Here is a 65873-nt window from a genome sequence, read left to right as displayed (position 1 = left end):
TAAGCCAGAGGTGGATCCCTCTGTCCCTATCCCTTCCCTTCTCCCTCTAAACATCCCTCTCCCCTAAAAAGGGACATGCCCATAGCATAAAAACAACATAAAATATTTGTAAGACAAGATAAATTGAAGCAATGCTGTGCCTATACTTTGAAGCTAATGTTCCCATGGGTTTGCATAAATGTGTCTTAAGTGTCCTTATTGTCACTTCTGTATGTGCTGCAGCTTTCCTTCAGCATAAAGAAGGGCAAAACTAACACTGTCTTGACTTTTCCTGAAATTCTAGTGCCAATTCCCCTGTGGCTATTAAACTGGTTTAAGAACCATTTAATTCAGTGTAACTGCTTCAGTTTTGTTAGGAACTTCTTCCAGTATTAATCTCAGTTAAACCTGACCTAATTGTATCGCTGAAGCTATAGAAAGCCTAATTCAAGCAGAAACTGTTTCTCCTAAGAATCTTATGTCTGCTGTATTTTAGTTAATCCAGAAGAGCCAAAACACAGCTATTCATAGCTGCAGTCTCATTCTTTTTGTTTCTTTGATTTAAGTACATTTAATCTATTCCCAGGCTGTATTAATAGTGTTCTGTATCCTGAATTATCAACTGCCTCAGGCTGTCCAAAGTTGTCTTACTGGTTCATTTGGGGCAGGGAGCAAGAGATGAATCCTCTTCCTTCTCTATAGCCACTGTGGTCCAAATTATTCATCTTCTCTTGTGAAGATGAATGTATAAATCACCATCTGGACACATCCTTTCCCCTTACCCCCTTGCACTTCTGAGTTTTAATTGTGAATATCCACATACTCTATCAAAATCCACTTCCCTGATGGAGAAAAGGATTTAAAATATATATGGCTGCAGTCTGATGTCCTGGATTCTCAGGTTTGAAATTTTGAAAGTATTGTTGCTGCAAATGGCACCACAATTGCAAGAACTCTCACAGAATCATTGAAGTTGGCAAGAGACCTCTGGAGATCATCTAGTCCAGCTGCCCTGTTCAAAGCAGTGACAGCTAGAGCAGGTTGCACAGGACATCGTCCAGTTGGATTTAGAGTCTGTACAAGAAAGAAGAGTCCACAGTAAAAGTCTTGAGGCTTCTTCTATTTCATTGCCTAATGTCCTTTCAGTGGGCAGCAGTGAGAAAAGCCTTGCCTGCTGTCTGTACTCCTCTCCATCAAGTACTTACATACATTGACAAGATGCCCCTTGAGCTTTCTCTTCACCAGGGTGTGCAATCTCAGTTCTCAGCCTCTTCTTCTATCCCTTCATCTTCATGGCCCTTTGCTGGACCCATTCCAGTATGTCTGCGTGTGGCTTGTACTGGGGAGCCCAGCACTGGACCCAGCACTCCAGGTGTGGCCTCACCAATGCTGAGCAGAGGGGAAGGATGAAGGCTCGCCTCCCTTGACCTGCTGGCAATGCTCTTCCTAAGGCAGCCCAGCATCCTGTTGGCATTTTGGATAAATAGAGCCCAGGAGGGTGTAATCTCTTGATGCTTACATGTTATTTTATTGAAGCTACTAGCAGTTACGTGTCTGCATCAATATGAGAGTTATAAACACCCACCAGTGCCCGAAATATCTTTTAAAAATGAGACAATTATGTTTTGAAATAACCACTACTGGGGAAAGGGGAGGAATGTTGCCATGTGTATGTCATTCTGTAATAAAGGTCCTGTGGTATAGTAGCTAGAAAGCAAGACATTTTAGTAATAATGGGCCAAAAAAAGTATTTAAGATGCAGCAAGATGCATGTGTTGTTACTGAGAATAGTCTTGCAGTACTTTTGTTTTAAACAAATCAAAACAAAAACCTTTTTTCCCCTTCTGCTGTGCTACTCAAGTAACAGAATTTTGGCCTATGATCCTTATTGTAGTTCATGTTCATGGGAAACTGTAAAAAGTCTGTTTTTTATTTATCTTTGCGGTCTGTATCATATGCTGTTTATTAAAAAAACTACTTTTGGTTTTTATCACACTTTTGAGTGTTAATGTATATACTAACAACTAAATTAAAATAATACAGTTGGTACGCTTGTGAATTCTGAAGTGAGAATTTAAGGAATCTTCAGTCTTGGAGGTGTGATTTGGTATTCCAGCTCTGCTTTTGAAAAAGGCTAGAAGAAAAGAGATGGAAATTGCGTACGTCAGTTAATTTTGGGGGGGAACAGAAATGGAATTTGCATTATTGATGGGTGGGAAGTCCTAGATGCACGAGGTGTTCGTTCTTGTACATGTTGATCCTTGGAGTAACTAACTTTCGATGTGGGCTGTAAAAGTTGTGGTAAGAGAGCAGATGTTACTGAAGTGTTTCAGCTGGATGGTTTTAAAGCCCCTGCTAAATCAGTTTGTTTTTGAAAAATATCCTTCATGCTTTCATTACTGAAACTATTTTAAAAATAAACCAGGTTGTATTTTCATATCCAATACTAATTTTGAAAGTGAGAAACACACTTGGCAAGTGTAAGAGCATGGGGCTGCAGTAGAATTGCTTCTGTGGATGTGTTGGTCTACTTTGGACTTCAGTTGCTAACAAACTGTTACTGTGGGAGGGATTTGAGCGCTCTTGCTGAGAAATTAACTTTTTTGGAGGCATGAGGGAGGTTGTCAGGGTTTTTAATCAGGTGACTTCTACACATCTTTGTCCCCAGTAAGCTTTAAACTTTGTACGCTGGTCAGTTCTGTTTCAGATCACCACTGTCTGGCTTTGAAAACGGCTATGTTCCAGGAGGTGCTCAGCCTGCACTGGATTCAAACTATGTAATAGAAGGTAGACATCATTATCCTTACATATATTTTGAAGCTCAAGCTGAGCCCTAGTCTGGAGAGAGCTAAGGCTAAAGGCAATCAAAGTATGGCTAGTGGTTTTTGAAGTAGCTAGTTCAGTAACCTGAACTAACAGATTAAAGTTCTGTTTATTACAGTGTAAGGTTGAGTTTTACCTTTTCTAGTAATTATGAAATGGTTATGAGTGGTTACTACCTTATTTTAAGTGCACAGGATGGTTCAGGGAAAGGAGATGTTCAGTTCTTGTTCAAATGCAAATTTTAGACTTTACTGCTATTACCACAGTGTGATTTAGTGGTAGTTCTAAGTCTTGATCCCTGAAGCACCAAAGAATTATGGAAAACTTGCAAAATAATGCTGGTGAAACAGAAAAATGATTTGCAATGAGGGCAGTTTGCTTTAGCACGGGAACCTCAATGAGCCCTCCTGATCGTATGCTCAGAACTCGGTCTGGTTTCCAACCTGCATTGGAGAGACTTGATCCAAAATCTGAACCCATGTAACAAAAAAGCAGGAAAACTAATGCTAGACAGGATGCTTTAGATAACCTCCTATATGGCCTTTTAAAGCCATGTAACTAACAACGCTGCCTTCTGCAAAGGTTGTTATCATGAGCTATGCTTACTGCTTTCATTGAAGAAAGGGCTTACTCCATTCTTGTTTTAGTAAGGATACATCCCTGATAATTGAAATGAGCATCATCTGTGTTGCTCATCTAAACAATAAGGTGAATATCACACAGGCTTTTCTATATTTCCAGTTGGAATGGGTTCTGAGTGATTAAAACCTGACCTAGAGATGCCTGAACATCCCAAGCCACATGGTGGTTTAGAAAACAAGACTCATTTAGACTTTTCGGTCTAAAGCATGGATGACACTTGGCTGTCACGACTGCGACATGCCCATGACTTTGAACTGGCTCTGCAGCTTCAAAGGGGATCTTCCTCAGAGGTTTTTCTTTCACTCAAAGTCTTGTCTTTTTATCTGACATAGGTGGTGTTGGGCTGTGCTGCTTTGTGTGGAGAAGTGATCAATCAAAAGGTACAGTGGGTGTGTTGTGCTTTATGTTGAAATGACATGGTTATCCCCATTCTGTCTCACTGAGCAGGTCTGAATTCAAAGGAAAGGCTTTGGTTTGGGTTGTTTGGTTTTGTGGGTTGGTTTTTTTTTTCCTTTTCCTTTGGCAAATTACAGCTTCTAAGTTCCCATTACTGCCCTCAGCTGGGAACTGGGGAAAGTGCCTCTTATTTGGAATATTATATGGAAAACTTTGGTGAATAGAGGGAGGAATACATGGGTGTCCTCCCATTTGGGTGCCTATAGCCAATTTATGAGAACTTTAACACAAGCTGTCCTGCAGAAACTTCAGTTCCTATAGCTGGAATAAACAACAGAGAACAAACTGAACTGGGATGCCAGGATCTTGTTTGATTGCTAATTCAGCTCAGGAGATAATGGATACACCACATTAATTTCTGAGGACTCGGCAGTGTGTCTTCAAAAGGATACCTTTATGTTCATGCTGCTATACCATCAAATCTCCTGTATGATCATAGGATGAAGCTCTTTCTATGTGTCTCTTAACCAAATCACATCACCCTAAAGACATGTTTCCAACTTTCAGGACAAAGGCTAAAGGCAGGATTTTATACATGGTAAGTCCACTTTCAACTGCCAGTTAATGAATAAAACTGAGGTCAGAAGCAGGGTATAGTGGGATTTTTTTTTCGTTAATCACTGGAGCAGCAACACTGGGGATGTTGTAGATTCTCTGCTAATTGAAAGCTTGATCTTGAAATCAGGTAACTTCAGACTAAGCCAGACCCGAATAGCTCAATAAATGGAATGTTTGGCAAAATTCCATGATCTGTTTTAAGTCATCAAATGAAGTGACAGTAATGGTCTCCCTTGTGTCTTCAAAATAAATTACTTATTTTGAAAAATAAGATGCTGTTTGAAATATTCTGCTTTGTGGGGGAAATACAACTTACTGCTCTGTACTGTGGCCAAAAAAAAAAGTGAAAATGTAGTGAGCAAAAAAGGGGGATTATTTTGTGATTATAAATTTGGAAAAATTTGAAAAGGGGGAAGTTGCTTATTTTAATTCTCAGACCTTTTTTATATTAATTCTTCTATGCCAGCTGCGTTGAAGGACAGCTTCTACCCTGATGCAAAAAGTAAATCTTTGCTTTATGAGGCTTTTGCTCTGGTATCAGCCACTCCCTCGTGTAAAATACGAGCATCTCTCTGGTAATGAGATTGGATGCTGCCCGATGCTTCACAAGCCCTGGACAAAGTCTGTAGATGAAAATGTGCTGGTGAACCTCTCCGAGCATGTAGCTGCGGCGGTGGGATGACAGTACCGCATATAAATTGAAAGATACATTAAGGGTTTGGTTGCTATGGCGACGGGCCGGGGTCAGAAGGCGCCGGCGCGGCCGCCAGGGGGCGCCATGGCTGCCACTCGCCCCGCCCCTTCCCCCGCGGGGAGCGCCGCGTCCGGAGGCGGCCGCGGCTGGGCGCGGAGCTGAAGGTGAGTCCCGGCGGCGAGACAGGAGGGGAGCGGCCGTCGGCGTGGCCCGCAGCCCCAGGGAGCCCCGTGGCTCCGCCGGCGCCCGCCTCCCTCCAGCCTTTTACCCCGCCGGGCGCGGCCCGCGCGCCGCTGACCGTCGCCCTGCGCCCGCCCACATCTTGCCCATCGGCCCGGCGCCATTTGAAGCGCGAACCCGCACCCGCCGCCCTGAGGCGAGGGGCCCGCCCGCCCGCCGCCCCTCGTCCCCCGCCAAGGGAGTGAGAAGTGAGTGAGAAGTGACTCACGCTCCGCGGCGCGCCGAGGCGAGGCCGGGCCTGCGGCGCTCCCCGGTGGCGGCCCCGGGCTGGGCCCTCGCCCCGCCGCCGGAGCGTGGCCCCGGCCTCGCCCCTGCCCCCGGCGCCGCCCGCGGCTTACCCGCCGCTGCCTTCGGGGCGGGGGGGCGGAGCGGCACGGCACGGCTGCCGCCCCCGGTTCCCCGCTGCAGGCCGCGGCCGGCTCGGCGGGGGGCCGGGGATCCCGACCGCTGGGGCCTTCATGAGCCTTACCCGTAACCGCGCCAAGCAGCTGGGCAGGGTGTACCGGGGAAAACGTCTGGAGAAGGATAACGGGCGTTACTGTCCCGTGGGCCGATGCGTGGGGAAAAGGTTGAGCCGCGTTAGCTGGGATAAAACTTGCTATCTTGGTATAGTGTAGGTTCTTCCCTCGCCATCAGAAAAAGGGATGCGAGTATTTGATACTTCCAGACCACGATATAACGTTAAAAAAAACTGGTTTCCTCCATATTATTCTCCCCTTAAAATAGAATTTTAATTCAGCCGAAGTATTTCATGAGAACAGTGTTTACTTGATGAGGCCTTTTTCCTGCTTTCACTTCTGTTGGATGGCATTAGCTTTAGAAGATCCTGGGCCCATGAGTGCTCTAGTGTTACGGTAAACCACATCAGATTTCACGTTTGCAGCCTTTTCTTCAGAAGTATTTGGGCCAATAGCTCAAGTATTTTTGGCGTCGTCTCCAAATGATTTTCTGTTGTCAGCAGCTGCCAAGTGCAGCGAAAGCCTGCTAAGCTGGGACAAAAGGAAAATAAATATTCTATTTATTAATCTACCTTATTAACTTTGATACTCTAAACCAAAATTAGTATCGACTTTTTATATTGTTTTTCAGCTTCAATTTGCATAGCTTCATTCTTTGTAATGTTTGTGTATCTGATTCTGATTTTTTACATTTATTTTCTGCTGAAGTTTTAAAGTGTTTCAAAATGCTATCACTCCATAGATGAAAATCTGCTTGAGCTGATGTATTTGCTACATTTGGAAGCTGTAGAGCCGTCAGCTGCTTAGCTGCTCTGCTTGCTGATACTGAAGAGTCTAGGATTTTTGGTAAGAGAACATGACCTTTGTTAGATTGTCAAAGTTAAACTTTATCAGAAGGACTCCAGCTAGCTGGTCTTTTTGACAAAAGGCCACAAGGTGCTGGAGAACTGCTTCGTAGGTTACACTCAGAACTGGAGTGCCTGGAGTCCTGACCTGTCTGTCTTTATGGTGAACCTTCTTTTGTTCCAGGGCAGGAATATAAAGCTAGACTTCAGTAGTTGTATGTGTTCTTAACTGTAACAAAATGGGCTGGGGGGATGAGAAAGTGGAGTAGGTAAAACACTCTTGTATTTAATGCGCATGTTTTCAAAATGTTTGTATTGTTTCATAAAGTTGTGAAAGATGAACTAGATACAAGCCAGCCTAATTCTTGAATGTTTTCACTGTACAATTGATTTAGACTATTCAAAATGAATGAACATCCTAAAAAGAGGAAAAGGAAGACTCTACATCCTTCTCGATATTCAGGTCAGTCTAGAGCTTGAGTTATGTATGCTTTAGTTAAAGTTTATTTTTTTCTTAGAATAATTACTTTGAGAAGGGACCACGTGCTAATACATGGAAAATTAGTAACGTAAAGGGTCGGGTAAGAAGCCTTGGTCTGAATGTATTGAGTACCCACTGTGCGTGCTCCGTTGTTAAGCTACTTTCAGTCACTGCATCTGATCAGTTTTGTTCTGTACTCCCTGCAAATGGGGAAACTTGCTCATGCTACACAATGAAGATAATTCTGCTAACACACAAGGGGAGGGATTTTGTAAAAGTTGGGATGGGAGTGTTCAGCACTGAACAAACTGTGCTCCTGTCACTTACCTTTAGTGGGCGCAGAGTCTGGTAATGATTGTATCCGATACTCTGAACACCAGGGCAGTAGCTGAAAGTTGTAAATCACGACAGGAATATTATCAGACCAGCACAGAGCTCTCCCAACACATGAAGTAAAAAATATGGCCAGTGAAGAGGATTCTGGTGAATGTTAAATACATATGTAGCTACATTAATGTGTCAATATTAAAACTTACTTTTTTATTTTGTTTTAGATTCTTCAGGTGCAAGCAAATACATAGACAACAGCGGAATTTTTTCTGACCACTGCTATAGCGTCTGTTCTATGAAACAGCCAGATATAAAGTTTTCTGAAAACAGAGGTACGACTTTGTTTTGGAGTCTTGTTCTGCAATTCTTTAAGTGTGTTATGCTCCTATTCATAGAAGTAAAGAGAATACAAAATATGTAGTGGGTGACTTCTGAGCATCGTTGTGCTCTGATGTGCCTTAGACTGGTGGAAGGTTGTTTAATTGTTATAACTGAAATACAACTTTCAAAGTAGAAAGGATGACAGAAAGATCCTTCGATTTTATAACATAATGAGGATTAGACTTCTTTATCTAAATATTCACTAGCTAGGTAATGTAAAGCTGATGTAAATAATCTAAGAGCTCAGATGGAATTTACCAGTGATTGTATTGAACTGTACTTGCACTTAGGGAAAAGAAAATGCCTTTTTATAAAACATCCACCAGTAGATGTAAAGTTTAGCAGAGCAAATGTGAGAATAGATTTTTATTACATTTATTTTTCTTTTTACTCTAATAAATAAACCAGCAAGTCTCCAGAGGTCTTAGATACCCTTACATTTTAAAATGTCATGTCCAGAATTATTTAAGAATATTTTTAAAATTGTCTTTGAAATGTAAAGTTTCATTTAAGGATTTTAATTTTTTTCCAATATAATCAACTATTTTTTGTTGAAATTTTAAATACAGAATTGCCACCTTTTGAATTCTTGTATTGCCTTCTCTATGTATGGAAATAATTTCGAAGGTATTTATTGTTACTTTCTTTAAATGTAGGTTATGATATGATTGGTATATAAAGATAAATTTATGCAACTAGAATAAATAGTAAATAAGATCTATGGTTAAAATCAAAGGATCACGATGATGCTACTGTGGAATAACGATGACAAGAAAATCCGTCTTGTATCTGCGCAGGTAGATTCCACAGTCCTGTGCAGAGCCTGGACACAGATGATGATGGGAGTCCAGTGCATGCTGGGACTTCTCAGTGGAGCGGATCACATTCAAACGTTGTGGGGTTGCACTATACAGATCCTAAAAAAAAGGATAAAGGTAAAGGTCAATGCATATTTGCTGCTTCGGTGCTGAGAAGCTGGGGAGTATGACTGCTGGCTTTTAATGTAACTTTTTTTGCTGTGACAGAGGCGAAGGATTTGTAGCTTACATTACTTGTAAGTTAAACATAAACATAGTCTGGCTGGGGAAAAAGATCTGCTTTTTGCATTTGTAAGCTGCTACAACTAACTGAAAAGTTAAATATAGACCCAGGTGTTTTGCAGGGCTTTTTTACCTTTGGCTTTTTTACCTTTTATTATTTCTTCCTGCAGATAAAGGTACTAATAATGGAATGTGCAGAGACTTATGCGATTCACCTATATTCAGTGACAGCCCTACAGAAGAAGAGAAACCTCTAGATATTCAAACTGTAGAAATTTCTACAACAGAAGTGAATGCTGTAGAAGTGCACGATATAGAAACACAAACTGTGTCACCTGAGAAGCTAGAAGCTGAGGACCTAGAGGAAATCCCTCTGGAAACCTGTAAAATCTTTGAGAAGAACCAGGCTTTGAATATCACAGCTCAACAGAAATGGCCTTTGCTGAGAGCCAACAGCAGTGGCTTATACAAGTGTGAGCTCTGCGAGTTTAATAGCAAGTACTTTTCTGACTTAAAGCAGCACATGATCCTGAAGCATAAGACATGTACAGACACTCATGTCTGTAAAGTTTGTAAAGAAAGCTTCTCCAGCAAAGTGCAGCTCATTGAACATGTAAAACTACATGAGGAGGATCCATACATCTGTAAATATTGCGATTACAAAACGGTGATATTTGAGAATCTGAGTCAGCACATAGCAGACACTCACTTCAATGACCACCTTTATTGGTGTGAGCAGTGTGATATGCAGTTCTCCTCGAGCAGCGAGTTGTACCTGCACTTCCAGGAACACAGCTGTGACGAGCAGTATTTGTGTCAGTTCTGTGAGCATGAAACAAATGATCCAGAAGATCTGCATAGCCATGTGGTGAACGAACATGCATGTCGACTGATAGAGTTAAGCGACAGCTATAATAACAAGGAGCGTGGACAGTACAGTCTCATAAACAAAATCAGTTTTGACAAATGCAAAAACTTCTTTGTATGCCAAGTGTGTGGCTTTAGGAGCAGGCTGCACACGAATGTCAACAGGCACGTAGCTATTGAACACACAAAAATATTCCCTCATGTTTGCGATGACTGTGGGAAGGGCTTCTCAGGTATGTTGGAATATTGCAAGCATTTAAGCTCTCATTTATCTGAAGGGATTTATTTGTGTCAATACTGTGAATATTCAACGGGACAGATTGAAGACCTTAAAACTCATTTGGATTTCAGGCATTCAGCAGACTTGCCTCATAAATGTACTGATTGTTTAATGAGGTTTGGAAATGAAAAAGATCTTTTAAGTCATCTTCAGATACATGAGACAGCGTGAATACTTTCTTTCCCTGTAATCAATTTGTTAGAATTGGAATTAATTTCCAGTCACTGAAATATGATATTAAATACAATTTTAACAGCAATTGTAAAATTCTAATGTTTTCATACTTATATCAGCAAAGCATGTGTAACAGCTTGGTGGTATGAATTTACTTACCTAGTGGTTCTGGTAGGAATAATTGCATTTACAGTCTGATGGATCAGGTCATGTTGTGATAGCAATTCAGATGGTCATCCTGCACTTTCACATCTAATGTACAAGACCAGCTCTTTCGAGTTTAAAAAGGGATAAAGAGAAAGCCAACACCTAGTTCAATGGTTAAGTAACGCCATACTGATCCCAGCTGCGTATCCAGCTCGTGTTACCCTCTGTGGCAGCAGGTCATCATTCTGTTTAGCATATTGCACCAGCCTGTGAAAGACAGGGTGTTCCAAAAATTCCCAGGAATGGACATCTGCAAATTCACATGTCAGCCTGCATTTCCCACCTTGTACTCTTCATAAGCTTTTTAAAATTGTCCTGTTTTTCTCTCGGGGTACCTGTCTGACCTCATTCTTCACCTTCCTTTAAGTGTGTAATTTCAACTCTTCTCTGTGGGACTATCCAACCACCTTCTCTTCCACACATTTACTACAGACTTCTCATATGATTTTTGTTCCTATCTATTCAGTTCCTATCATTTAATGCACCAAGGAGAGACGTGTTGCTTGTGCATAGATTGTGTCATGTTTTAAGGAGTAATTGTAAGGGGATTTGCAAAGTCATTCAGTTAATGTACAAAGAATGTTCTTTTCATATCTGAGATCTTAATTTAGCTGTCACTGAAATGATGTATGTCACCAACCTCATTTAAAGCAAGCCTCTATTAGTTTATAATTATATTATTATAAATCTCTATAATTAGCTTTCCACCGCTAGTACTTTGAGGACAGTTATTTTAATTCTGTAAATTTTAACCTTTCCTATATACTGGCTTTAAAACACTAGTAAGTACAAAAACTTTATTAACTTTAATCACTTTCAAATGATTTTACACATCTGTTCAGATTAGATAGTGCTGTCCTGCCATTATAATCTTTAGAAGTGAATTTTTACAGTTCATTCTGTAGCTGTATTCCAGAGTGGATACTTGGACAGATAAAAATAAGGGTGAGGCCATTTAGATTGTGCTAGTTTATCAGGGTGAAATTACCCATAAGTTAGTGGTGGAGTTTACATTTCTTTCTGCATTGACTGTAAATTTGTAATGTAAGATTGTCTAACGTAAGCTTTGTATAAATATCATTAATGTATAAAACATTTCTTAATTGGTGAGATTTGGTGTTAAGAGCTTCAAGGCGTGTAAGGATCTTTGCATTTTATTTTTACAGCTAAGGATAAAAATTGGCTGAATATAGTCAGTTTATGGAAGCTCTAATTTCTAAAAAAAGTATTTCTGGAAAGTCTGCTGTGAACCAGTTAGCATATATTCCTTTGTGGGAGGCAAGATGATTTTCGTCATTTTGAAAAGCTGATTTAGTACTAAATCTTCTGTGTAGCTATTGAAAAGGGCAACCTGATGGTGTCCTGACTGTATTTTATTAGTCCATTGTATAGAGAATGCCAATGTCTGTGGTAGAATTGCTTATTTCCTATTTTGAACACTCATCCTGGCTGGCTTGAAATGGTAGCAATAATATAGTTAACAAAGCACTAATAAGCATTATTTTATATATGGAAAGTTAATTTTGTTCATATGGGTATAAACTGGTAGGGGCTGGTTCTGTTAAAACCCTGCTCTTGGTGACGACACACAGGTGGAATGGCATAGCTGAGCTCTGGAGAGAAAGCCGCTCCAGGGGACAGTGACAAGAAGTGGGAAAAAGACATTTTAAAAAAACCCTGAAGTAAACAAGTGGGCTTAAGAAGTGTGTGTATATAGACCAGCATCGATTGTGTCCGGTACAGAAAAGGTGGTCTCTTGTAAAAACACGGAGGCCTGTGTTACAGAAAACTTGCTTGTTGACTCCTGGATAACTTCATGTCTGAGTTGTCTAATCTCTAAACTGGGAATGAAAAGAATACCCCATAGGAATGTTATGAAGCCAAATCATTCCTAACTAAAATGCACCCCACAGTGTCTAATTAGGAATTATATTCAAATTTGTCTTAGACTGGATTTTATAAACAAGGGACTAATGTTAGTATTTTCTTCTTAATATTGGAAAGTAAATAGAAATGTACTGGAGTAGTTGGTCTCATTTTACTTCAGCAGGAACACAAGTAGGGTGTCAACTTCCACATGATCAGCATGCTAAAACAAGAAATGTAGTAAGTAGTAGAAAAAATAGTGAATGGAGTCCGCGTAGAAGGTGGAAGGCTGAAAGGAATGACTATACATGCCAAGGACAGTATGTTGTTCCCATGGAAGGGAAGAGTTTGGTTGGTTTCTGTGAAGTGTGTAAGTGGAAGGTCAGTGCTGTGACATGGCTGCACGGAGGTGAACTGAGAGCATGTGAATGCAGCTGGTATGATACTGCCAGAGACTTCAGTTGTCTTTAAACGTATAGCTTGAGCAACTGATGTTAGTCTTGGGTGAGGGAAAGTAACTGTAGTAATCAGAAGTATGCCAGTTGATTTTTTTTTTTTTCCTGAGACACTCGATAAGTGTATCAAATTCAGTTGTTTGTTCATTACACAGATATCTGCAAGGGTCATTTACTTCAGGAACAGCATTCTAACTAGAAGCTGTACAAAATCATGAAATTGGTTTTGGAAGTATTTTGTATTTGGAAGTAATTTGTATTTGATTCTTTGCTTGTCAGACTTTTGAGCCTTTAGGTTAGATGTGTGTCGTGTATTTCCTGGATCATGTTTGTTACTGAACAGAGGAACTTTTTTATATGAAGGACTCTGACTTCAAAACAAAATTTAAATCCCACTAATTATTGCAGGAACTTAAAATACAGCAAATTAGTAATTCTTGAGTAAAGTCTTCTCTATAATGCTTATTGTCGTTGCTTTTCACTGTTCGTGGTTGTTCTCATTTCCTTACACACTCCTGTGGTGATGTATCGAATGTGTGAATTATCAGTGCTTTAGAACGCTTCGAAGTACTTGGCATTTGTCATTTAGCTGACTTTGATTAAACCATGGTGCTGATAGTACGCAGGAATCCAAAGTCATGCTTCGGTGTCTTTGTTTCAGATTCCCACGAAAACGCCCGAGGGCTCGGAGGCCGAGTTTATTCCTGTAGGTGGAGAGGGGCAGGCAGCGTTTAAGCTCAGCCGCCTTCCACCTCAGGGGGCCTGCAGCCCCCCGCTGCGCTCTGCAGGGCGCAAGCGTCCTCCCAAAAACACAGACCGGAGCGTGCGGCGATATCGCGAGCAGTCCCGGGTGATTTCTCCAGCTCCTCTTCCCGGGGCCGAGGGGCAGCGGGCCGGGCCGTGGGAGTACCTCCTGCCTGGGCGCGGGCCCGTCTCCATTTCACGAGCAGCAGCTCCCCTCTCCTCCTCTGCCCTTGCTGAACATGGCGGCCGCCCCGCCCCCTCGGGCCTTCAGTAAAAATGGCGCTCCTCCCCCCCCCGCAGGCGCATCCGGGGGCGGGGTGAGGCGGGGCGGAAGCGGAAGTGATGTTCTCCCCCGTCCCGGCGGCGGCGGGCCAGGAGGAGGCGGTGGAGAGGGCCCCGCCGGCAGCGCGGCGGTTGCCGGGTAACGGCGGAGCGCGTCGGGTCTCCGTAAGTGACCGGGGGCGGGTAGGGCCGCGCCCGCTGCCCCTGCGGCCTGGCCGCTCGCCCTGCCCTGGGGGGCCGCGCCGACCTCGGGTCCTCGTAGTCTCCTCAGTGGCGGGCGGCCGCCGCGGCACCTCCCCCGTGTGGTGGCGGGGGCAGGGCCCGCCAGGGCGGCCGAGGGAACCCGCTTGGCCGAGGGGACAGCGCTGACCTCCAAGCGGTGGGGAGGTTGTGAGCCGCGTTTTATGAGAAGAAGGTCTTGTATTCCCAGAACAGACCGCACCAAATCGGTTTCAGCCTGTCCCCGAGCTTCGCGAGCTGCTGTCGGGGCGTGTGGCGAGGGGAAGAGAGAAGTTTGTCAGGGTAATAGAACCAGCACAAACTAAGTTTACTGGTATTCATTTTGGTTTTGGGTTTTTGGTTTTGGGTTTGGTGGGGTTTTTTTAACGACTGAGTGAGAAGCATATGACTTCACATACATGGGTGTACTGAGTATTTTAATCACTTTTATGTAACTTTGGTTGCAGTTGCATAATGGCAGAGGCTACCGTCTCGCCACTGAAGCACTTTGTGCTGGCTAAGAAGACAATCACTGCCATCTTCGACCAGCTGCTGGACTATGTCACTGAAGGAGCAACTTTTGTGGAAGGTTAGCTTTCAACTTAAACACAAAGGCCTTGTCTGTTGCTTAGAATATGTTTTATAGCAGCACAGTGTACATTATGATATACATCAGTAGGCTGTGTGTGTAAACATACAACTTCAGAAATAGTCACGTTTTTCATTTGATGTTGGTTTCTTTCAACTCAGGCTTGCAGGAATGCCTGGGATGGTTACGTTTATGAAAAGCTGATTGCATGGCTTGGGCTGGTAGCCTAATCTTCTTTCCACGAGGGTGAAAGCTTAGCCACTCCAGTGTTTATAGTCCTCCTGTTGTGGTTTCTTTTGCAGAGAGGAAAGGACAAACAGGTTTTCCCATTATTCAGTAGGAAAATAGATCAACATGATGTAATACCAAGAACCACTGGTTACACCCTCAGAAGTTTTAGCAATGTGGAGGCGTGTGTGTCGCCATGTGGAGCTGGTTGCTCATCACACTAGTCAGCTCTGCAGGGAGAAGATAGCCCAAGCCTAGCTGCAGAATCCAGGCCTGGCCTTCCTTTCTGAAGGAGGCAGGTGTTGCAAAGAGCGGCGCAGATCATCACAGCAGGCTGTGTTCACAGGCTTACCGACTCCAGCAGTTAGGTTGTTGATTCCTCTGCTGTAATTTATGTCATGATTTCACAAGTGCTTGTGGTGGAGCTGTCAGATGACAAGGACTAGTATCGGTGTCTGTAGTGGGGTTTTTATTTTGTTTTCTTACCGCTGTCTAATTAAAATTTACACAGATCTTTGTTGGCATGTAAAGTACTGATAATCTAGATCTTGTGTCCTGGAGCATGTACTCTGTACGTGATTGCTTTTATGTTATTCTTTTTCTATGTGTAGCAACATACAGGAACCCAGAGCTTGAACATGTAGCAACAGAAGACGAACTAGCAAAAATACAGGCATATAAAAATAAGTTAGCAGTCATCGGTGAGGTGCTTTCACGGAGACACATGAAAGTGGCATTTTTTGGCAGGTAATGAACAGAATTACCAGAACTTAATTTGATCTTTTTTTTTTTTCCTCTTGCAGGGCTTAATGTTAGGATTTCTAATTTAAATGTACTGGAATTAGTGCCTAATCGTAGAATTATTGTTTGAAACACTCTCTAAAAAAATACATAAAACTGTTCACTGTTACTTAATTGATGCTAAATATTTCTTTGCCATCTTGCTTCCTGACTGTAGATTAATTATGTATGTCTTGTTACATATTTTTCGTTGATAAACTTTGAAAAATTATTATCCTGTATAGATCTATTATTTGATTTGGGAAGATCTGGGTTTGTCATCTTCTTCAGAATTACTTTTCTTTCTCTATTGTGGTGGTTTTGTTTGTTTTACTGGACTATTGCTGTTAAGAACTCCTGCGTTTGATCACAAGTACTGAAAAACTGAACTTTGAGCTGTGTATGTTTCTGTCTATAAGCAGCTAAGGGAAAACAGGCACAGATGGTTGCCTTATTGGTTGTATCATTAGTCTAATAGGTCAATGTGATAATTATAAAGGGATAACAGTAACAATGTACTGTATGGCTTACAGATCAATCTGGATGAATCTATGAATTTCTGCTTTCCTGAATCACTAATTGGGAGAAGTTTTAGTTCACAGTCCTTGGTGGTATTACTACAGACCAAGTGTCAAACCTTTTGCATATTTAGATAGTGTTTCCAAAGTTATGAGTGATTTAAATTCACTTCAGTTCTAAAAAACTCCCATATTTTCAGTATTCAAAAATTTTAACTTTGGTCAGCTTGGGATCATCTCAGCTGTTGTGGTTTTTTTTTTTTGGTGGCAGGAAAAAAGGGAGTTAAAGAAATGTATTTGCACCTAAAATGTGTAACTAGATAAGAAGTATTCTAAAGAGATGCTATCAGGTGTTTAGGCCCAAAGCACTGAGGTTTTATGTGTTTCTGCTTGTATGTATTGTGTTTTGCATTTCAGTCTCATTGTAATGAAAAAGTTTGAAGTTTTCATTGAGAAATTTTGATTGTGTCTTAACACTTCCAATTAATGTCTATGTTCCAAACATTGTGCCATTCTGTTCCTATAAAATTTGGAAGGTGTAGAAAGATGGTGAAAATCTGCCTTAACAAATATGAAGTCAGATATAAAATAGTGAAGTCGTTCTAAAAGACTACAGTTCCAGTGCTTTCAAATGTTTTTTTGTTCCTGGTTAGTCTGGGGTCTGTTAGTCCACTTTCCTTCAGGAAGATTGATTTTTCTGTGCTTAAATTTAAGTATGTGGTTACATATTTTTTTCTGGAGTATGAACCTTCATGTTTTAGTTCTAAAAATTCTGTAATAGTATTGGAAAAAATGTGTACAACAGTGGTCTTACCTTCACTTTGCTAAAAATACTTCAGCTATTTAAAAAAAAAAAATAAAAGGATCTGGGATAAAGAAAATAGTTATATCTCAGCCTTGATATTTCACAAAGTTGAAAGTTGAATACATTTACAAGCTGTGATGTGAGATAAAAGTTGCTTTTGCAGAGTGCAGAAGTTCAGAGCAGGAAAAAGAATTTAACTCTTCGTCTGACATTTTGAATAAATTTGTAAACTGTTGTACAGTGAGCATGGGACTTTTTCTGGAAGAAGTCGCTCAAAAATGAATTATAGACTATGTAGCTTCATACTGTTGTGTAATAGTTAAACCTCAAATATTTATGGGTGAGGGGTAGAGGGTTAGTGCAAAGTAGGACATTGCTGAAAACTTCAAGTTTTTGCAGACTCTTGAGTTGGTGAACGATTCCTTTTAATCAACAGGGGTTTGGTTAATTTAGCTATCATTTTCCTTCTGAAATAAGGACAAGACTAACTTTCATTATTAAAAACAGCATTTGCATTATAAGGATTATGCACAAGAAATAAATTTGAGGGCTTTTTGCACATTTTTACACGTCCTACTGTAGGAATTTTCATGCAGTTGAGATTATCATCCATTAAATTGTTCTGAGTTGTCATGGCTGGGTGTGATGAGAATTCCCAGACAGCAATACTTTGAAATGTTATCGGGAGGCAGTAGTACAGTGATGTTCCTTTTGCACCTCACCTCATGCCTAGAAGACTCCATCAGAAGCAGCAGTTCCTTTCTGACTGGTAACAATCAAATGTTTCTCTAAAGACAGGTTAAGTTGCTGAGGTGGTAATTTCACGAACATTTTAAGGAGTCACCACTGATTGCTAGCATAGAGGGTAGTCCTTCCCTGCCCCTGTCATGCAGCGTTTTCCTCATGTGCTTCTCCAGCATCTCTGGAATTCCTTTAGCTTTGCTGTGAGTGGGAATGTAGAATTGTTGTGTGATCAGAACATAGTTCTGCCCAAAAGTTACACGTGTTTTCAGTCGGTTCTTTTCTGCAGGAATGCTAGGGCTGGCACAGAGACGAGGGTAGGCTGCCCCCTTATGTGGGACAGCATGCTGTGATTTAGCAATTGCTTTAAGTTTATCTAAGGCATTTTCTTATGCTAGATGCTTTTTCTGGTGCAGCAAAGTTGAACCAGTGTCTTTTACAAGTACCTTGCACAGACTGAGGTATACCAGCTAAAGGATCCCTCCTAGTACAGACTGGGCTTGTTGAGCCAGTATGTGTTACGCAAATGAAAATTGGTTTTCCTGTTGTATAGGCAATGTTGATAGCAAGAAAGGTTTTTGGAATTGCTAGTCAGATGAACTTTTCCTGCACTCCCTATTCTTTTCTGGCAAGCTATGCTGTACTGGCTTGAAGATCTATCACCTGAAACAGCATGCAGTATGTGAATCTGACACAATTAAATGGGGGGTGCATTCAGTTCAAGACTAGGGTATGTGTAATGCTGCTATACTGTGCTCCAAGCGCCTTTGCTTTCTATCCCTCTAGAACGAGCAGCGGAAAAAGTTCGGTCATTAATGCGATGCTGTGGGATAAGGTACTTCCTAGTGGGATTGGCCATACAACTAACTGCTTTCTTAGTGTGGAAGGGACAGATGGAGATAAGGCTTACCTCATGACAGAAGGATCAGATGAAAAGAAGAGTGTCAAGGTACCGTTTTTGAATGATTAATGCTACTTTTCACAGTAACTATTTCTCAAAAGATCTGTCTTTTAACAACGATTTCAAGTCTAACAAAAGTGTAAGGCTAACTCATGCTGCATTTTTAAGTTCTTATTTAGGAGGGAATAACAAACTAAAATTGTCTACTTCTCAATTTTTCTTAGATATTTCAGAGAAACAACTAATGTGTGTCTCATTGTAGCATAGCATATGTTGAGTGATTTCTTTATTTCTTTATTAATAGGACTGAGTGTAAATTCTGTTACTTGTTAAGGATTTGGAATGTGCCTCTCATTTGGCCTTATGGTGCATAGGTTATTTAACTGCTCACATTGATATGTTAAACCTCTGAGGCAAATTCACAATGATGCTCAGTATCAAGCACTCTAGCTCTGTAGAGGATACCACTTTGTGGCTCCAGAGATACTCCTGTCTAGGTTTCAAACACAACTTGTTCTTTAGATGCTGGTGCGTCTAAGAGCTTAAAAAAAAAATCACAAAGATTCACCAGAAGGGAGTATCAAATCTGCTATCCTGTTTAAGATAGATCCTGTCCAGGTTTGCTTGAGAACTGAATTAGCCTGGTTTACAGACTTGTTTGTGGTGCATATTCATGTTTGTTTTCTCTTTATGCTCTTTATAGACAGTCAATCAGCTTGCTCATGCACTTCACATGGATAAAGATTTGAAAGCTGGCTGTCTCGTCCATGTCTTTTGGCCCAAGTCAAAGTGTGCCCTGCTGAGAGATGATTTGGTTTTAGTGGACAGGTATGTTTTCTGTTTTAGTATATATTTTTTTAAAATAAATTAGCCATTATAGTCTTTAGAAAAGAGACTGGTTTACTGATTTATTGCGTTTTGGTTGTTAGGTTGCAAAAGATTGAAAGGCTTTTTTTTTTTTTTTTTCTATTTTGAGAGAGAGCACAGAGTTTGTTCTTTTGTATATATTGCTGCCTGTCATCACCCCACTGATTTTTAGCCTTGTAACAGTTGGAACAAACAAGTGTCTTGTGATTGCGCTGAATAAGGGACTAGCTTTTGGCTGAAGATACTTCTACCTTTAAAACAAACAGTATGGAAGTGTGAATAGGGTTGTTGCACCAGCAACCTTTTGCCATTCTCCTGTCTTTAAATGCTTCATTTTTAATAGCTTCTGATCAGAGTTGCAGTGCCTACATATCAAAGTAATGGGTAACCTCAAAGTGTAATTGTGGCTATGTTGGCTGTGTGCACCTGTGTGTTGGGCTAGTGTTGCCTACAGTTTGTGTATTTAAAGAAATCTGAAAGCTATTGCTTTGTCTATGCCAAATGCCCGTATTCCTGGCCACTTTGAAGTATGACCTAGTAATGTTTTTTCAGACGGTTAGGTGAGCTATACCTAATGTGTGAATCAATATAGATTGAATTTGTGAGTAATTCACTCAAGTATGAGTGAATTTGTAAGTATGATTTCTTCGTATCCAGCAAAATAACATCCAGAGTGTATTTTGATAAATTGTAGTGCTTTTTGTTGCATATCTAATTTTGCACCTTTGAAATCACTGGGAGTTTGTCATTATTAGTTCTTGGGTGCAAGCTCAGGTCCTGTTACTCACAGGAAAAGCCAGCCCGGCTGGCCTAGGGAGCTGGTTGGTTTGATGCGCTGCTGGACTTCTAAGCTTATGTAGTTGTGCCATCTCGTTGGGGACACGTGCATAGCACAAGTGTGCTGGAAGCCCAGAAAGGATTCTTGCATAGATATGATATAAGGCATGATGTGATCTGCACAGTCTCAGTTGCTAAAGATGAAATGTAAAGGGAAAAGAAAACAACCTGGAATCTGAGAGAACAGGTACTTGTAAGGAGAAAATAATCTCTTTACTGTTAAATAGAACAAATTAGAACCACCAGTAGTGGAGGTGTTGCAAACATGGCCTAATGCTTATATTCCACTTATTTTTGAAAAATTGACAGCACTGTAGTTTTAGCTTAATTTTAATTTGTTATTAAATCTATGCACAGCTTGTATAGCGTATCACTTTAAAGAAGGCCTTGATTAATGGAAAAAATATTTTATGAACAACTGTCCTTTCAGTTTTTAATCAAAAGCTTGAATTATGGGAAGTGGGACCATTCTGTAAGACTGCCTGGATTTCTGACAGACTGCCTGTCACTTTTCTTGGCTATTGTGTTCTACATATTTATTCATTAGAAACTGCATTTTAGAATGAGTAGATGGTCCTGCGAGTGACTGATAAATGCTAAATGGTACTTGGCTTTTGCTATGTTTGCACTAAGTTTGAGTTAAGCATCACTCTAAAGCTTTGTATCTCCTTACAAGGCCCTTAGGCAATCCCACTCCTTTATTTTATCAGTTTCTAAAAATCAGATACTCCTTTGCCGGATAAATAGGAGTGTTTAGTTTGTTTTTTTTTTTTTTCTCAACAGCCCTGGCACAGATGTCACTACAGAACTGGACAGCTGGATTGACAAATTTTGCTTAGATGCTGACGTGTTTGTCTTGGTTGCCAACTCTGAATCAACTCTCATGAACACGGTATGATGTGCAATGATTTTACGTTACTACTTCATTTAAATACTCAGGAGTTCCATAACTGAAATAGCTTCTCTTAGGCCTTTACTGAAGCTCCCATGAATCATTGCACCTGGCTCTTGTGAGCAGGATTTGGGGGTGGGAGGTGGGAAACAATGTATATCCCTTACTAGGGAAAGGAGAACCAGGTTTCTTACCAGCTTTACTTACTCTGACTTGAGCGTAACATTTGTCCTTCCTGTCTCAGTTTCTTTTTTGATAAATGGATGATGTAGTGCTTGTCTTGCTTTACAGTTTGTTTGACATTTGTCAGCTGAAGACACTTGAATTATCAAAGAAATAAATTATGGAACATTTCTTATGCAGAAATGCAGTAAAATACACAAAGTAGCTGAAGAAAATTGAATTTCTGTCTTATTCCTCATGTGTTCTTTTCTCAGAAGAGGGTGAATCCCCTTGATACACCTTGTGTTGAGGACAAGCCCTACAGATTGCCCTCATTGGACTGTGTTTCTTCTTCTGAAGATGCTAGTAAAAAGCACTCATGTTGCATGGTTTTGTGCAACATGGAGAGCTGAAGATGTTTTAACACCTTTATTCTATAAAGCCTTGTTTCAAGAGAGAAGACTTCTGTATACCTTGCAGCCTAAATATTGTATGACTCCTAGAAATAGAGCATACAAGGTGGCCAAAGGAGCTGTTGTGATACTCAAAATACAAGACCAGAGATTTGCTTAAAGTTTGTAGTTCCCTCCAATTTTGACTAAACTAAATATTGTGAATGCACGCAATATTGATATAAGGTTTCTAAGTTATTGGAAGTGGGACTGCCAGAATGTAGTATAATGCTACTGAGAAGTCTCTTGAAGACTATTAAGCCTACTGTAGACAAATAAAATGCTCTCATTATTCTGAGCATAGTTCTAACATGCAGTGTCTGATCTCTCTAATTATTGAGGCAATTTTTAATACAATGAAGAACTGAATGTACAAAGGCAGCGTTTCCTTGTATTCTGACAAATTAGAATAGTTTGGTAGAAATCTGAGAAGAACATAAAATGAGTTTAAAAACAGTACATGCCATCTTATGCGCCAAATCCACAAACTCAAATACAAAAGAGATGTGATTTAAAGGGAAAGAAGGATCTGACCATATCCAAGGTGAAGAGAGGATTTGGCACAACTATGGCTTTATCTTCTCCATTATCTCACATGAAGGATGCTTTTTGGCTTTTAGTATGGAGGGAGTCTAGAAATTGTTTGCATTATGTGCGTACCACAGTTGGTTTGGATTTTTTTAATTAAAGGAAGAGGAAAAAAAGATTGAGTTTTAGTGAACACCTCATTACAATATAGAAACATGGAAACTATAGGGACCTGTGTGCCTGATCTCACTTTGGTGTAATGAAGTAACAGAGGAAAGGCCAAATTTTATTTGGTGTTCTCATTTGCTCAGGAGAAACGAACCGTTAAAAAGCATCTGACCGAGATAGTAGATATGCAGGAAAGACGTATAGGCTGTACGTCTACTGGAAGATTCTGTTAATTTTGTATTTGTCTGATCCTTAACACCCAGTCACAGAAGGACTACTCTGCTTTTTAATGTTATTTTTTGGCCAATCTTTGTTCCTTGTCAGGCATGGCTGAAAGCTGCTAAGTAGAAATAAGTTAGTCTTGCAATTTGTTTGAAGCGTTAAAGTCTTGCTGAGTTTTTTTAGTTGCCATGCCTATAAATTGTCACTTAACACTGAACACCTTGTAACTGTTAGAATCTGGAAGTAACCAGTGTCCAGGTTGTGTATTGGAGAGAAAGGAAGTAGATCTTGGTTTTGATTGAGGCTTTCACTCGGTAAATGGCTCTCTTACTCTTTCTCCTTTCTAATTTTTTCATCTTGGTAGACACAAATGAAGTTGCCTGTAACAATTATGTAACTGCTCTAAAGCATTTGTATTTCGCTTTGCATTGTGGCAAATGGTAATTTCATTATTCATCCACACAAGTTTATCCTTAAGGTAAAGCATATCATAACTATGTTCTTATCCTCCTTAGGCACTATTTCTACCTCCTACCATAACAGGTTTGACAATATTGGCAGCTGCTACACAACTGCAGATTTTTGCATAAATGTGATTTTTCTAATATTCCCTCATAATTCTCTTTAGACAAAGTTCTGATTTCTGCAACAGTAATCTTGTTTACACATACTTACTCCACAACAGATGGAGACTAATGTACCTCCAGTGTTGTATTCAGAATATGTGGTATCCTGCTGCAGATTCAAAAATCTTATGGCAGCACAGAGATCTCTTCTGTTTGAGCTGTGTGGAGTGGGGATTCACTGCATCACGACTTACCCGTTATGACTATGAAAATAGCAATGATGGGTGGTAGGTACGAGCAAGAGACCTAAATACATTTTCAGGTACATGCATGTTTTATTTTTAAAATGAAAACATTCAGCAATGATTTTTTTTCTGTGGCTCAAGCCACATACACTCACAGGAAAGGTAACTTGTCTATAGTTGAAGCTGACATTGCCTAGTTGAAGAATATATTCAGAAAAACACCCTCTGACTATAGAAATGAGATTTGGCAGGGTGAACAGGAACATCTTGGTAGTTCAAATAAGGAAGACTTCACATCTTTAGCCAGGCATCTTATTTAGAAAACAAAATGAGCAGATACAGTCATGTTTTGTGTGTTCTTCTCTCTTCCCACACAATATTTTGAGTGTCACACAATTGCAAACAAATGTAATAGAGGGCTAGAAGTATCAAGGAAGATGTAATTTTATGATAGTAAGAGTGAAAGAAGGAGAAAAAAAGACAGTGAATGACATGACAGATTTATAGAAAAAATAGACTGCTTTTCCAGTGTTTTCTAAACTTTGGTTTGGAAGTTTTCTTAATTTGTATTTGTACCTATTTTTAGAGAAGCTTGCAGTATCTTTGACTTTTAGCATTAGCATCAGTTTTAAGACATTTGTTGACTTTTGAACTACCACAAGCCTTTTTTTTCTGTTTGATATCTGTGGTTTTTAATGCTAATGAATTCTTTTTAATAAACTTTTAATAAGTTGGATTAACTTCAAAATCTGTTACAGAAGAATACGTGACTCTAGTTTGGATATCTGGGGAGTTTTCTGTTTGTGCTTTAATTCTTAGGAAAAACATTTTTTCCATAAAGTGAATGAACGACTTTCCAAGCCAAACATCTTCATCTTGAATAATAGATGGGATGCCTCTGCATCAGAACCAGAATATATGGAAGATGTGAGTGACTTGATGACTTTTATTTGGGTTGACTTTAAAAAAAAAAAAATTATACAGAAAAGGCCTTCGTATGCGTAAAAGTATGCTGAATTGTGTAGGTGATACAGTTACTAATATAAAAACATGAGCATTGTCTTAATAATAAAAATATAAGTTATTTGTTCAGAAAATGAAAATAACTTATTCCTTGTTCAGAGCAAAAAGCAACCTGCAATTCAGTCTACAATATATGCAGGCAGGTAATACAATGGGAAGCTCATTTAGAACCTTTTTCTTCTGTAGTTAAACTTGTCTTCTTTGTATTACCTTGAATTTCTGTAATGTTAATGCAGCCTGAGGGTACAAGATTATACGTGTATACATGCGTAGAGTAGCTGGCAAAGTACAGTGTTAGATGGTAACAGTTCAGTGTGGTCTTCAGATCTGTCCAATGGCATCTAGCTTATATGAATACAGACAGTTGTAGAAGAAAGTATTGTTGCTCCCAGGGCTGTATAAATGTTAAAAGCAGCTGCTGCATCAGTAGGATTAGAAGGCATCTGCTATCTAAGGGGTTGTCCAACATCTGTTTCTGACTCTGATGTTCTGATTTGATGATGGCTCAATTTTTGCATTTTTCTCATGAGCTTTTTACCTCTTCCTCAGGTACGCAGGCAGCACATGGAGCGCTGTCTGACTTTTCTAGTTGATGAGCTCAAAGTTATTGATCCTGTAGAAGCGAGGAATCGCATCTTTTTTGTTTCAGCAAAAGAAGTTCTGAGTGCCAGGAGACAGAAGGCCCAAGGAATGCCAGAGGGTGGTGTGTAAAACTCTTGCTTTTCCTCAAATACAGAGAAGTATCATAAAATGTGGTAAACACAAATATTTACCTCACAGCAGTGAGTGTATCTTATTGCGCTCTCCCTTATGGTCTGTTATGTTTCACAGGTGGAGCGCTTGCTGAAGGATTTCAAACAAGATTGCAGGAATTTCAGCATTTTGAGCAGATATTTGAGGTATTTATGTTGGGCTTTTTAGACTGCCTGTTTTCTAATGCAAAGGTAGCTTTTGCTTATGCTTAGCTTGATTGTACTGAACATTACCTGTGTTAACATGTGGAGGAGTGTAAGGTATTCAAACCATGTGACAGCTTTGCCTTATCTGTGGGCTCTGTTCATCTGTTCTCACCTTGAAGAGCAGGTAGTTTTTAAAAAAAAGTATTGCTCAATGAGGGAAAGGACCAAAACTGGACTCTTAGCTCGTATTTTGAGACCTCAGCATGAAGATAGTCTATATAAAAAGGGACGATGCTCTTAGAAAGGAGTGTAGCACTTAGAACAATGAGCTGGTGAAATGTTTTGCTGTATAGTAAGCCGTATTTTGTTCTGAAATTGTAGCTTTGTAATTAATTATTCTAATTCAGGACACAAATTGTAAGAAATTATGTTTCATCATTGCAAATCTAAATGTTTACTTGCATTTTTAAAGCCAGAGTTTTGAAATTATCACCATTACCTAGCTCTTAGCTCTAATACTCTGAACACTAACGCTATTTTTGCATCCTTGTTGCTGTACAGAATCCATCCTTCATCCTCAGTTTACCTATATCCATAGTTGGAGTTTACAGTTTCTTCAGAAGTTGGACTGGCTACACAATTGAGTAATTTCTTTGTGATAGGATCCATTTTTCTTGCTGAATTTGATAACACTAGTTAATTAAAGACGTTCTTGAATATCTTAAGGAGGTATTTTGGATATGGCTTGATGGTTTTTATGGTATGTATCAGTATATTTCATGCAACATGAGCCTGAAACAGTATGACTGTAATTTGTATACAGCAAATGCTCAAGACTGCTCTCATGTGCTTCAATCAGTAATTCCTTGTTTGATATATTTAAAAAAAAAAATCAAACTGCCTATAAAAAGTATTTCTTCTCTCATTACAACAAGCCTGTTGGACCTTAGCAAAGCTGAGTTATGTAATGATGTGTGTATATCAAAAAGGTGTGAAAGTAACAGCTTGATTCAGTCTTGCAAAAGCAAGAAAATGTCAGACTAAAGTTGAAATTTAATCATTATCCACACACATCTTATGATAGATCACTGAGTTGTTGAAATGATTGGTTCAGAATACTGGCAGGGCCTGAGTCCATGAGGCATGAAATTTCTTGCTGCTGTCACTAGCTATAGTTGAACATGCGCTTTTGTTTGTAACTTTTGTCCTTAGAATTGTAGGAAACTTTGAACCAGTAGGAAAAAAGTGGAAATGAAGTTTCTAAATCAGTTGTCGTCCTTTAACATATTTTGCCATGTGCTGTACCCAAAGCTTTTTTGACAAAATCGCTTACAATTAAGCACTCAACACTTAGGATATTTCAAGATTAAGATGTATGCTTACTGAATGATGCGATGCTTTAATAGCTCGACGCATTTGTAAATCAGATCTCATGGTCTCGAGTAGGCCACCAAAATGAGAAGCATCCATCACAAGGTCACAACCGTGACAAGTTTCTTTGGCAGAGGCAGGGACAAAGAACAATTCTGTGACAGCACTGAATGGCCTTAAAACTTTTTTTCTGTCACATTATCTGTTTCATTTGTTGCACACCTTCCAACTGCAACAGTAAGAGTGGATTCTGTTTTGCCTTGCTCGGCCATGTTTTATCCTGAAATCATAATGAATGGCTTTGAATAGGAGTGTGATCACATCCCTTGAAGAGCATGACAACATGTGCTAAATTAAGATTGCCAAAGCAAGTTGAATTTTGAGTGTCTGATGTTGCAGCCTCTTTCACATTCAGGGTTTATGGGCATTTTCGTAAGTTATAATGGCATTTTATTTGCTTTTAAAGCAAGGCTGATACTTAAATGGTTCACCATTTAAGGTCTGGAATCTTCAGACCTAATACTCAAATTACTGTCACTTGAGCTGGTAAAGTAACTGATGACAATAGTATGCTGGTGTCAGTTATATTTACCAGCACTAGGCTATACCAGCTCATATATTAATGAAGAATATCGTACATCGGATAGAATTTTCTGTGTTCAGTCTGGAAGCGACATCCTACTTGATACCATGCTTTATGCATTGCTAGACCAAATCCAGTTGCAGTTTAGCCATGAGTACAGTGTAAGCACTTCTGGCTAAAGCGCTTTGCATTTACTCTGTTTCCTGACAGAGGAGCTGCAAGTCCCAAGACTCTTGGATTGCACTCCAGTCTGTGAAAGGGAAGGGATGAGAGCACAGATGCTTCTGTCTGTCCTTGTCAAACACTGACCCCTTCTCTGCTGCAGCCTGTCTGTCTTGCCTTTAGCTCCTTGTCCCTGTCCAGGTGCCCTGCTCAGATTTTCCAAACATCTCTTGTGCTCTTTTGTCCAGTTCACGTCTCTAAGCTATTTCATCACCCCATTTATAAATCAGCCCACGTGTGCCATGGTCCTACTGGCTATATCTGCTGGCTTTGCTCCTCCTGGATTCTCTCACCCTGCTTTTGTCTTCGCTAGAATTGGTCGTCTTCTTCCTCTTTTCCACTTGGGCTTAGAAGAGGAACTGTTACGTCTCCAGTACTTCCACATTCCTGATCTTAGTATCAGTTCCCTGATGGGAAAGCCTGTTCATCCCAGGACTGATATGAGCTCAGTATAGGTAGAATCTTTAAAAAATAAAACAAAAAAACATCAGTGCTAGTTTATTGTGATACAGGAAAAATTTGGACCATTTTTGAAAGGTTTGTAACTATATTTAGGTAGACCTGTGTGTGAGGGCAAAAGGCATTCCAAAAATAGACATAACATGTTTTTCTGTAAAGCACAGGGTGGTTAAAGTTGCTAAAACAAAAACTGGTCCAGACGTTACTAGAAACACTCATAAGCAGTGCTGAAATTAAAGTTTTAGAGATTCATGTAGTAGCTTTGAAAAGTGATGTTACTATATGTGTCAGCTGCATTGCAACAAAGAAAAAAAGATACGCAGTCTTAAAGGACAGGCTTGAATTAGTGGATCAATTCTGAATTTTTATATTGTGGAATAACAGAAAGTAGTCTGTGTATCTTTCTTCTGAAATTTTACAATGAGACCATAGAAATGCCTTATCAAAATGGCAGAGAAGTGCATGCACAGTAGACTGTGTGCAGTAGTCCTTAGTGGATAATTCTACATAGAATCAAACCCCACTATGCCTCAGGTTGTAGTGTTGGCCAAGTTTTCTCAAAGAACTGGTAACAGAAATGGTGTGGGGAGGAGGGAGGCAGGGCAGAATGGTAATTCTGGCTGTAAATTGGAGTGAATAAGAGAGCCTGAATTAGTACGCTACTGCAGAGTCCTTCCCTAACACTGCATGGGAATGTTGTAAGCTGTGCGCTTAAAGACTGTTTTGCTGTACTGGAAGTGGGCTGGAAGGTAACTGGTTTTGGTTACGCTGTTGAAACGTACCTTTTCTCTTTGTTTCGATAAATACTTATTTACAGACTAGCAGCAGAACTGCTGCTGTCCCCCTCTTACCTTTCCCGGTCATTTAACTAACCTTTGTGTTTTTCCTAGTGCTCTAACTTGGATTTTCTGATTGTGTTGTGAGTGACTGTCATCCTTTTATCTACTGCATACTAATGTGGGGAAGACTCTTTCCTCTGTGTCTAGTCTAGCTCTTACAATGTGCTGATATTTATGAAACTCTGGCATTTCATTGCTGATTTCTAGATCTGCTTCATCGAGGAACAGGGAATATATTTTACCCATTTTGTTTGTTTTAGTTTGATCTATTATTTTTAGATAGCTGAACTTTGTTATTAGTATGTATGCTAAGGATGTAGGGCAAGTCTTTTAAAAGCAACCTAAAGCTGTTTCTGCTATCAAAGGTGCATCCATAGATAGAGAACAATTTAAAAAAACCTGTAGGTCTGGTGTAAAGAAGCTAGCTGCTTGCATTCTTTCCCTCAAACGCAGATGTTGCTACTTTGTGGTGACTTAGTACAGGTTGAACTCCCACAGCATTTAATTGGCTACATAACTCAGGATGTGCAGTTGCTTGCAAAAAGTTGAAGTCTTAATTTATGGTTTATCACAATTGATTTGGTTTTGCCCAAATTGAACATTTGTGTATCTCTTCAATCAGTGTCCTGTAGCTTCTGAATCGCTGTACAATAGTCATGATTGAAGATTGATTAGAAGTTGTATCTTTAGAACATTCTCTACTTGTTCATTTAGCACTTCAATAATCTGCAAATAAGCTAGTATTTTAAGGACTACTTAGCAACTTTCGTATCCTGTGAGAGAATCCTTGTTTCTTACTCCTAATTGGATATGTTGTTCCTGGATGGCCAGTATTGACATGAGCATGCCAAATTTTATTGGCAGAACTGCTTCTTTAGACTATTTATTGCACCAAAGAAAACTCAAGCCAGGCAATATTGCCAGCATTCATGTTAGACATTTGTAATTCCAAAGAGATAGTTTGGAAGACTTTCTGAAGAGCTAGATTTATCTTACGTATTCATCTGAGTTTTCTTTCTTTCTTCATTAATTTATTTTAGAAGAATGAAAACCTATGCACATTACTGTGAATGAACATGAAGGTACAGATTTGCTGCTATAGACTCATTTGAGATTTCAGTTCTGTTGTCTTTTAATTTCTGTATACTTTCTCCCTTTTTATTTCCCATTGTTTTTAAGTTCATGGTAAAATTAGCAGCATGTGCTTTCTGACAGTGAAATTCCTGAATGTGTTGGCATGGAATTGCAGTAATGTGTTGTGGCTTGGGCCCCTCGCAGGAGTGTATCTCGCAGTCAGCCGTGAAAACCAAGTTTGAACAGCACACTATCAGAGCTAAACAGATAATAGATACTGTGAAAAACATTATGGACGCCATAAACGTAGCAGCAGCAGAGAAAAGGTAGGTTGGTTGGAGGGCTGGTTGGCTTTGGTTTATCCAGATCCTCTGAGGAGCCATTTCTATGCTGGTGATTTTCTTGGGCCGTTCTGGACTTAAAAATTCACTTTTCTCACTTGGTAAGAAATACAGAGTTTCTCTAGTGTGTCAGTCTTAACTACTATTCACTTGCACTGCTCAGCCCTGTCCTTGGTCTGTGGCTTCTGTATAGGGATCTTGGTTTATTTTGTTACTTTTCATTACTGATTTACAGTTACAAAGGCAGTCTGTGGGTTTTCAATTTATTTTTTTTCCAAAACTGTTTGAAATTTTAAGTTTTTCTAGCTGTTCCCAACATTTCAGAAGTGATGTTTGGGTCTGCTTTATGTAATTTATTTTTTTTTTAACAGTAACACTAATAAAATAAATAGGAGGATGAACTTTAATTTGCAAGTGGTTAGAATACTGTAAGGGAAGAGCCCCAGCTAACAGAGGCTTGGCCTCTGGCCCTTTCCAGATTGTATCCTTAAATATCATTCTCTCTTTGCTCATTTAGTCCTTTTAGTACTAATGTTAGCAGCTGATCTGTTCTGTCTGATAGTTTCCTGTGTTCTTTGAGGTTTGCATATGTATGTTTTTCTCCCTTTATTTCTGTTGCTACCTCTTGTACACCGTGAACTTGCTGTCATGTTTAATCCTTTCCATCCATCTCCTTTCTGTGTCTGTTAATGATATGTCCTTATGTTTCAACAGACTCCACTGTGCCTGTCAAACATACTCATCTTCCTGAATTGATCAGCTTTTACAAACTGCATGTTTACATACTAACTTGTCTCACGTTGTCAGATCCTATGAAAACATGCTGTGAAATTTTTGAAAATACTCTGATATTCTACTTTTTTCTGTCAGTCGACCTGCCAAAACCTGTGTAGTGACCCCTCTTAATCTGAATTGCTGTTTGATGTTTCTGCTGACTTGTCAAGATATAATTGCTGTAGATTTTAAGCAATTTTTACTTAAATGATAGGTCAAGGACTGCTGAAAAGAGTTGTTTGTGACAAGGTTAGTTTGTGCTTTGCTTTGCAGTGTCATCAGACCCATGTCACTGTTAAGGAATAGTTGAATGGTGCTGGTGAGCAGCAGTAGGCCAGTTTGATCGTATTTATCCTTTTTCTTTTTTTAATTTTTGAATTGGGATAGACTAAGTATTAAAGGCCTCTGATTCCCCCCACTTTTTTTAGTTGTAATTATGTACAACGGTAACAATTCCAACTCCAAATGCTGGTTTTGTAAAGCCATCAAAACCTAGTAATTTGAGTTACGTTTGATCAGTGCAGCCTTTAAATGTGCCTATAAATTTACTGTCTATATTGTAGTTATTCTGAAGCAGTGCCTCTGCTTTGTTCAGCCTGTGTCACTTTGGATTCTTTTTGGCTGCTCAGTAACCATCAGCTGAGTGGTCCATACCTGCTTGTGGGGCTTCTTTCATTGCTGGGATAATACCTGCTGGTGATGGTGATTTCCTTTCTGCTGTGTTAGAGTCCATTCAATGGAAGAGCGAGAAGATCAGAAGGATAGATTGGACTTTGTTCGAAATCAGCTGAACATTTTGACAGAAGATACTAAGGAAAAAATAAAACGTGTTACTGAGGAAGTAGAAAATAAAGTAAGTAATGGCAGTGTGAAAGATTTCCCTGATGCAATTGCCTCTTCTGTAAGGCAGCTCACCCGTGTTATGAAGTACATTTGAAATGTCTAGTTTGTTCCTTTTCCAATTAAAAAACCAAAAAAACCCCTTCAAACAAACCACCAAACTTTCAAAATGGCAATCCTTCCTACTGTCAGGTAATTGCATCAGTTATAATAACAGTTAATGTGGCGGTCTGTTTTCACTCTGGCTGGAAATGGCAGGAGAAACATTTTATGTATTTACCACATTCTTCCAGGTCTCCTCTGCCATGACTGATGAGATTTGCCGACTTTCAGTTTTAGTTGATGAATTTTATTCAGATTTTCACCCTTCTCCTCAAGTGTTGAAGCTCTATAAGACAGTAAGTGTTCTTGCATGGTTTGAAAGCCAGGATCTTGTCCTTTAATTTCTACTTCTGTATTTTCATAATTTGTGTAGCATTTTATGTGACACTTCGTTTCAGCATTGCAGGATTTTTACTTTCTGACGTGCATATCTCTGTCTACTTAAAACTGGAAAAGGTTGAAAATATTTTCTGCTTTGTTTTTGGAAAGAAGTTGATTTTTGTTTTAACCGTCTTTTTACTAGAGTGGTTACTGAAGCTGAGATTCTGATTTGTAGTCTTCACTTCTAATAAATTAAGACCTTACATAGCAATTTTCACTACTCCTAAAATGAAATAGATCCAAAAATAAAATAAGCTTGCAAATATCCACAATTTTATGGGTTTTAATTCATTTTTTTAAAAAGAAAACAGGCAGTTTTTATTAAACTTCTATAAATTTCTCCTCGACCTTAGTGTTTTAAAGGAGCATACACCTGTAAGTGCTTGCCTCTTACACTGAGACTTTGGTGCTAATGAATGCCTGCTGTAACTCCCACCCGTTTCAGCCTTGTTGGTCAGCTGAGAGTGCTGCATGTTCAGGACAGTCTGTGCTGTCCTGGCTCTGCAGAATGTCTAGAGCTGACCTCCATGGGAGTTGATGGAATTGGTTTATCTTTGTGCAGAGCAGTGAAATTGGCTCTCATCAAATGACAACAGTTAAGGCTTTGCAGGGCATTATGGTAGTGGTATGCTTCTCAGTGTCACGGTTTATTGAAAATAACAGACTTTTCCATATGCTTTTTAATGATTAAAGTCCTAGAGAAATCTTTCCTGTGTCACTTTAATTAGGTTTTCAGTCACAGTGTGCAATTTAAAAGCATGGTATTTCCATGGTAACATTCTTCTCTTCCCACTGTAAATAACAGTGCTTAGTGTTTAACATATCTGTGCTCTGTATAATGTAATTGATTATCTAAATATGAATTGATGAGCATATACTCTTTATAAAACATCAGGAACTGAACAAACATATAGAAGATGGTTTGGGAAAGAACCTGGCTGATCGTTGCTCCAGTGAAGTCAATCAGTCAATGCATCAGTCGCAGCAGGAGATGATTGGTAAGATGAGGAAGAAAGAATGTTAAGACTTTTTGTCTAGAGGAAGACAATTTAAGAAAACCTGCTTTTAAAAGAATTTTCTTTGGTATTTCACATTAACACCGTAAAATGATAAATGAAAAGCCATCCTAGATCAAGAGTGAGTGTCTGTTCAGCTTAGTAGCCTGTCTCTGATATCAACCAGTAACAGATGCTTGGGGAGAAGAATAATGAACCTGGGTAGTGATCCATCTTCTATTTAGGGGCTTCTGAGCCAAGATACTACATCTGGATTAATGGCTTAAGCAAGTAGTAATGGACCTGTCCTCTGGGAACTGGTCTAATCCTTTTATAAACCTATTTAAACTTCTGGCTTCCACAACAGATATATGAAATACATTAATTGTTAGATAATGTTTCTGCAGTATAATCCCCTGCCTAGGTCCCTCCAGATTCTGAGTGCAAAACGGGATAATTTCACAAAGTATTTGTGCAGTCCAATTTTTTTTTTTTTTTGTTAAAGGAGTAACTTTATTGCGTATCTGTATCTCTCTTCTGATCTGTTTCTTGTAATAAAAGATTCAGATCAAGATCATGGAATTACCTGAAGCCTTCTGTCGTCTTATGCCATAATGTTGCCTTTTCTGTATGGCACCATGGAACTGCTGGATAAACGAGCTTTTTTTTGTAGTCCATCCTTACTTTTGACCATTGATAGAGGTCTTCCAGTTAATTTGACCATTTTTTCCAGCAGTGCTTTCTCGAGGAGTTGTTTTTCTGTGACTTTTCTTTTATCAGAGCAATAAATTGCCTGCTCTGCTGTGATCAATACTGCTAAAAAGCCCACTGACTTTTACAAATAAATAAATAGGTCAGTTCAGATTCTTGCCCTTCACAAAGCTGCTGAGCAGTGCAAGGATGCTACTTGTGAATATGCTGTAATGCTTTTAATGTTAACTCATCTTTACTATTCCGTTTTGTTTCTAGAAAATCTGAAACCACTATTGCCTTCTGGTGCTCAGAATCAGCTCCACTTGCTAATTCCGTGCAGGAGGTTTGACCTTAGCTATGATCTTAACTGTCATAGTCTGTGTGCAGATTTTCAAGAAGATATCATGTTCCGCTTTTCCTTGGGATGGACTTCACTTGTAAACCGTTTCTTGGGTCCTAAACAAGCTCAGAGAGTACTGTTGGGACTAGCAGACCCAAACTTACAAGTGAGTGCTGACATTAAGTGCCTTGCTTTACCTTGATGAGAATATATTCATTTTTATTGTATTTGCCTCTACTACTATGCTTGCTGCTACTTTCCCCTAGTCCCTTTGTGTGAAATATTTTTGGTGGGGGTTGTTTTCATTGGATTATATTCAGGGTTAGAAGGGAACAAAAAACTTTTCCTAAACAGAGTTCTGTTTTCCTTTGGATTGAACCCTTTGGGTAATGTTTTTTATTTGTAACTTTCGGGTCCATATGGCAGAGCCAGTCTGATATTGAACCCTTACTCGAACCCAGTCCCCTGTTGGACAAGGAACTGTCAAAACTTCCACTGCTTATCAGGAGCATTGTTCAGATTTCTGTGCTGAAGAGTTTTCTTTTAAGTAAATCAAACCCTGAATATATGAAAATAAATTAAAACTAGTCTGCTGTGTAGTTCCTTAATGCTTTTTACTCAGGCTGCCATATTCCACTCTTCTAGATCCCTCGTCCTTTAGCTACCACCCCGTCTGCTGCCAGCCTTCCTGCCATAACTCCAGAGAACGTATCACACGATGATTTTATGGTTCCTTTGGTAATGAGTTTAGCTTCGCTGACATCACGGACCTCTATGAGCATCATCGTTGTTGGTGGAGTGGCAAGTAGTATTAGCAACATTCACTGTACTAGAAGTGATGGCAAAGATCAAGCCGGTCTTTCCTGTTTGGGGTGCAACATGAAGCTTGTAATGGACTTAACAGCACTGGGCTGGATGAGCGTGTGTAGTACACTGGATACGCGCAATCAGTTTGTAGTGAGAAAATTAGTCTAATTACTCTGAGGATAGTTGGACATATTTTCTGCGCCGTATGTCCGTGTTCAGTTTCTGCATTAAAGGATGATTTGATGGTGCCTCATACAGTTTGGATGTAGTGGGAGCTTTGCTTTCTCCTTCCTCCTTCATGAAAAAGCAGCGAGGCTTCTGTAACCTGCATATTATGCGTGCCACTGGGGTACCAGCTCATCTGAATATGGCTGCGTTGCTCTGCAGTAATGATAAGGAAATAGTATCTTTTCTTAAATTAGTCAGCTGAAAGGGCCATGAAGATCATTAAAGAAAATGGGTGGAATTAGGTTTTGTTCTAATAAAGGTAAGGGCAACTTGCGTAAACTAATGAAGAATCCTCTCTTCCAGATTTGGAGAACAGTAGGCTGGAAACTCATCTCTCTTTCCTTAAGTATGTATGGCTTGTTATATCTTTATGAGAGACTAACTTGGACCACTAAAGCAAAAGAGCGAGCCTTTAAACAGCAGTTTGTAAATTATGCTACAGAAAAGCTGCAGAAGATCGTCAGTCTTACGAGTGCTAATTGTAGCCACCAGGTGCAACAGTAAGTATCCCACTGGTGCTTCCCCTCACGTGGGGAGGAAGCCCGTTTCAGTGTGGTACTGTGGTGTCCTGGGGATGGGGACTGCCTGCACATGACGTGGGAAAGTAGCCTGAGTGTCCCTTGGCATTTATTGTGAGGGAGTTTTAAAAGAGCTTGAAATTACCACCTAAAAAAGTCGATACCTATGTGTCTGTGTGTATGTGTGAAAGTTAGACTAAGTTGTACACTCTTGTTGTCCAGCACCTTACAGGGGAGATGTGGGAGTTGGCTCAGTTCTAGTGGAGGCTGCATTGCTCTGCCTTTAGATTAGCATTGAATCGGCCCTGAGTCACTTGAGCAGTGAACGTTTGTTCTGCCTTGAGGGTTGGCATGGGCAAGCTCTGAGTAGCCAGTCCTGGCTCCTTCTGCACTGCGGAAGAGGAACTTAAGAGCCTGTCTGGACTGCTGCATATTTTTTTGTGTGTGTGTATCTCTTCCCCAAATACTTTTCCAGCTGTCTCTGCAAAGGAATGTCTGGGTGATTGTCTCCTCAGCCTCTCCCATTGAAATGGTTTGTTTTCATTAAACTATTCTTTCAGAAAATTAGTCCTGCTAAATGACACTTCTAACCACAGGGTGCAGAACACCTCTTCTGTGTAGCCCAGGGAGTACTTTACTAATACCAAGATCATCTTTAGCAGAGGAAAGAGAATCACCCCCATCGTCCACCAGCTGTGTGTGTCTGTGAGGACATGGAGGAGCTGGACTCAAACTGAAGTTCCAGTGAGGTGGAGAGGAGAGGAGACCTCTCCTGTGGGTGAGCCTGGTTGCTCACTCGGGGTGGTAACTGGGCTTTTTTTCTTTGTGTAAGGAGGAATCTTGGAACTCAGGTTGGGAGCACGTGGCTGAGGGGCAAGTAGGATCGGGTGCCTCAGCAAGTCTGGAGTGCTCCTCACCCCGCAAAGCGCTCGCGTTCCCCATGAGCAGGGTGCTTGGCGCAGCACGGAGCGCTGCACCCAGGGGCTCTTGGCTGCTCCCGCACGTGTTACCGCCAGAGTGCCCATCTCAGACCTGCATCTCTTGATGCTTAATGAAAAACTGCCAGATGTGATGTTGGCAGAGACTGAAGGTGCATTTTGTATGTTTAAAGTTTCTTTTTTTATATTTAAAAAAATACATCATTCTCCTGCTTTCCGCTGTTCTGTAATCCCTTGGCAGCTGGAGACTTTGACTGCTGTGTTCTACTGCCTGCTGCAGTGCCATGTGGTTTTGGTTTTTTTTAAATTTATTTTTATTCTTGATTTTTTTTCTTTTTTTTTTTTTTTGTAGCACAGACTTCTCTAAACGATGATTACAAACTTGTTTTCCCTCTAGGGAAATGGCCACTACCTTTGCTCGGCTGTGTCAGCAGGTGGATATTACCCAGAAAAACCTGGAAGAAGAAATTGCTAGGCTTTCCAAAGAAGTCGATCAGCTGGAGAACATCCAGAGCAACTCCAAGCAGCTACGGTAAGTTTGGGTGTGACTGGCCATGTGCAAATTAAGTGAGATTGGTGCTTGCTGTTACTTTCAAGTTGAAATGAGGTTGCCATGGGTGCAGACCGGTATGCAGCAATACCTTCTTTACTTGTAACTGAATAGCTCTGCTTAAGTTAAATAAATGTATGCTTCTACCTAGGGGAATGAGAAAAGCGCCAAAAATATTCTTTCTTAGATCATCTTTGCCTCTGTCTCTTTCTTGCATGGGAGTGATTGGCTTTCTCAAGAATATTAATCTTCTGTAGATAAATTAGGGTGGCACCTTCCCAAAGAACCCTCCCTGTAGGAGAACAGGAGTCAGTCAGTGCAATACTGGTTTTCTTTCAGGACCTGTAGTAGGCACTTACAGAAGAGAAACTTCCAGCAATTGGCAGTTTAGGGACTTAGGCGCAGCCTCAGCCTTCATTTCGTGTTATTCCGGTGCACGCACCCGCCCCCCCCCCCCCCCCCCCCGCCCCAAGCCTGCCCGGGCTGTGGGCTGCCTCTTGGCCTCAGGCCTTGACGACCATGATCGAATGAAGGTCCAGCCCCACAGGGCACACCCCGTGGCATGGTATGCTGCAAGAGTGGCCTGTGTGCCAGAGCCTGCTGAGTGCGCTCCTTGCGATTGCAGAACCTCTCCCAGCTTAAACATTGAAAGGAAAGGCCAGAACCCGTGAGGTCCTGGATGGGCCTGGCACAGCCTTTGGGGAAGACGAAATGTGGGGCAGGCGGCTGGCGGCCTTCCGCTGCCTGGCCAGGTCCTGCACTCGTGAGCTCCAAGGCTCTGACCTTGGTTCATGTTTTCTTAGTGCTGTGGGTTTCAGGAATAGAGGAACAAAAATTGAACACAGATGTTGATTCTGCCTTCTTTGTGATGTTCCTGCACTGAAGTAAATCCACTGCTTTTGTTTGTTTTACAGAAATAAAGCCATTCACCTTGAGAATGAACTAGATCGCTTTACAAAACATTTTCTTCAAAAGAGTAAATAAAACATCGTTGCTAGCTTTCCTGGTGATCCTTTGTAGGACAAAGTAGTAATTTTACAGATGACACTCTCCTCTGTGGAGTCACATGAAATTATTTATATTTTAAATGTTACTTTGATTACACTTGTTAATTATTGTACAACTTGGGACTCTGATGGTGAACCAAACTGAAGAGCTGTGGTACTCTGTTATGTTTTTTGCAGATTTTGGGTTGAAAATTATCTTTAAACACTAAATTTTTTGGGGCACTCAACAATAAAGACCCAGATCCTTACTGGTTTTCATTAGTATTTAGAAGTGGCAAGTCTCACTTCCTGGCATCCAGGAGTTTATGCAGGGAGAGAGCTTATCACGGTTATCACTGTCTCCTGTTTGCCATTGCTTAGGAAGTAGCCAGGGATGGAGGATGCTGCTTTTTCGTGTGTGTGTGTGTGAGTTTAATGAAGGGAAGTACAAACTCTAGCATGGGGAAAGGATTCTTGACTGGTTTTGAAAACAAGTGAATTTGTGTTGGGCAGCAGTTCCTCAAATGGAAGTGAAAGATGATCGTAAATTGCAGAGCATTTGCTAATGAAATGCAGCAGGCTCTGGTTCCCCTCTGGCTACCACATTTAAACAAGATGGCATTGATTACATGAAAATAAACCTATTTATTTCAACAAGCTTGTCAGATTTCTTGCAGCTGGTAGTGAAATGGTCATCTGCCCATGAGTGCCAGCAGGACCTGTGGGCTGGGGAGCTGCAGGGGTGCATCACTGCCACCAAGCCAGGCTCCAGGTGGAGGGGAACCTGCTGAGCTGAGGGTCTGGACTCAATTTTTGCATGTTGGGTGAGGAAGCTTAGGGAGTCAGGCTTGACCTTGAGCTCCTGCTGCTGGTGTGGCAGAGCAGGGGAGAGGCTGGGCTTGACAGTTTTTACTCTGCCAATATCCTGAAGTTCCTTGGTTCTGCTGCAGAATGGGTCTCTTCTAGGTGAGACTTAAGGCTGGAGTGTTGGAGTGGTTTACCTTTGCTCACCTCCAGCAATGCAAAGCCTCTTTTTAAAAAAAAAAAAAACCACCAGTTTTTGCTGTTGCCATCTGCAATCATTTAACACCTACTTTTTTCTAACTAGACTTTTTTAAAATAACTTATCTTAAAAGAGAAAGCCTTTTCAGAATATTTATATATTTTTATGGAAGTGTTAACATAACTAAATGAAATATTCAACTTTAAAACTAAGATGTAGGGCTTTGCTATTTTCCAGTAAATAAGGGCTATCTTAAGAGGGAATAGATTTAAAATCTAATGTGAGAGGCAGTTAATTATTCAAAGAATGCTGTTTTCACAATGTATTTTGCTGTTGGTTTCTGACTGTACTTGCACAAGCACAGCTCTCATTGAGTGTTCATTAGCTGTGTGCATAAGGAGTCTCAAGGTGGTTGAGGGAAACTGTGAAATACAAAAATGAGTAACAACAGCCCAGCCTTCCTGTGTATGAGGTTACAGATGTGTATTAATGCTCTCTTTCAGGAGCATTTTTGTGGACATTGTATCAAGATAAAACTACATGCATGTGTTCTACAGTTATTTATTAAAAAAAAGTACCACCCCTTTGCTCTATCAAGTTATTTGGCAGCTGTATCGAAGGTGAAAATCTCCTGTGTAGCTTCTTACGTGTGCTTCATATCCAGGGTAGGATATAACCTCTTAAGGCTGAATGACAAAATCTGCTTACTGCAACAGACAAGCAAGCTGTTACTGATCGATTAAATGTGTTGGTTTTGGAGAAAACGATTAATGCAAAAATTAATGTTCTGAAACCTGTTTTTTCCAGCCCAGGAGTAGTGGCCAATTTCCTGCTCACTTCACTGTAGTATTAACATAATTGACATACAGCTTTGGGAAAAAGAAAAAAAATCACCTCATTTGTTCTTAAGGGCAGTTTACTTGGGTGGCATCTTGCTGCTTAACACACAACACGCAATGGTTCAGTTCCCTGTGACAAGGTATCCAGAAGCAAGAATTAACTGTTGTAGGGGAGGTTTGTCTGTCTATACTCTGTCACAGGAAGAATCTTGATCTTTAGGCTCGGGGACACTTGTCACAGCTCCAATAAAGCATTCAGAAGTGATGCAGTCTGGTTAAAAGCACTTGTTTATTGGTTACAATATCAACTCATGGCAACATCTTTCACTGAGCCACTGTACAAATACAAAGAAAAAGATCCATCGTGGAAAAAAAAAGCTATAAACAGAGTTCATAGCATGTGATTTTTTTTTTTCACAGGGAAGTCTTTTTACAACAGCACTGTTAAAGAACAAATGGCACAAGTCCCTGGTTTTTTTAATAGCTTAAATAAAAGCTTTAAGACTGTTTCTGAATACATACACAATCCAAAGGCAGTGCAGAATCACTTCATAATTGGTAACATTACCAAAGTTTTCCAAAGTAGTCAGCAACAAGTAAAAAAAAAAAACCAAAACAAACAAAAAACCACAATAGCTGATGCGAAATGCTGGAAACTAAGGGCAAATTAAAATCAAGCATGTTTAGAAGCATTTTGTTTTGGACTCCTTTGGATGTAATATGTACTACGAGTGTTCAGATGCTTTTATTTAAAAAAAAAAAGAGAAAAAACACAAATAGAGCACCATTGTGTAAGTAAAACAAAGGCTTGAAATATCTAAGACTATTCCACCGAAGTCCATATTAGTTAAAACCTAAACATACTGTGTGGTAGAAGAATGTCAGGCACATGTAATCTGTTATCAGTTATATCAATTAGTAACACTGTTCACACATTAACCATAACAACACTGCATTAACATTCTGCATGTATTTTACATAACCAGCAATTGGATAAAAAGGCTCATGGTGCCTCTGAAGTGTAGGAAGTAGTTACCAGCATGCATGCCAGATTACTGTATACAATGTGCACCATCAACCCATGCTTAATTACTTTTACAGGAAATGCTATCTCAAAAAATCAGTCATTCTGCTACACAACCATTTATACCAACTAGTTGAATTAGCCAATACTCTCACCAACATCTTAAAGCACAGCACTAAACCTAGGGGAGGTGACGGTCTCCTCAGAGAGGAAAGACTAAGTACTCTTGGAATGTTTTTACAATGTTTTCATTCCACCTTAAAGTAAATGTGAACTTCATTGTGGGACAAGCGGTTATACTAACTGAATTAAAGAGTTAACGATTTCCAACCCATGCATTACAGTAAGCACACTGGGACCGGCTCTTACATCAATTCAGCTTTGCTGAGTCAAGGCCAGGCCCTCTCTTTAGGCGGGGGGAAAAGCCTCTTTAACCCATATTCCATGTCAAATGGCAAATATTGATATCCACAGATTGAACTAAACTATCGATCGGTTCTGCTAGATACTGCGACGTATCTGCATTGTCACAAGGCAGAGGATAGCGCCATTTGGAAGAAAAAAGGTCTGGAGACTGATGGAAACACCCACATTACTGGAGTAAGCGGGTGTACATCAGCACAATGTCACATCGCAGCTTTTTGTGGTTCCCAGAGTCTCAACCAGTATCTCTACCCCTAAACAGACGTCCGAGTCTACACGGGAACAAGCCCGAGTTGGGTGCCTGCCTGATCAGTATTCTCTAAGTTAAATCAACATTAGAAAACGCTAACAAAAAAACTGTACCCAAATAAAATAAATCTTGCTACACAAAGCCTGTAGTTCCACTTTCCAAGCCATAACCAACTGACTTTTTAGAAGAGAGGCTGGGAAAGAGTTACCTTGCCAGCATTTTGACACAATATTCCAGGTTATGCCATTTCTGTAATTACACAAGCTATCTGAAATTCAGATAATGATGCAGTTGGCAACCAACTTTTAAAGACAGGTTAAGATGTACCCACTAATGCTGCAAAATCTGCTGTACAGCGAGCGAGCATGCTGCCGTGGTGCACACTTAGCAATCACACAAGCTGCAAACTTGAGCCCACATTAAATCACGGGCACGTACCATTTTATTTCTTTGAGATTCAAAGCTGGGAATAAAACCTATGAAGGGTCATTTTATTACCTCCCTCATACTAGGAGGAGTTTGAGCTTTTGCCATTAAAACCACATCCATTTTTAGTACGGGCGTCAATCTTGAAAGGTCACCTATAGCCATTTAAAAAAACAAAATACCACAGCCTATCAAGTTCATTATTTGGCCTTATACAATAACACTGTGTTACACTAAATCTGTAGGCTTTAAAAAAAAAAAAATCTATCCAGGACAGTAATTAAACAGCAAACGTCACCTTGGCAGGATCTGTCACAAGCTTTCTGCAAGTTCCCAAGAAGCATCAGATACCGTTTCCCCAGTTGTGCTCGGGCTTCCTCCAGGTTCCCTCGTGCACCGACAGGAAAGGAGCCGCCTCGGGCCCTGCAGCACTGCGCACACCGGTTAACCGGACAGCAGAAGCTGGCAGGTATTGTACGATGCTTTTGGAAACCTCATTAGCAAGTAGCTGGCATTCCTCATTATGTATTTAAAAAGCAGCTGAATCCCATAGACATTTACCCATCAAACAACAACAGTGAAATTATTTGCAGTAATACCTGTACGAGAGCCATTACCATGCTTACAGTCTACCTGAACTTTTAAGAAAAGTTATATACATTTGTAAAATTGTTTTTGGAGTTTCGCAAGTAGAAACTAGTTTTAATACCAGAATGTAAAAATGGCACCTGTCTTCGCAAAGGTCTTGACTAGGAAATTGGTTCAAAACACACTTCTATGGAAATTTTTTTTTTTTTTAGAAAAAGAATATTTTCTTAAAATTCCTTAGTAACAAGTTTCCAGATTCACTCAAGGCAGCTGTGAGTTAAAAAAAGAAAAAGTCAAGTGCACCACTAAAAAATAAACCAAGTCTGCAAGATTCCAAAGAGCTGCTCACTTAAGAGAGTAACAAGAATTCCCTAATAGTTCTGTTAATGCAGACAGATCATAACACAAAACTCTGAGGAATTCCTGTGACATACAATATAGTGTGATTTTGGTCCTACACCACAGTCTGCTGTTGGTGAATGTATATTTCTCCAGCAAAAGATGCACCTTTTTCTTTTTTCTTTTTTTTCTTTTTTTTTTTTTTAAAGTGAATTTACTATGATTGGTACATTTATTGGCACCTTCACCATTATAGACATGGCAAGTTTACAGGCACAGTCTGGAAGTACTGAAATTTAGGATTACAAATGTCAGAAACCTGACAAATAGTCATCTTGGCCCCAAATATGGTTTGGTATATTACAAGACATCGGGCACTTATATTGACTACCTGACCCAGCGCCAGGCCCTAGAGCCCTGCCTGCTACGGACGTCATCAACCGTATTTGGTGACTGAGCCATCACAAACAAGCTCACATGCAAAGCAGCTAAAATAGCAGTTTGATTCCGGATCAAAACCTCAAAGTTAGTAGTTGCGCGTAGGCAACGCCATTCCCTATAAAAGCAGAACACGGGCTGGAGCTCGTTGCAGGACCCACCAGCACGGTAGTACCTTACCAGACAAGGATGCTTGACTATAAGCTTTAATGTTTTCCTGTCACCTATCAGTCGGGATTGTTGTCAGGACAGCAGTTGTCTGCATTATAATTGTAGCGATTAGTGGCATGCCACTTTGGCTACTAATAAAACATTCACAAACTGGAACAGCAGCGGCCAAAGCCCGTTATTCGTGACTCAGCGACACGTGCCACTAGATGTACATCTTGCCCGGTGGATCTCTTTGCCCCTCGGCACCCACCCGCTGGGTAACGGTGGGATGTGCAGCCGCTATCGACTGGCTGGCTGGGTATTACTACCTCACCTTTCAAGGTCTTTAATCCAGGCAGATGTCCGTGAAATAGCCGGGCGGCAGTAGGTCTGCAGAGGAATGTGCTGGGTATTGCCCCGGGGTGGTTGTTATTAAGCAGCCTGGGAGCGACTTGGAGCCCTGTACTCGGTTGACTGAACCTTTACCAAGGCATAACCCCATCAGTATTGAGGTTACAACAAACTGGTGTACTAGGCAAGATTACAAATCTCAAATTCAAAATTTGGATTCATCATCTTAACGAGCAATTCGTTATATAGCGATAGCTGGCTGAGTATCACTGATTTTGGTTTTTCCTTTTTGGCTTGCATTATTTGTACATGTTTGTGGAAAACATTACTTGTGTATGAAAAACGGTAGCAATGGGCTCTGTGCAATCAGCATCCTGAACTTTATCAATCGAGGGAACTAGACGCCGCACCGAGCAGCAAGTCGAACTGGGGGATTCTCGGGGTGGTGGGCATAAAGCATGGAGCTGGCAGCACGACGTAGCAGTTCTGGGAGCTCCATATTATGGGAAGATGAGCCTTTAGTGGATCTCTCAAAAAAAGAATGGGAGGGAATATATTGTACTCCTCTAACGCAATTACAAGCGGCCCAACATGTGGTTAAAGGATGGGATGAAAGGATCCTAGTGGAATTTACTGCGAAACAAAAACCTGATAACCTTAAACACAGGAAAGGTCACAGATATATCACCACAGCTCTTGCTGCATTACTTAAAGCTTACTTAAAAAGCTACTCTTAAACAAATAGAACTGCAGTTAAAATCGGTTGAGGCCTCACAGGAGGGTGAGCAACAACAGCGTGCACTAACTGAGAGAAAGGAGAATGAAGGGATCCAATGGAAAAGAAGGTATTATCAATGTCAAAAAGAGTGCCAAATTGAGTCAGGTACCCACCATCAAAAAGGCAAAACCTCAGCAATTATTAGTAGACCCAGAAATGTGGGATGGGGATATTTGCAATGATCTGGAATGAGATGGAGAGCATCCAAATTCCCCCCGATTCCTCTGACTGCTGCTCCTGAACCACTGGAAATTCCCTCAATTCAAACTAGACCTACCACAGTTACTGAAATAACCTATGGAGGTGATGGAGAACCCCAAGTATTGCAAAAAGAAAAACACTTCTGTATTTTTGTTATATAATTTGTTATGTCAAACTGACCCTGATCAGATCTATTGGCATGATATCAAAGCAGGATGTTTCTCGATAAGATGTGTCAGTAACTATGACCCCAATTTTGATCCGCACAGAGACTGGAAATGGGCTATGCTTTGGGCTAAAGGGAAACAATGGTCCAAGAACCTTTTTCCTGAGAGTGTAACTGATATGCGTAAGATTTGGAGACATTTTGTCTCATGCACATTAAGTGCAGGAGACCTTATGCACAGCCCCCACCTTAATCGCCTGCATGCCGTGCCTCTCAGTACATTCGACTCCCCATTGCATTGCCTTGGCCTATAGCTACATCGCGTTCCGAACGGGGGCCACACGGGACCTATTTTCCCCTAAGAGGTACCACGCCTCCCCCAAGGCCATTGAGATTAATACCCGGAGTTGCCGCCAGTGTGACACTGTGTCCTGATGGACTCCTGATGAACATCACACCTAATGACCTTGCAAATACCCTCTACCAAGTATGACACCAGGATTACATTGTCAAGTGGTCCCGACAGTTGGACAAAGGTCTTGGGGACCCTAATTGGAGTGCTATGTTTGATCTTTCTCTTCTACCATTGACCCCTACTACTCCAACACCTACGCCGGACTCATCGGGCACAGAAAATGGAGAACACCACACTCCTACGGATGATGTTCCACTCGTATCAGCTTCTGAACCTGACTCAGGAACATGGCAGTTGTGCCTCCCTATACTGATAGAGCAGCCGCTCAACGGCTACCGATCGTAGCAGCTACACCAACAAAGTTGCAGATGGAGCTCCTCCTGAGAAACTTCAATGTCAATGGTGGAGCTTGGAAAATGGACCAGGAGAAGAATATACCTTTGCTGTTAACTCAGTTAAAATAGGAATAGTACTAGTTACCTTTACCAGGGCGTAACCCCATCCATACTAAAGGGACCAATACTGTGCGTAAGAACAGCCACAGATACGCAGACTCCCCATAACTTCAGATGAGGGCAGATTAACATTATCTTCCAACCTGATGATTTAAAATTCATGTTATCTTTAAAGTCAGTCACTTAAGAGAAGCCAATAGAATTAATTCCCTTTTACAAAAACGCCACAGACATTCAGATTCCCAAGAGAACATCCACTGCATGCACAGGCATGCTGCCAGGCACCAAAAAGTTAAGCAATCTGGGTAGTTTCAAATAGGCATTAGTCTCTTGATTTTCCTAAATCTACACTCAGCTGTACCTGATCAGAACCTATCATTTATAAGCAATTGACATAAAAATCAGAATAAAATCAGGAACAGGAAAGGAAATGGCTATTTACAGTGTCAGAGCTGCAGAACAATTAGCATCTAAATAAGCCACCATGGCACAGACCTCCGTGACCACAGAAGAACAAGCAAGTCGCGAAGTTTATAGTATGAAGTTATAAAGGGTCACACAGGTAAGTAAGGTTATTTGGTTCATTGTAAGTTACACAATTCCTTTTATAATTCACACTGCACATAACTGACAACAAGCGCTTTTGGTTGTGGTATGCTTTGGCAACCCCCTAATTTGGAGGGGGATTACAGGCGATTAACTGCACATTTAAATCTTCAAGAATTTAAGCAAAGTCCTCCTGAATTTCTCAGATGATTGTGGTAATTGAGCTTTGCAAATACACTGCTTTCTGCGCACCGAGCATCATGCCAAATCATTTTGTTAGTGCAAATCAGCTAGAGTTTGTCATGGGCCAAGACTACCTCATTTAGTTAGAGCTGAATTGTCAAAAGGAAAAAGCACTCAGTCACCCAACGACAGCAATGCAGGTCACTTGGCTTCCATACCCAAGGACTGCGTGGAATAACTGATGCAAAAAGCCGCAGTAAGAAGCTAATACTTCTGGAACCAAATTTTTAATTTTTTTTTTTTTTTTGAGTTACTTTTGCTGTTGTTGCAAGTCTGCCTGGCATTAACTCCTTGGTGTTTGGAGGCCATGACTGCCAATGGATGAACCAGGAACCACTGGCTTGAAGGAAGAACCCCCATGATTAAAAATAGGCAAGCAGTTTAAGAAGTGAGTGAATAAGGCGGTAGGTATTAACTGGGAGTCTCCAGGGCCTTTAAAAAAAAATTCAAATGCCTTTCATTATAAAAACACATACATACCATTGGCTTCACTTTATCTACAGTAAATTCACAAAAACATTTAAAACAGCAATCTAGTTCATCCACTACAAAACTCAGAAGTGACACCTCGGGTTAAAAGCAAAGCTATAAATGTAGTTCCTTAAAAAATGCAAACATATTTCTTTACATACAGACAAATGTTACATGATTGGCTGCTATAACGTGTATATTCTGTTATGTACAAAAAAAGTACAGGATTAGCAGACTGAGCACAAGCAAAAACCCTTCAAGGACAATCTAACCAAACCACCAAAAACAAAAAGACTGGCTCTTAGTTTGACGGTCACCATGATTATGTGTGCTGGCCCCTTTTAAAAAGTCAGTGATTTCTTCCCCCCTCCCCTATTTCTTCACTTGATTTTTTTTTCTAGTTTACAGAAAGCCTTTTTGTGTAATAATCAGTGAATAGAAAAACTTCACCTGCAAATACAAGGTAGAAATGTTATTTCACAGCTATAGGCTGCAGCATTGATCTCTCCAGATCTCAAATGGAGAATGTACATGTTTGGCTCCCAGTTAATTCCAGATTCTGAGAAAACTGTCCCAAGACCCTGTAGCTACAGCCATGCCGTCATCAGTAACACCTAAACAGCTGACACGGTTGTCATGGCCAGCAAGGACACCTGGAAAAGAAGAAGCAATGGAAGTTAATATTCACAGGATGTCATGGACTTCAGCTGTTAGCTCTGCTTTCCCAGGTAAGTCTTTTGCTAAAAATGATGTAATGCAAGATCCAATCATCCTTTTTGTCTTTACCCTGAAGAACTATATACACCACAACAACCACATCAAAAAACAATGAGGCTTTTAAAAATATGTACATACAATATTGCCCCCATTTTGCTCTCTGCCCTTACCACTTCTCCTCATCCCTCATCGGACTCTCTACTGTTTTTTCCCCTGTTTTCAGCAATGCTTTCCACAATTTCAGCCATTAAGTACCTCCAAAATAAAGCGTGATGTCTTCTGACAATGCCCTGGATACAGGAACTACCTTCAGTTTCCCCATGTTTTGCAAACCTTAGGGATTGAACGTCCCCCACGTATTGTGTCAGACTATTAGAAAAGCAGCACTGTACCCTGCCTCTTCCTGCTTTGTTTTTGCTTTCCTTCTACCCATTCTTGCACTCCTCTGCTCTCCCAAGGTACCACATCAAGGTCATGGATCAGCCTGTCCCTGTCCCTTATGGAAAAGGATGTATTTTCAGTCTGAACAGCAGAAGCAAGGTTCAGAACTGAACCAGGCCCCATCCTTGAAACTACTGTACGAAGTGAGAAAGATGTAGCTGTGCTATCCTAACAACAAGTGACTAATTCAAGGACTGAAAGTGTCCGCTTCCCCCCTCTCCCAATAGCAGGAAATTATGGTCCCCAAAGCAAAGAGACTACTGTAACTTACTATTATCTGAATTACTTCCTCCGATGGGTGCAAAAGTCAACGCACATATGTAATTTTGTATTACTTAATTTCATATGCTTCAGTGAAATAAATTTCGGAAGCTATTCCTTAGCGTCAAGAGCTGGTATTTTCCAGCACACAGATATATAATGGCCAATACCCAAAGAGAACAGTATTTCACCGACTGGAGCATTTACTCCACACATCAGAGATGAAACCGTAATGCAATGTAACAACTGGCAGATACAACCAAATGCAATAAAATAAAAGGATGCCATTCAAAAAGAAAACAGTGTTAAAAGGCAGCAGTCAGGTTCCGTAGCATCAGCAATAGCATTGACAATGGACTGGCTCTGCATTTTGCACAGATTTTGAACATCCACCTTCTGCTAAGGAAATGGAAAACTTCAGCTCGTTGCAGTTACGTGTACTCACCTGCTCTCTCCCCTTTCAGAGTATCCCACACGTTGCAGTTGAAGTCATCATAACCTGCTAGCAAGAGGCGACCGCTTTTTGAGAAGGCTACAGAAGTGATTCCACAGATGATATTGTCGTGCGAGTACATCATTAATTCCTGATCTGCACGTAGGTCAAAGAGCCGGCAAGTAGCATCATCAGATCCAGTGGCAAATGCATGTCCATTAGGGAAAAACTGAAAGTTTTAATTAAGAGACAGGAGTTTGACACCAGAAAAATACATTGTTCATGCATTATTTCTGAATCATTACAGGATTATTTTGCCAGGGTGACCAGATAATGGCAGAATGATTTATTTTTTTTAAAAACCTGTGTGTTAAAAAAATGCATACACACAACTATGCACAAAGCACTTCTAGAATAGTATTGGTAACACCTGAATGATTGGAATTTTACCCGGACAGTCCCTGTATGTGGTGTAACAGGAGTCAAAGGGAATGCAACTCCTACAAAATCAAGCAAAACGCAGTTATGTGCATCCTGGCTGTGCGACAGGAAGACCTGAGTGAAGAGGTACACAATGTTCCATCCTGAGCTGGTCAGCCAGGTTGCCTAGCCAAGATAGAAGATTGCAAGCAAGCAATTCCATTTCCAAAAAACCTACTCCAAGTCACAGTCATTCTTACAACAGCTATATTGATTGAAATAGTAATGAAAAGAGCTCAGCATATCTCAGGATTCAGGTCTAAGTATAGGAACTGCATTTTTCTACTGGTCATGCTTTTGGTATTTTCTCAGCCTTAATCATTTTTCATGTTTATCAAAAACAGATGCAGCTTAGACTTAGATTCATTCCCTATTTATCAGAGCTGGTATCTTGCAGATCAGAACATAGTGTTACTATGAAAGAGAGGAAATATAATCCAGTTTATAAATATTACAAAATTATTCCAGGGATGAAGATTCAACCTAAGTCCTGATTTTAACTTTGCCTTCCAGAATATTTTGCTGAAAGCTCTTTTCAACAGAAAATACCAAGTACACTTTCGTTCAACAAAACACTTTTCAGATGAGAATGCCTGACTATTTTGCTCCCTCTCAGCATATTGTGTTTATCTACAATTTTCAGTTTTGAACATACTGTCACACTGCAGAGTTCCCCATCTCCATTCTTTGCTTTTCAAAAAAAAGTAAGGTCTCCGTTACTGAACAAAAACATAGCTGAAACTATTCCAAGAACACTTCAATGCATCATAGATAATGGTAATCATAATTCAGTTATAAACTAATTGTCAAGTTATTAGACAACCTTCTTCATTACATACAATTCTACAGTCTCTACCCTAAGTAATTTACTTTAAATCTAAGTAATCCAGCAGATTTAAAATCCAGTAATCCAGAATTCATGCAACTATAGCTTTTATCCTCCCCATTTCTTCCCATGCGGAAATACAAATGATCACTTACACAAACTGCATTAATATCTGACACATGCCCTGTGAACGACTGCCTGCACATTCCATCTCGAATATCCCAAAGCTTCGAGGAGGCATCACAGGCACCCGAAACAAAAGTCCTCATATCTGGACTTAGAGAGAGACTCATCACATCGCCAGTATGCCCAGTGAATGTGGTGGTCTGTTGACCAGTTTCAATATCCCACAAAGCGCTGCAGATAAAGTGACAACATTAACACAATGTATTTGGTTATTTGAGAGTTTAAGTTTTAGACACAAATTAAGGCATTGAAAAGAAAAAAAAAAAAAAAAAAGGAAAAAAAAGAAGGGGGAGGGGGGAAGGCCAACAGAGCTCAAAAACTCACCAAGTGGTGTCTCCTGAGCTAGTGACAATTTGGTTGTCATCTAGAAAGCGACAACAGGACAAGTATCCTAAAACCGAAACAGTTATGTTAGTTTCAGATGCAGGAGTAGTAACTGAAGGTTAAAATCCGAGAGCCTGACTGAAGTTCTCCCACAGCTAGCCTGTAACCTCTTCTGAAGTAAGAATATGGCTGACCTGTATGCCCTGGCAACTCTCGGCTCACTCTCACATTGCCCTCTCTGGTTTTTAAGTTGTATATGGAACAGATGTTGTCCAATCCACCACAGGCAACGTAGTTTCCAGACGGTGCGTATGCGCAAGTCATCACCCAGGAGGATCTCAAAGGAATGGCGTGCATCTTCAGAAAGACAGAGCTCATGAATGCTACGTCACACGTTAGCTTTCATTTTTCACTGAGGTCATTCATATCCATTAATGAGTTACAGCAGATTAAACACACCAAGTAGATTGTGTATCGTAGTATTTTGATTTTACAACATATTACAACCCATTCCATATTTATACATACATACTAGCATGAAAAATACCAGTAGTGTCCAGGGTAGATATACAGAACTTCAGTACAACATTATTTAATAACAAAGCTATTCTAAACTTAAACATTTATAACATTTGTTTATTCTACTGGGGTTTCTTTGTCCAGTTCTTCTATGTCCCTGAACTGTAAGGTTATAAAGTAGGATGGTTGTACCTATGGAGACTGGACAGTTCACAGCAGCAAATCACCACTCCACACTCTACCTCAGCTTTTCTCATTTAACAGGTTGGGGGTTTTTTTGTTTTGTTTTGTTTAAACTTTCTCTGCCCTCAAAAGCAAAGCAGTCTTGTAAATTCCGAGGTTGTGTATTTCTAAAATTTAAAACCAAATTAGTTTCAGAAGCAATACCATGCAGGCAGAGAGCAACTGCTACAAGTTACTGCACCAGCAAACTAGAGCAAAAACATTACATACTACCTAGAACTATTGTTTCTGAGACACGACCTACAACATATCTCTAGTAAACAGCTAGTCACGAAAGGGGGAGGGGGGGGAAAAAAAAAGGATTATGCTTGAATTAGAAGACTGCTTCTTTTCATTTTTGCCTTGCAAACATAGAAAAAATAGACACAAAACCCCTCAAACACACAAATTATGCATGAATTGTTGATATGGATTATAAATAACTCTACCTTATTTGTTGTATAACTATCCCAAATAATTAATTTTCCATCTTGAGAAGCACTGACTAGTAGCCTAAATATAAACACAAAATAAAATATGTTAATACAAAACAAACAAAAATCTCAATGCATGATTACCAACTGATACAGAAATTTCATTACCAACCTTTTTTCCTTTTTTTTTTTGGGGGGGGGGGGGGGGGGGGGGAGGCCCACTGGGGGCAACATTTGTTGGGAAAAAAGTCTGCAAAGAGGTATATATTACCCAACCCAAGAATCCCCTGCGTCCACTAGGACTTACGTTTAAAAACGGACAGAACCAAACAACTTACTGAAAACACTTTTTATGAACTCTCTTTCCACAGCTGCTTTCATTTTCTGTATACTAATATTTTAACTATACAGCTACACAAAAATAAACAAGAAATTTAGGGGAGAATAAATCTTATTTTGAGAGCGGAGTCTAGATTCTTTCTGGACTACATGAGAGAGAACAAACCACAAGGCTCTACTAACATCTGACCGTCTGTTGCTCTAAAGGTGGCATAACAAAACTCCCTCCGAGAAGCTAAGTAACTTTTCCCCCTACATAAAAAAGGATCTTTTTTTTCAATGAAATAAAATGTGTCCTTAAAGTTATTATCTTTGTTATCACAGAAATTACATAATTATTTAACATATTGGAAAATACAACATCCATCATTCCAAAAATACGCCTCACCACACACCCTCCTCTGCTTAGACAGACTGAAAGAACGTAGTTAAAACTAGAAGGAGGAAAAGGCAAAACGTCTGTGGTAAGAACAAGCAAAGTCCTTTCACGCAAGGCTTCTCTATCACCACTGTGCAATCCTCACGTGTTTTAAAAAGACAAACTGTAACTAAAGACAAAAACCCCACCACAGTCATGGTCTGTGATCCCCCTGCAAGGGCACCAACACCGTACCATATGGTTCCTAAAACCTAGTATTAATTCCGAAGTCAACAATCTGATTTCTAACCCTTAAACTGCAAGTTTAAGGATCGCTTGTACAAACCTTGAGTCAGATCCCCAGTGCATAGCATAGATTTTGGCTAAGTGACCTCTAAGCGTACGCCTTGTTCGCATTTGAATTCGACCCACTGAGTCCAGACTTGTTGTGATCTAAAAATAAATAAAACAATCCCCTGAGATACTGAGGACTATTTTTAATACACAACATAAGTAAATACATTTGAACTTTGATAGAAAATAAGCTATCTTGGCATGCAACATAAAAAAAGGATACCAGTGTACGGCCCAGGATTAGGTCCATTCAACACTGGGGAAAACAGATTTTTAGAGAAGATACACTAACACACTTTGCTATGGCTATACCTGAAACTTTAGAAAGTTTTTAAAAATAATACTATGTAATATTGAGTCTACATCAGATTATCAGACCTAAGAATTTTTAATTAAAATCAGTGGAAGAAAATCTTCCAATATTTACTGCACTGTTACTTTTTGAAGCATGACAGCGCAAAATACTTTTCTAAAACACACCTAGAAGACATTTATTTAAGTCTTTCTAAATGAACTACAAACAAAACACGCTCTATTTAAAAGGTATACTGGAAACAGGACCCACTAAGATGGTGGGGGGTTTTTTTTTGACTGGTTGGGTTTTGGGGGTTTTTCGGCTTTTGGCGTTTTGGGTTTGGTTTTGTTTTTTTTTTTGTAGTGGCATTTTGTTTTAAATAACTGTATAATACACAGTACACTTCCAAAGGCTGGTTTCACTTTATTCTTTCAGCTACTAAACAGGAACATGTTAGAGTCATAAATAGTAGGTATTTTTATTTTTTACTATATCAAGTAACAGCCTATACATGGAATCAAGAACATACCTGGGCAAGAGTTGTGTCACTACATGCTTTCCTTGCATCCTGAAACGAAAGAATGGAACAATTTGAATGTAAAAGGCAACACTGAGCATCGACTGAGAGAAAGCGTCTAAAGGAAAAATAACTCTTAAGCTAGACTTCACCACACTCAAAAAACCACAAGCCAACATCAACTTACACGCCAATATGCCTTCTGTCACCCTAGTATGTTCTGTTGCTGAAGGAATCTAAAGCACTGGCACACAAACTGGGGGGTTAGTGAAGGAAGATGGACTTCAGGGTCATGGTCCAGCAACCTTTGAGTCTCCCTTTCTACAGAATATGTGATTCAAAGGCATTTGGAGCCATCCTAAAGTCCCAGCGCCTACCCTCTTCCCTGTACTCCTTCCCTGGTGTGGATGTGCTTGCCCAGGGTGTGCTGAGCAACAAGAGAGAGGAAGAACTGATCCACCTGAAAAAGCAACCACATATTACACACAATTAGCAAGCTTTGTGCTAGATTAGGCTCTTGCAGTAACTCTCCTTGCCATTGCATGTATGATGATGCTAGTCATGAGGCAGGATGAAAATTAACAGGCTGGGTCTAGAGAGCAGGACAGACAGCAGGCTTACCGAAGCTTAAGCTGCTGATGCACTTTACACAAAATGAAGGAAAATAATATTCTACTAACACCCTCATTCATTTCATGGAATAGATGGTGCTCAGGTCTCTGTACAGATACTCTGTCTTTTTTATTTCGGACTCTATCAGCATAGGACTTAGTTTCTGCATATTATTCAACTTTACCTAGAAGACAGACTTTACTTCCATTTGTATCAGAAAATATACCTTCCAACTTCTGTAACCAATGAAGCAGGCAACCCAGAAATGACGAATGGCTGCCTTCACCGCAAATTTCTGTGTCCCTCCACGCCAAGAAAGTGTTCAATCTCTACACTAATGGCAGTGTCGTCTTTGAGAGAAGGAACAGAAACATTTACTCACACATTTTGGAACGGCATCAACACATTCAGACTAGGATCTTGAAATTTTTCAAGCTCTTGCTTGAGAGTTACTTGACATTGTGACTTTAACAATTTTTTAGTGCATGTTTATTTTCACCACCCTTTATAGCTTTCTTCCCAGAAGCAAGCCTGAGAGTGGATTAAGTCATCTCAACTTATTTTTAAAATGTCTGAACTGTAGAAATATTTATAATATGTTGATGTCTGGAATCAGGAGGGGTTTAAAATACCAGAGCAGCAAATCCCCTAGCACTCAGTATGTATTTCATCCACAGGAAGAAACACGCTGAATTTTCAAGAACTTTAATTGTTTAGTTTAGCTGAAACACTTGAAGATGTTCCACATAAAATGAATTCTGAAAGCAATCTGAATGAAACAAAGCAATTTTTCTATTAACAGTACCTATACCTAGGCCTATTAAGATTGTCTAACACTTGCCATAAGGATTTTCAAAGTTGCAGGAAAAGCAAAGTTTCAACAGGCTATTTTAATTCTCACATTTTAACTGTCATTTCTACACACTCATCATTGTAACAGAATAATTAGTGTCAGAACATAAAAAACTCCTCTATACAATTGTAGTTTTTTCTCAGTTCGTGCAGTAGACAATGCAGAATTTGTGAGAAAAATCAATAAATGTGAAGTCCCCACAACTTCCTACCATACACACTTAAGACTTGATCTTTTTTTGCCAAAACTGTATGTATTTTTTTAAAATACAGTGTCTTATTTGTTCAAAATGTCATTCAGTTTCAAAGGACACTGTGCCAAGTGTGCAACATTTCCAAAAATCATACCCTGAATTTCAATTCTCAGAGTGAGGACACGCATCACATGGGAACTTTATTACAGACACAAACAGGAACCAACTTTAACTACAAAGCCATCCTGCTATCTAATAGTTCATCATTCGCTGAGGTTTCAAACTTCTTGCACTAAAAATTCATGCAATGTTATTCCTCCATTGTAGTCTACCTGTGTACAGAAGAGAGCTACAGCTGTAGTAACTGCATGGGGAGACTCATACCACCTAGATATTGTAAAAAGAAGTATCACCAGACATTTCTAAAACATCACAGACTATAAAAAGTCTATTTGGAAACTGACAGCTGCGCATCACAGTTTATTCTGCTTTAGGAAGTTGCTAGGTACAATCTTACTTTTAATTCACTTATAAGCACAAAGCTGATTTTTCATGATTATATAGTTACAGAAAATATCAGGCAAAAAACCAAAAAAATATAAATAACTAAGATAGCAAACTGTTAGCTATTACATAGAACATCATGTGTTGTTAGCAACCTCACCTCTTTCTAGGAGCACATGAAAAAAATCTCCTTAAAATTACCAGCCCACTAGGTATTTTAGAAGCTTAAACTTTTTTTTTTTTTTTTTTTTTTTAGATCCTGTATCTATCCTCTTACCCATCCCAAACAAAACATTTATTCAGAAAGAAAACTGTGCAATGATTTAGTAAGATAAATATTTGCCTATACAAATATGAAACTGAATTATTTGGTCAGAAAGTTTCTTGAAAAATGATTAAGTCATCAGGAGCATTTTCTAACTGCATATTAAACGGAGGTTAAAATTAAGCATGAGGTATCCACCCCTGCACTCAGATCCAAGGAGGCAAACACTAATTGCCAATGCTGAGCCAAAAGACTTCAATGGCAACAGCCACAGTTACTCACCTACATCTGTGTAGATCCAGTTTCAAGTGTGCGTTATAGAGTTACAAGAGAAATGTTAAAGACACAAAATGGTGTCCTTACACAGAGTGACAATCAGATTTTTATGCTCCAAAATTAAAAAAAGGCAAACATTCCTGCAACAGAGTCTAGCTCTCTTACTTGCCTACTATCTCCTTCTTCACAGAACGCCATTTTGCACAAAACCAGCCTGACTGATTACTAGAACTGAATTAAAGACTAACTGGCTCACCCGAACATGAGAAAGTCTTTACACATTAAGGCAGAGGAAGAACTGAAAAATCCTGTATAGCTTTTATTTGTGCAATACTGTAATAAAGCTTAAATGTACAAAAAAAGTCTTTTAAACTAAAATTTATTTGCATTCCTCTACAGAGCTGCTAGAAGGGGTACCCAGGGCCACAACAACTGACTGACCCCTGGCTTGTCTTTCAACAGAGTATTAAGTGAAAACAGCAGCACCCAGAACTCTCCTTGAATGGTGCCGAATGAGCAGCAATGAAAGCAGCATTTGCCCCCAACACAAGCACTAACACATGAAGTCTTTGCCGCACGGACGATACTAATAACCAGCCTAACACCCACTGCACGACGCAGCAGACCACCACAAAACAACTGCTGCCAGCAGATGCCATGCTAAAAAATGTCAGTGTATGCACAACATATTCTAAGAAACCTGTAGTCTTAGTTGATGCTAACGACTGCAACTAAGGCATTCCCACACAAATCAGATTTATGGATGCTTCATGCTTAGAAAAAGGAACTTTTAATGAAGAATAAACAGGCTTTGAAGATCCTTATGATGCATCATACTTTTCTCTCTACTGAAATCTGCACCAGTGAAATATACAGGCATGTTGCAACAGATTCCTGGTAAACTGACTTTGGACATGACAGCTCATACCTGGTTTATCTTCAATGAGTAATTTCAACAAAAAATTAACACATATGGGGGAGATCTGCATTTTCAAACAAATTAATTCAACAGGAAGCAAAGAAATAAGGCCTGTAGAAAAGACATCCACCCCTAGGAGGTCTTCTCTCACACTCCATGCTTTGACCTGCATGCTTATCAAGAGTGGCAGTGCGGTGGTCAATTTTAGCCCAGAAACAAGCTTTTCTAATATCCTTAACTTGTTATGCCTAGGTTCTAGAAGCTTGCTGCTCTTCTTTTTTTTTTTTAAATCCAAACTAAAAAATTTGCAGACACACACACCCCACTAATAAGAAAACACAGCAAACTTCAACAGGAAATAAACCATTTTGTTCAAGAAATATTATGAATGCATTTCATTATACCAATGGCTTACTCTTCTGATTTTTTAATAACTATTCTGAAAGTATGTGTACAACTTAAACAGCGGCAAGTAATAGATGTGATCTTTCCACTTTATTCCTTTAAAGGAGGAACTTTATAATGAAAAATAAGTAATCAGCAATTCTTACTCTGATTTGATTTCGCAGCTGCTCTGCCTCCTGCCGTAACTGTTCCAGCTCACTCATCTTCTTCAGTCTCTATTTCTCACACTCCACTGGTGAAAAAAACCTGCCAAAAAGAGGGAAGAAAATAAGTTTCAGTATCACTTTCTCCTCCTTAAAAAACAAAAGGAAAAAACCTATGAACCTATATGTATTTATTCGGCCTTTAGAAAGGCTTCCAAATAGATATTCCCTTTACTACGTTGTCTAATAAATTTGGCAAGACCTAAGTTGTTTCAATTCCTGAATTACCATGAAAAGCAGAATTAAATGAAGTTTATTTTTAATATAGAAGCAACTGTCAATAGAACCACTCACTGTACTTTAAAAAAAACTGTTACTGAATGCATTTGTAACACCACCCTTCTCACCCACCCGGAAACCTCTGTCAGTCTTCTCCCCAAGATGGCAACAGAGAGCAAAGACTGCAGTGATTGCCTTAAACATTCACCTCTGAGCTCAACAGTGCTATGATACAAGCACCTTTGCACATGACATCCAAAGCAGGTTTTGTTTTAATTAGAGATGAAAATTTTGAATCCTAGACTACAGCTGAAATAGCAGATTTTATACAATGTTTTCCATATTTTCCTTGGGCAATGCACAATGGCGTTTTCATTTCAAAAGCACCCACATAGTGAGAAGGGATAGGAAAGACCAAACCATCCCTGAAAGCATCCTCATGCTGCTACAGCCCACAGCAACCTAAAGCAGTTCTCATCTGAACAATGACTCAAAGCAACCTTAATAAAAAGATCAGTAAACAGTAAGACCACATGCAGTAACATTTCTCAGTATTTTTTTTCAATCAGATTTTGCATCTGATTTTTTCACTGTGTTGAACAGTTTCCTCAGATCATTTTCCTCTTCATCCCCAATACAGCAGTGCAGCCACACACACTACAGAGACTTCTTAAGTCTATTCACATATGTGTAGACTTCAATATCCTTGCAGTGAAAGTAAAATAAAATAGTGGCTTGCGCAGGAATGAGCCAGGTACTTAACTGTATTTTTTTTTTTCCATGATAGAAAAAACACACCAGAAAGGTGGTGGTCGTGGTGGTTCCACTACATTATGTAAAAAACCCAAAACAGTTCTAGCTTATAGAATAAGACAGACAAAAGTCAGAATACTACTCACAAAATTAAAATTGAGGGAGAAAGGAAAAGAAGCAGGGAGAAGAAACTATTTAGAATGTTATTCTAAGCATTTCACTTAAGCGTAAGAGACAATAGCGTCCACCCAATTTAATCCACTGAAAAATGGCTGAAAAACAGGGGAAGAAAGGTCACACATTGGCTGGTAAGTTGTAGACCTCTAGGGAAACCTCTTTATTTGGTCTCACTACTGGTTCTTTGTAGTTCAGTAGTGATGAACTAGTAGCTTTACAAGACAGACTCTGTAAGGCTTTTCTCCATCTATAAAACACGACATTTCACAGACCTAGAGTGAAAGGTTTTGGTTCAAAGTAACTTATTAATAAGATAATCACCCTTGGACTGACATCTTACACACGTTTCTGAGAGCTACAGAACTTCTCACTACTCCAGAAGAAAAGTATATCTGCATTAATTATACATCTACTCTTTCTTTCTTCCAATCTGAACCTCCACGCTTTCCACAGCTATAACTGCAAAGTCCAATTCAGAATAAACCCACAAGCATACACAAATTGCATCATCTCCAAATCAAAATACATCCTAATCAGTAGGAGCACAGTGGTGACTTATAAGGTCTAACTACTATTTTCATCTATATATAAGCAAACTCTGAAGTTCATACCTTTCCCTTCCTTAAACCTATGCTCTGTTCAACTACAAAGACATTATAAATCCATATTCTAAGAGACTACTTTATTTACCATTAACTTCCTATTTCAGAAGTCCAGACTATGTAATATTGCTTAAGGCACTGCAGGCATAAAACAGAAGTCATCAACACTAATGTCCGATTTAAAAAAATCGAGCATTAAGATCTGTAATCACTTTAGCATGCATGCTAATCACATGCCTTTATAGTCTTTGAAGTTTAATTACAATTTTAATATATTTGATTGGACTATTATACCTCTATGAAATATAGTCCCACTTTCAGTTCCGACAGTGTCAAATCATCCTTTTAAAAATGTTTTTCCTTTTTTTCTTCTAGAACCTATACAAAAGTAACACAGACAAAACAACAGACTCAAATGTCTAAAGCAAGCCAGCCGTGATATCTGACAATGTTTCAGCAGTCTTGCATGCTATTTTTAACAGAAGATAAAGATTCCTAACAGAGAAGTTGATGTATCTCTAGTTTTCTGAGAAGGGAAGTCAGCTTCTGCCCTGTGATACGCCACACACTTCAGTGCTCTGTAAGCAGTAACTTCAACACAGAGAATAATTGAACATAAAGTGGCATTATTATTCAACTGGAAGCATGCATGGCTGACCATGAGTAGCTAGAGTCAGGGCATTTTTTTTATTGATAGGTAAAACTATGAGCATATTAGAAAATTGGCTGCAGCATTGCACTGGCACTCAAAGACCATCAATGACCATGCAGCGCTTCAACCATAAAGTCAGTGTTAATGACTTTATTGTCCTTCCTATCAGTACTGTTCATCATTAACACCATTTCTGTATCAAGCTAAACAGCTGTTAACAGCTTTACACCGTGTTATACCTGTACAAGTTCCTACACTGTCATAACCCAGCTTCAGAAGCCTTCTCAGCCATCCATCTTTAGCTTAAAAATCAATTCCTAAGCAAATTAAAGGACAGTGATATTTCATGCTTTTTTGAAAGAAACAGGGTTTTTTAGTGGAAAAGTCCTAGCAACATCAGTATGTTCTAAATTTGCAAGATCACTAGCATTACTGCTCAGCAGAAACATATCAGTGGTTCAAGGTCAAGCTACACTTCAACAACTATAACAGCCTCCAAGCTAGTACGCATTTCTACAAAGTCTAGATTCACTTTAGAACTGGATTATTCTAGCTTTAAGTATTAAGGATCCCTTCCAGTACACAGCAGCTGAACAGCAAACTCTGAGATATTCTTAAGCTATATATAAACACCGGGATACTGCAGTAAACAAACTAAGTGCACAGTTTAACCATTAAAATGGAAGCGTATCCAGCACTCTCTGTTGTACTGGCTGGCTGCAGCTCCCACCACAACTGCTCATGTTCAGATGATCATCCACCATAAAGTATTTAGCAGAACCATGGCAAGATGCTTCCACTTGGGATTTTTAATTTTTTTAAGCACTATTTCCAGGTGCCCACAGGAAATAACAGAAATTGAGTGGGTAGAAAGGAAGTTCTCATGGATGCTTTTCCAGATTCACACTAAACTCTGCAAGCAGGACCTCTGAACTCCTGTCAAACTACCGTGTGAACAGCTTACTGACGCCATACTCACGACAGCACACAGAAAAAAGCACGTGCTTGGAACTGGCACACGCAGACACATCGGTGCCTGTTTTAATGCTTCTGATGCTACAGTGATATGGTTAAAAGAGAGAAGAGAGGAAGACATAGTAAAGATGTAGTTATGTGCGTAAACCACTACCCAGCCTAGATTTACTTGCCATAATACTGTTTTTAAGCGTATCAGTGAGGTGACCAGTGAAGCATAGCAAGAACACAGAACAGAGATGGCTGGCAGCAATGGCAAAGCAGAAGCTGCATCCTATAAAGTTGTGCTCAGTGCAGAGAAGCAGGTCATCACCGCAACCTTGAGGTGTGCTACTTCCCAACGCTACCAGTCATCAGATAAAGAGCAACTTGGTTTTCATCAGATTAAATGCTGGGAGTGCTTTCGCAGGGCTTACAGGGATTGCAAAGAACAGAGGTGACCTCTGTATTGCAGATTTTTTCCTCATACAACAAATTACTGAAAACCTCAAGAGGATCCAGCTCCAACCTGTACTAGGTTACAAAGGACGTGTGCCTGTTCATTCTCCTCTCCAGGAAGATCAAAATACCACAGCCAGGAAGGAGCACTGCCCCACAGCCTGGAAAATTCTTTATTCCGAACATGATCTTCCCCAGGAGCCCAGCTGTATTGTACTCGGCCGTGCACACAGCAAAGCCATCAGCTCCTGCACCTCTATGGGCAGAGAGTTGGGATTCCTCCTGTCATCTCAGGAGACAGGAGATAACGTAATGTCTGCCTCCCTGACTTCTTAATATTTTTAATAAGCATTTAGTCAGAAAAAAAAATATTCTGAGTTACCTTAGTTGAAGAATACGAGTGGTATCTGCTTTTCAACATTCACAGATAGAAACCCCGATGAAGAAGCCAGATGCTTTTCTCCATATGCAATTCATGATGTGCATGATGTACTATGAATAATATCATCTGCTACGGCAAAGAGGCCTTAGGGGACAAGCAACAGGAAGGGGCAGAAGTTTTTAATACCATTGGTAGCCATGGGGTGTACCCCTGCAGGACACCCCAGCGATTAGGAAACGGGGTCAAGGACACGAGACACTTCCCATCAGAAGCAACAATACAGGGAGCTCATTGTGAGCAGTAACTATTGCATAACCCAGGCGGCACATCTTTCCCCTCATAAAAGCAATGTCATTTGTAGGCTGAACTCTACCTCAGTGCAATTTTTCCTCAGTGGACTTGTACAAGTGAATTTACTGATACCAAAATAAAGTGCCTCCTGAGGCAAAATAATTAACTAAGTCAGATTCCACAGCAGATCTAGTGTCAAGAAAACCACTGGCAGACTTGAGTGCTCCAAAGATAAATTACCCCTTACACTGTTCTTGATTCAGTAGCAGCATCACTTGCTAAGTTTAATTCTTCATTACACGGGCAGGCAGCCACAAATTGCCACAGGTTCTTGTCTCTAAAGTACTTTCTCTGCAACCTGTGGACTCAAACATTGTGTCTGGAAAAACGTCCCTTTCCCTGCAAAAACTCACTCCAAATGCACTTGAGGACACACTGTAAGAAGATTCTCTGAGCTCAGGACCTCTGCGACACACCGGCCGGCAGCAGGGCAGGACACAGCACCTACTGAAGCCGGAATGTGGGGATTTCATCAGACAGGGACCTGCCGACCCTGCGGCACTGAGCAGAAGGCTGGTGCTGCGGCCGAGAGCTGCCGCAGCTCTGGAAAGCCAGGAAACGGGCTGATAGTTGGCAGATTACTCGAAACAGAATAGTCAGGCATGTAGTGATAGGAACCTTTAGTTCTGCAAAGCAGAGCTATTCCTGTCTCAGAGAAGATTACAGTTTACAAACTAAGATGATAAGCGATTTGTCCCTTAAAAAAAAAACAACACACACACACATTTTCACGTCCCTCACAAGCTTAGCTTATTCCCATGTAAAATCACCAATAGACAGGAGAAAAAAAAAAAAAGAGACTAGAGAAGTGTAAATACGCCCCTTCCCACAACAAAGCATTGCTGGTTTTGTGCCAAATATCTAAAGCGGCTGCAGAAAAAACAGTTTGTCTGACTGGATTCTTAAGAGCTATCGATTAAAGAATTATTTTGGCAAGAATTTTATTTTGTCTCAAAAAAACGGGCCTTTAGAATTGAAGTAAGTGCTTACCTATACACATCAGCCTCAGATTTTCAACTCTTACACAGTAAGATCTTACAAGTGATCAACACAGAGCAGCAGAAAGTAAGGGAGAAGGTTTCACACAGCTTTCATGTGATCATCCCTACTAGTGATCACACAGGTGGCTAAACATAAGGAACACTAACTATCACGCTTTACTAATTACAGGAAAAAGACAGCAAGAAATACTCCACATCTCTCTCAAGGGAGCTATAATGGTAACTCACACACATTCAGGCCACAAAACCTTTACATGCTGAAGTCGCTTGTGTAAAGCTACTTGCTTGTCCTCTGTAACTGCTGGCAGCCTATGCAGGCTTTGCTGTCTCAACAGCGGTGGACGGCGGGGTTCTGGCTCTGAAGCTGAGCTCCAGCAGCATACACAGGGTAATACTCTATATATTCAGGGCCTGTCAACGAAGATTTTCATAAAACATTTCCTCATTTAGTGACACTAATTAAGACTTTGGCAGCTTTGCCCACTCATTTATGTCTCCCCAAAGCCATGACAGAGAATAAAAACAGAGAGGTTTCATTTCTTACAGCCTGAATGGAATGAATTTGACGTATTCAAGAATGGTATAAACTTTGACATAGTGGATAAAGTCTTACATGAAGTTAAATCTTGGCCTGCACAACAGCCATTTAAAATAAATGCATTAATGCTATACTGTAGTTACATACCTTCATATATAAAAAGTATTTTACTTGGAATTTTACATAATATATTTAGTACGGTAGAGCTGTCTGAGGACCACACACACACTCACAGCTCTCCACTGAGGAGAATTAAATGTTTAATGCCTTTTTTTTTTTACTGTATCTTGGCCCTATATTGTCTCTCCTCTGTTTCTCAGAGACCGTACCAGCTATTCATTTTCCCAAGAATTCTTTGTTCTGATTTGTAGCTGTACTGCATCCATAAACAAAGACAACAAAGCAAGGAGCTTTTATATTGGTCAACTAATACTTAAATCTGAGCAGAGAGAGGCGTAAGTTGAAATAACAGTACATAAGGGCTGTACTGTGCCACCGTGTACCTTGGTCTTTGCTTCTTTCTCCTCTCAAACCTCTTCAATGCATCTCCTTCCCTTCTGTCTCTTTAATGTATACTTTTGAGGGGTGCATTAGTTGGAGAACATCTTAGACATTCCAGTAAAGAAGGACAGTGACGGCTAATTTTTACAAAATGGCTAGCATCTAGAAAATAAGCTGGGAGCTCCTAGCTGAATCTTAAGATTTTTAGATTTTCGTTTTGTAAAACGGAATTAATGGTGAGACTGTTTTGCAGCCCCCAGGCCCACGCAGAGGAGAGCTCCCCACGTCGAGGGCCTCCGGCCTCCCCAAGAAGAAAACAGGAAGCAGCCTGGGTGTGACCTCGCTCGCTGAGGGCAGCACTATTGTTGCACTTCTGCACATTTTGGAAGTGTTTTAAAGCGATACATCTCCACTATAGCTTTGGTACAAAAACAGGAAATAATCAACCAACGCCTCTCGAGAGGAAGGGTATTAGCAAAACTTACTCAAACACCCATTTCTCTAACAGACGCCATCCCCGATTTTAAGGAACCGATGAACCTACGCGCTCAAAATTGCATGTACAGCTGGAAAGGAGAGGTCACAAAAGAGACCCACGGGCAAACAACAAATCAGTGGGATATGAAAGTAGTCTTGCTTCTTCGTGTGCCAACGTGCCCCATGCAGTTACATCACGAATACAACCCCACCCACGAATTGTGTGGCAGAAGCAGTTTCACGCCAGCAATATTGCTCCCTCCTTCCTTCCTCTGCCAAA

At 40.1% G+C, this 65873-nt stretch overlaps 3 protein-coding genes across 3 annotated transcripts; 2 read left to right on the top strand and 1 right to left on the bottom strand.

The window, feature by feature from the left end:
- Positions 1-7100: 7100 nt before the first annotated feature.
- ZNF639 (zinc finger protein 639) lies at positions 7101-10245 on the top strand (the record flags this gene model as incomplete). The annotated part of the gene is made up of 4 exons (XM_082003658.1): positions 7101-7158; positions 7731-7838; positions 8685-8822; positions 9098-10245. 4 exons carry the CDS (start codon positions 7101-7103, stop codon positions 10243-10245), a joined length of 1452 nt encoding a protein of 483 aa, XP_081859784.1.
- Positions 10246-14492: 4247 nt separating this feature from the next.
- On the top strand, positions 14493-38483 carry MFN1 (mitofusin 1; the record flags this gene model as incomplete). The annotated part of the gene is made up of 17 exons (XM_082003659.1): positions 14493-14610; positions 15450-15585; positions 18469-18631; positions 19287-19411; positions 21071-21179; positions 24342-24449; positions 25095-25248; positions 25377-25444; positions 30197-30318; positions 31834-31960; positions 32241-32345; positions 33326-33428; positions 34395-34624; positions 35104-35259; positions 35797-35993; positions 37347-37481; positions 38414-38483. The coding sequence occupies exons 1-17, from the start codon at positions 14496-14498 to the stop codon at positions 38481-38483; spliced, it is 2223 nt and encodes a 740-aa protein (XP_081859785.1). The 5' UTR covers positions 14493-14495.
- Positions 38484-48137: 9654 nt separating this feature from the next.
- GNB4 (G protein subunit beta 4) lies at positions 48138-58527 on the bottom strand (the record flags this gene model as incomplete). The annotated part of the gene is made up of 9 exons (XM_082003353.1): positions 48138-48244; positions 49456-49672; positions 50905-51106; positions 51260-51326; positions 51454-51616; positions 52450-52513; positions 53478-53584; positions 54310-54348; positions 58471-58527. 9 exons carry the CDS (start codon positions 58525-58527, stop codon positions 48138-48140), a joined length of 1023 nt encoding a protein of 340 aa, XP_081859479.1.
- Between the last annotated feature and the right edge of the window lie 7346 nt (positions 58528-65873).

Source organism: Phaethon aethereus, assembly GCF_964289735.1.
Source record: "Phaethon aethereus genome assembly, chromosome: 9".
NCBI classification, from domain to species: Eukaryota; Metazoa; Chordata; class Aves; order Phaethontiformes; family Phaethontidae; genus Phaethon; species Phaethon aethereus.
Note: the sequence above shows the minus strand (reverse complement) of the source record. Positions and strands in the feature narration are given on the sequence as shown.